We start from the raw sequence: 72,089 nt of genomic DNA, 5'->3' as shown, positions 1-72,089 counted from the left end.
AACGGTACGGCGATTCCTCAAAAAATTGAGAATAGAACTGCCATATGATCCAGCTATTCCACTTCTGGGTATTTATGCAAAGAACACAAAAACACTAATTCAAAAAGATGTTTGTTCCCCTGTGTTCATTGCAGGGTTATTCACTATAGCCAAGACTTAGAGACAACCCAAGTGCCCATCAACAGATGAATGGATAAAGAAGATTTGGTATATACATACAATGGAATACTACTCAGCCATAAAAAAGATGAAATCTTGCCATTGTGACAACATGATGGAACTTGAGGGTATTATGCTAAGTGAAATAAGTCAGACAGAGAAAGCAAAATACCGTATTTCACTCACAAGTGGATGATATAGAAAATAACAAACAAACAATCATATAGATATAAATATTAGATTGGTGGTTGCCAGAGGGGGAGAGGAGAATGGAGTGGGTAAAAGGTGAGAAATGGTGCACGTGTATGGTGACAGATGGTAATGTCTTTGGGTGGTGAACATGATGTAGTCTACACAGAAATTGAAATATAATGTACACCTAAAATTTATATAATGTTATAAACCAGTATTACCTCAATAAAAAGGTAAACTTTAAAAGAAAAAGATCAGATTAGTGGTTACCAGAGCTGGATGAGGGGGAAGGAGGAATTGGATGTACATGATCAGAAGGCGCAACCTTCCAGTTATAAGAGAAATAAATACTAAGGATATAATATACAACACGATGACTTTAGTTAACACTGCTGTATAATATACATGAAAGTTAAGAGAGTAAACCCTAAGAATTCTCATCACAAAGGAAATATATATATATATATGTATATAAATATTTTGTATCTCTATGAAATGATGGATGCTAACTAAACTTATTGTGGTAATCATTTCATAATACATGTAAGTCAAATCATTATGCTGTACAACCTAAACTTATACAGTGTTGCATGCCAATTATTTCTCAATAAAACTGGAAAAAGGAATAATCCTTATAAAACATGTCAAATTTTGCCAGCTCTGCCTAATATTCTTCAAATGTTTCCTACTTCACTTGGAGTAAAAAACAAAGCCCTTATAAGGTTCTATAAAATCAAGCTCCTGACTGTCTCTTTGATCTCATTTCCTACCATGTAATTTTCTTCATATTACTCATCACCTGAGCTTTTGATATTTATTTATCTATTTATTTCTCTCTCTCCAACTAGAATATAAGTTCCATGAGGACAGGAACATTTTGTTCTTTGTTTACCTTTGTATCCACACCACTTAAAAGAGTGTTTGGCAATTAATAGTAATGCAATACATATTTGTTTAATATACAAATAACTCAGCCTTTCATCAATTCCTAACTCTATCTATGGACTCTAGGCCCTCTTTCAGACAGATACTTAACATTTTAGAGATATGTTCTCTTTGTAGAATGTTGACCTCCAGGGGAAACACGAGGTTCCTCTCCACCATGTTCCTTACTTCCACCACTGAAGAAGAGGAAACTTGACGTGAGTAAACAACAAAATAGCTTCCTCAAAAGCATTCTTGATTGTCAGAACTAAGAGTCTGAAGCTTTTGATGTGGCAATCAAAAGCGTCAAAATCATCTGTGTCCTGTTTTCTGATGTCTTTGGATTTAGTTTACTGAAAGACCTGGCCTTTCTTAGCTTCTGACAACTTTTGAAGTTCATTTTCTTTGGAGTCTCTCTTCTCCAAAATGGTTAATATTATAAGAAGTCCTGAGGTAACTTGAAAAAAATCACTCTTCCATCGATTTTTCACCCTTAGAAAGCCACACAGAAGTCATAGTGGGGCATTCATTCAGTCATTCATCAACACACTCAATGCCTATTATGTACAAGCCTCTGTTCTAGGTATTGATGATTTAATGATAAATAAAACAGAAAATGTTCCTGCTGTAATAGAGCTTATATTCTAGTGGGGACACATATAATAAACAAGAAAACAAAGTAAAAAATAATTCCTGACAGTGAATATTGATAGAAAATGATAAGTATTAGAGGAGCAACATTAGGTAAAGCTGTCAGGAAGACCTCTCTTAAGAGAGGGTATTTAATAGAAATCTGAACCAAAGAAAAATCCAGTTATGAAGAAAATCAAGAAGAAATGTGTAGGGGCCTTTTTGATTATCACAACAATTAGAAGACACTACCATCATTTAGTTGGCAGGAGCTGATGTAACTAAATGACCTCCAAAATATGCAGGAGAGTCTTGCACAATAAGAAACTGTTCTTCATTCTACATAGCTTTCAAATGTTCCACTGAGCATTCATGTAAGGAAAAATCTGTTTATAATTATCCAAGCCTAGAGCTTAACTATTTTACAGGAAAGCACAACACGTTTTTGCACCATTTTAATATACACTGGATGTATTTATTCCTTATTACTGTACAACAAATTACCATGAAATTAGTGGCTTAAAACAACATTTATTTTCTCATGTTTTTTTTTTTTAGATCAGATTTCTGAGCATAGTAAGATGAATTCTCTGCTCAGAGTCTCCCAAGGCTGTAATCAAGGTATTGGCCAAGCTATATTCCTTTCTGGAGCTCAGGTTTCTCTTCCAAGCTCATTCAAGTTGCTGGCAGAATTTAGTTTTTTGCAGCTTTAGAACTGAATCCCTCAGCCCCCAGACGTCACCCTTCTTTATAGGAAGGTCATGACAAGACAATTTTGCTTCTTCAAGGCCAATAAAAGAATGTCTTTATCTTCTAGACTCAAATATGTTCCTGACTGCTGGGTTTGAAAACCAAAATCTGTAAGGCCATAGTAAATAGCACACTATAAATCCCTCATAGCCTAAAAACTCTATGCCATAAATTTGTAGTTATAGCTATTTGCTTACCCTTCTAGATGAAAACAGATCAAAACTAGCCTTAGGCATTCAGCAAGCTCATCTATGTCCAAAGATATCCCACTGTCATTTGGATGGGATTATCAGTAGTTTTCCAACTGACTATTGTGATCCATTTTCTATAACAGCAATGAAAATTATTGGCCAAAAGCCCATCATATTAAATATATTTTTGGAGGAAAAAAATAGACTTTCTTTCAAAGGACTCACTTGACTAAGTCAGGCCAACCTAAGATAATCTCCCTTTTTATTAACTGGAAGTCAACTGATTAGAGATCTTAGTTGCATGTGCAAATATCCTTTCACCTTTGTCTTTCAACATAACCCAATCATGGGAGTGGCATCCCATCACATCCACATGCCATGCACACACTCAAGGGGAGGGGATTATATTAGCACATCTGTCATTGGGGGTCATCTTAAAATTCTGCCTACCACATTGGATTTTCAGGAAAGCAAATATTGTGTTAAAAGAGGAAAGAACATACTCTTATTTTAACCTTAGTAATAGTTCATCATTCCAAAAAATATTAATATTGACACTTCTTGTGATAAATGAGTCATCAATTAATCAATTTGTATGAGTCTGCATTTGTAGCTACTGCATTTATGGTGACTTACCATATAAGGGTCTCAGTATAGTTTTCTCCAAACATTTATATATTGAGAAATGTTACACATAATTTTAGTAAAATTGCATTTGTTTTAATTTTTTAAAGATATACATATGTAAAATTTTACTATACGTACATATAATTTTAGCAATATTAAGGGACTATTTGAAATATTTGTTATAAAACAGAAGGCTGGGTTGGTTAGGACTGAAAATCTCCTTATAGGCAATGGTAAAGAGTACGGATTTTATTCCAGATGAAATAATAAGTCATTGAAAAGTTTTGACCAGAGAGGTGATATAATCTGATATATAATTTTCACTATAGCTGCTGTAAGGGACAAAACTGAAAGCTAGAACGCCAGATAGAAAGCTATTGTGATGACTCAAGTAAGAGATTTTAGTAGCTTGGATTATGGTAGTATTAGATAAAATGGAGAGAAGTGGACTTATAGAGATGATGAAACTGTTGATGATGAAACTGGCTATAGGACCGTATGTAGAGAGTGAGGGAATTGAGGATAACTCTTTTTTTTTTTTTTTTGTGAGGAAGATCAGCCCTGAGCTAACATCCATGCTAATCCTACTCTTTTTGCTGAGGAAGACCGGCTCTGAGCTAACATCTATTGCCAATCACCCTCCTTTTTTTTCCCCAAAGCCCCAGTAGATAGTTGTATGTCATAGTTGCACATCCTTCTGACTGTTGTATGTGGGACGCGGCCTCAGCATGGCTGGACAAGCAGTGCATCGGTGAGCGCCCGGGATCCGAACCCAGGCCACCAGTAGTGGAGCACGCGCACTTAACTGCTAAGCCATGGGGCCGGCCCAGAGGATAACTCTTGTGATTTTTTGTGGCACAACTGATTGAATGATGGTGCCGTTTGCTGGGTGGGGAAGACTGGGAAAAGAAAATTTCTTAGGGAGAAAATGAGAGCTCTGTTTTGGACGTGTTGAGTATAAAAAAGGTTGAGTAGAGATATGAGTCTGTAGCTCAGAGGAGAGATTAGAGCTCCTGATACATATTTGGATTCATTAGCAAATCAATGTTATTTAATGCTATGGGCCTAGATGAGATCACCTGGGGAAGCAGTGTAGGTGAGAAAGAGAAGAAATCCAAGGACTGAACCCTATAGTATTCTTACATCTAGAAGTAAGACAGAAAGATAAGCCAGCAAGGGAGGAAAAGCAGAATAGTTCAATGTCACAGAAGCTAAGACAAGTATTTTGAAATCAAAGGAGCATCCAAGGAAAGGAACACTGCTTCTATATGTCTTAGGGAAGAACTTAGTCTTTCTTGGGTTTGTCTTTTCTTGCCTCCTTTAATGATCACAGTGCTAAATGCCAGGTGCCAATTTCAGGATAGGCCTAGAAGAAAAAACACATGGCCAAGGAAGTTACTCTACATTTGACTTAGGTCTGTCCCTAGCCTAGGTAAAATAAAAATTCTTCACTTTCATTCATGGTCTAATCCTATTTAATAGGAAACCACACTGGAGTTTGAATCCAAAGCTCCAACTAGTAATGGAGACTATTACTTTATTATATGCCTGACATTTTTCTCTGTGGATATATCACTCCTGAGAACCTATCACATGGTAACAGTAAGTGACTTTTTGAGGATTTAAGGTTGTGGAACTAGGTGATTTCTTTATCTATTTCTATCCAAGAAATACGCCTACAACTGAGCACAAACCAATTCCTAGTACTGCACATAAAATAAACAGTTAAACAAGACTACAAACTAACTCTACCCTTACAACAGACTGAACATTAATCTTGGCTCCACACTAAAATTCTAAGTAACCCCTATCACAAATTAGCTGTGGCCTATGAATGGTCATAAATCCTGGTCACAGACTGATTCCTAATTTCAGTCACACACTAATGCTTGTATCCCAGGTTTTTTGTGACCTTTAATTAATTATTACTTAGATATATCATCCTTGCCATGGACATACTTTGACCACTTATACCAGCACTAGATGAAACTCTTGCCCCAGAACCCTCACATTGATGCTTAATCTTGTCTCTCTAATGAGCCTTTGATCACATCCAAAAAGTGACTCCACACCCAGGCCACAGACTAACTCCCTAACTCTGATCATAGATTTATCTCTTACCAACTGACTCTTATTCCAAGACACAGAATGACCTCTAGCTCTACTAGGAGACTAAGCCATTTGACTCTTAATACCAACCAAATATAACCCTAACTCTGTTTCAGGTCCAACTCTTGATCTTGTAAAACATTCCCCAGCTTGAATTACTTACATCTCATCACAGAATGATCTCCGCATACTTGGCAGGATTGATTATCCACAGAATTATCCCTACCTATGCTTATGGGAAAAAAATCCCTGAAGTTGCTTACAAATTGACCCCTATCCCCAGATATTGATTAACTATTATTCCTTCTTTGAGATGGAATCTCTATAACTTAATAAAAACTTTGTTCGAATCAATACAGTACATGTTTATTGAGTGCCTGGTCCTAAGTGCTTACATTGTAAGATTTACATTGAATAAAATATGATTGTTGCCCTCAAACCAGGCAATTAAATATAGCTAATAGGTGCTATAATAGAGGTAAGCACAAAGTATTAGTAGAGTGTAGTCAGGAAAACCCAAACCACTGAAGGCCTAATAAACAGAAGAAATTTAATTCAGTTCTTGGTGTAGTCATGGCAGGATTTCAGAGAAACTCACTAGAGGTCACCTGAATTCTACATTGAACCAGTGCTTGGTACCACAGGGCCCCAAGAGCCCCTCCCCCAGATTCCTTACATTCTTTGGGTGACCCCAGTGAGGTCTTCTGAAACTCAGACCTCCTTATTTAAGTCAATGGTCCAGAGTTTTATATGAGCTGTTTCAAGACACCTAGCCTTAAGGGGGTACTGGTACATATCCTAAGTAAGAGGAACCTAGGGGGAATTCCTAGGAAAGAGGAAACTAGGAAGAGTTTCCTAGGCCAGTAAGCCTATAGGGAACTTTGGAGCAAATGGGGCAGGTTGACCTTTTTAACTTGGCTTTAAATTGAAAAGAATTGTGTTTATAAAGTGTGAACGAACTGCTTGATAGAGAAATGAGATAATGAAACTTGTTCAGCTCCAAAGAGAAGGGATATCAGCTCCTCCTAGCTGAAAGCCTTTCTCAGGTGACTGAGAACTTTGTGGAACTATTGGAGGATCAATCCTCATGATGTGTAGTGGTCCCATAGGGAACTCCATGTGATCATTCACAATGATTAGTTAAAGGCTCATCTGGGGAAGCACATAAAAAGGATTGGTCATCCAGCATTCTGATCCCCCATGGCAGTTTTAGACTGCTGGCAGGAGAAGCTGAGGCATGTAAGAGGGTATTCATGACATTTCTCAGGAGTGACACTCATGAATAGCACATTTCTGACCCACTACACTGTCCCTAGAAATTATTCAGACTTTATAGTAAAACAAAACTAAAAGAAAAATGGGAAATTGTGCTTCTAAAAGCTGACCAGTTCCTGAATGGGTAGCCTCCTCTTGGAAATCCAGACATTTGCAAGTGCTTAACAAAAATGGGGATAACTGTAAATGGCTGGCAAGATAATCCTGGGTAATTTAAAACTACAGTGGCCACTTTGGAGCTCCTTTAGCCTTTCAAAACTTGTCCTTTACGTACTAGGTTTAAGAGCCACAGAACAGAGAAATCTTTAATCTTGAAAGAGTCACGCATGCGAACTTCTGACACAATTGTTCAAAACCTAAAGCTTTCTGGAAGCTATAAATATTTATAAAGAACAGAAAAATCTTACTAAGCTTGTTTTGTGGCCTGATGGCTTGACTTGATAATCATCAGGTTGGGGGCCCCAAAATACAGTCAGACAAAAATGCAGTTGCACCTCATTTGTGGTCAGAGATGGTCAGACAGAAATGTGGGTTGTACTCCATTTGTGACTAAGTGTCCTAACAAACTGCTGTCCACCTCAAGAGAATACATCGGCCATCAGAAGGAATATTCCAATTAGATAAGATCATTTAAAAAGTGCACCTAAAAGCCAAAACTTTAAAATTCCAAAATAGCTTTATTGGAAGTTTTGTTGCAGAAAGCTAAAAAATTGTTATAAGAGGTACCTAAAGGAGAAGTATATTAGGTCATGGCTTTACAGACACCCCTCTAATCTACCTTTGAAAGAGCGCCCAATATGAGCCCCTCCCAGAGTTAACAAGACTCTGAGAGATTTTCTGGGAAACTGCTATGTTAAAGACTAATGGAATTGTTCAATACTGCCAGGTATAATTACTATTTGTCCAGGCTGAAACTTGATAAGATATTTGAAAGGATTTAGCAACTTATGATCAGAAATTTGGCCAAATTGGAAGCTGATATACAGAACCCAATAGGAAATATTTTAGGCCTTCTTCCCTAAGTTAAAATAAAACTAAGTACCCACAGGGAAAGAAGCAAATTAGAGATGATGTAGTTGGACAGGTAGATCAACCAATTTCTGAGGAATTAAGAACAGCTATCCTTAGCTTACAAATCTTTGCAAAACTGGAAATGCAGCTCTAGAGGCAGTTCAGATTCCACTGTTTCCTTTATTTCAAAAAGCTTGTAACCTCTCCAGGAACTGTTATCTAGCACATCACCAATTCCTACGTCTAAAGGAAAAAAAGGAAAAAGGAAAGAAAAACAGCTATAGAAGCACCCTTGCCCAAAATCTAGCATCTTAAGTGTTATCTCCACAAATATTAGAAGAAAAAGCTTAAAACGAAATTTAGGTTTAATTATTCTTTCATAACTAGTGAGCCTTGTATTACTCACTAGTACTCATTACTGATTCATGGCAATAATTTTAAAACAATAGCTGTGGAGTCTCTGTGTATGTGTGTCTATATATATGTTATATATATGTGTGATATTTTTTTACCTCCAGATGCTAAATTTGTAAAAGAGTTCTATTTAATTGGCTTAAAGTAAGTGCTTATGTAAATGAAATATTAACTAACCCAAATGTCTTTCAAGTTAATGTGATATAAAACAATCTTTGGTAAATGAAAGCTTATTTAAGTTTGATTGAAATAAACATGTTTCCAGGGTTATCAACATTGGATATGATACAGATATGTTATCTCTGTTATAAAATTTGTCAGCAAAAAAATAACTTAGAATAATAGCCGATTTTGCCTAATGTCTCATGATGTCTTGTAGGCAATCTAAAAAATTATTGGGAAAACGTAAACTAAATAGATGTGAAAAAGATAAAAGTTTTGAATGAACCTTTTAACAATAATTATGTGTTATGGTATATATACTTAAAATAACTTCAAAAGTTTTTGGTAACTTGATACCTTAGAGTTTTACTAAATTAAATGATAAAATTTATTGAGTGTCTAGGTCATTTCCACATAAGATATAATATTAGATGTTAATCACTAAGCATCCATTTATTTACCTTTGGTGTCTCATTATAGAGAAACTAGAAAAATAATTGAGTTTATTGATAAACATGCTTTGTGCCATGCTGAGAAATTTTCTATGAGAAATCACATGTTTCTCAACAGTATTTGTGGATCTGCCAATCCATAGGATTGCAATAGAAAAAAAAATTAAGGGAAGTAAGATGTATGTTTTCAGTAAAGAAGGTATAAGTAATGGAGATATTTTTGTTTGTTTTGTTAAGAAATATAAATTTGTCCTAATGTGCTAGGAAGGAGGGAAGACATGAGACAAATTCTGAATGTAAAAAGAAAGTTATAGAAGGTTTTTGGAAGAGGAACCCAGAGGAAATGTTACCATGCAAAGGGCATTATCTGCTCACTGCAAGACCAAAGCCAATCTGTCAAGAGGCAAGTGGTGGCAAAGAAAGGACATTTTTTTAAGCAATGAGCTAGCAAATTGGAATCTCTATAACTTAATAAAAACTTTGTTCGAATCAATACCGTACATGTTTATTGAGTGCCTGGTCCTAAGTGCTTACATTGTAAGATTTACATTGAATAAAATATGATTGTTGCTCTCAAACCAGGCAATTAAATATAGCTCATAGGTGCTATGATAGAGGTAAGCACAAAGTATTAGTAGAGTGTAGTCAGGAAAACCCAAACCACTGAAGGCCTAATATAGACAAGAAATTTAATTCAGGTCTTGGCGTAGTCATGGCAGGATTTCAGAGAAGTATGGTTTTCAAAACAGTCTTATATCTTCTTAGAACAAAGAACATACATTAAACACATCCAGGATACATATTCAACAAAGTTTCAAAGAGGTATTCACTTGCAAATTAGCAGGCGAAAATGACCCTAGTGTTGGGGACTAATATGGGCGTTACCAATAGGGCCTTACCAATAGGGCGCAGGAGGGGAAGTGTGCATTCTTATCTTAAGAGAGTGCATTCTTTAATCATTAAAGCAGATGTACAATGTATGTTTGATAGGCCATAAGTCAGTCTTCTTTAGTTCATGCTGAATCAGTTTTGAACCAGAAGTCACCCCATATACTTCAATATGTGAAAACCTCTGGTCAAGACTACAGAAAATCAAAGAAGGAAGAAAGAAATAGCCTGGCTTCTTCCCTCCTCTTACCATCTAGTCTTCCACCATGTCACCCATTGGATAATCTACCCTGAATCTAACAGCAGGGGCACCTGGGAAATATAGTTTCCTTCCACACAGAGAAGAGCAGCAGATAGGCAAGGAATGGGTCTGAGAGCAAATAGGTTCATGACTCACAAACATCTGTTGCTATAAGAATACAAAAGAGGAACAACTGATCAAGGCTTTAGTTGGGGCAGGGAGAGAGTGACAGTCATAGAACACTTGCAGAAGTAAAAGACACCAGAGCTGATTCTTAAAAAGTAAAAGTAAGACAGGTAAAAAGCAGAGAAAGATATTCCAGGCAGAAGGGATAGCATAGATAAAATCACAGAAATGTGAAGTGCACACCTTGAGTGCGAGGAACTAGTATAATCCATTATTCCTGTCAGAGCATAAAATGAGTGATGGGCATGCGGAGAGAGGAGACTTAAGTAGTAGACTGACTTTTCAGGTGGTGATAAAGAATTTTAACATTATACTGAAACCAATGAAGAATATTCAGCACCCTAGTGACTTCATCAAGCTATATGCTTTTGAATGCTTTGACAGGATTCTTTGCTGTAAGCAGAAGACATGGACTCTGAGTCATTTGAGCAGTCAAGAATTTAAAAGATATTTATTGAATGGCTTACAGATGCTCCTGTAGAGCTAGAGGACCAGGGTTAGAAGCTGTGTAGCCAGGAATGATGCCCAAAATCATGCTGCAGGACTGATCCATTGAAGATACTAGTGACACTGCTGTTGTGCAAAGACACTACAGTTCATACCACCAACACCAAAGGCAGTGAGCACTGCATGTGGTAACTAGAACCAATATCACTGCTGCTTCTAGAAATTGGATATAGCTGTCACTACTGTGTGGTCCCTGCTTCTTTGTGTCACTAACTCTCAATTCAGTCTTGGGCAGATGCTTCAATAACATGCACCTACATGTTAGCTATAAAGAGAGTCTGGAAAGTGAGAATCTGGCATTTTCTGTTTCTATAGTCAGAGGTAGACTTTGCCTTATAAGACAGGGATTTCCCAGACATAGGAAAGTCCGCTCAGAGAGAGGGTGGTGAAAGTAATGTCAAATCCTCACTACAAAGATCCTTTTAGCAGTGGTATACAAGATAATAGATTGACAAGGTGTAAACCTGAAGGCAGGGAATTAGGAGGCTGTAATAATAATTTCAACCCTCATCACAGACTGATTCTCTGACCCTAATCACTCTAGGTATCAGTTAGGATGCCATTGGATATAGAGAACAGAAAATATGACTTAAACAATAAGATTTGGAGGGAGGGGCTTCATAATAGAGAACTGAGCTTAAATAAGTGTCTTTGGGTCCATTTTTCTGTAGTTTCCTTGGCTGTGTTCTCATGTGTATATTAGCTTCATCAGTAGGCTGCTTCCCTCATGGTGGCCCAAAAAATGATGCAGCAGTTTATGGTTTCACATCTGAATACCATAATATCGAGAAGACAAGAAAGTAGTTTTGCCTTCATTCCAAGCCAGAGTCCTAAGATTTACCCTGATTAGCCCATTTGGATCACATGCTTATCTCTGAACAAGGCCATGGAAAAGGAATGTGCTAATTGACTTAAGTTTATAAGGGTCTCAATAGGGAAGCTGGGAGTGAGGTCAACTTCACCTGAACTACTTGGGCTTTGTGGAGGAGAGAGTGAATACCTGAACAAAAGCCACATTACTCTTAAAAAGGGGGAAAGGGATAAAGGGAGAGTGGATGCTGAGTAAGCAACCAACGATACCCACCACCTACTATTTTGGTCATTTGCTTAGTCTCACATCTATTTTCCTGTCTTCCTCTGCTCTTCTCTACGTTGTAAGGGAATAATCATGGTGAACTACATTTTCCATGCTCCTTTTTAATCACTGAATTTTGGTTAAGTTTGGCCAATAGGAAGTACTGGTGGGAGACTAGAGGACAAGGAGAAGAGGAAAGCCAAGGTATTTATTCTCTCTCTTGGCTTTGAGCAGAATCTCTGGCAGTGGCTGTGTCTCCTCTGTGGTTCAAACTCCCAGCAGGAAGCCCCTCCCTCTATCGTCCAGGTTTCTATAGGGAAGCTCTGCTATCTGGCCCGTATTCTTACCTTCCAACAGGTGGCCCCACCTCTCGGACTCTGGTAAGACCATTTCCTTCCTTTGCTCTTCTAAGTACAGGAGTGGTAGTTGTTAGCCATAATTATTAATCTGTTGGTCCTCTCAGCTTCTCCTGATTGCAGCTGTTCCAATACATGTTACGAGCTGTAACTAGTTATCCATATTGAACTGTCTTTCTTGACTGGACTCTGACTCATGAGCCCTATAAGGTTAACTTTTCAAAGAATTCATATTGATCCTTCAAGTGGTAGTAATTTTTCCTTCTTCTGACTCTTCTAGTACTTATGTTACTAATTTTATACCACCTTTATTTTAGTCATTTGTGGTATTGTTCTCTTCACCTTCTCCACCAATAGACTTATATTCTTTGATTCTTTGAGAGTAGGAATTATGCATTATTTATCTTTTCCTCTCCTGATGAAAAGTACCTTGTGCAAAGTCAATACTTGATCATGTGTATAGAACTATATTGAAAGAAAACACTTAAAAGGGTCAATTAAAAATATTTCTTGAAGCTAATACACAGGCTGTGCTAGATACCGGGGATGCAAAGGTACATATGACATCATTCCTACGTAAAATTTAGTAAAGAAAAGGTACATACACATCTCACTCTAAAACAGTGTGATATATCTTGTCATGAGTTGATTATGCTGAAGGATGAGTTTTTTCCAGAAAGCTGGAAGAAGGAGTCAAGAAGGTGAAGTTGAGAAGTAGAAACTGAGAAAACTGTAAAGGTATAATATATGTGTAAAATGTGCCATGTGCCTAAGTGAATAAAAATTTCTAATGTTTATTGAATCCTTACCATGTGTTAGGAACTATTAAGTGATTTATACAAAACAACTCATTTAATTATTACAACAATTCAAAAAGTTAAGTACTATTATTAGCCTGATTTTATAGATAAGTAAACTGAAGAACAGAAAAATTATGTAATTGCACTAAAGTCACATATCTAACAAGTGAAATAGCCAGGATTCAACTCCATGCAACTTGGATGCAAAATTATACATTTAACTACCATACTGGCTGCCTCTGCAATATGCTAAATCCTAAACAGGTGTAACCATAAGAGCCTGAGTCTCCCCAGCACACATTATCCAGATATAATTATTGTCCCATCAAAGTAGTTGATGGTGGGTAAGAGGGAGTTGGAAGGTGAGGGAGTTGGGATGGAAGAGGTGCAGTGCAGGGTTTCTCAACAGAAAGATTAATCATGTGGTTATGGCAGCAGCATGCCAGAAACAACAATTTTCTTTTCCTATTTTACAATTGTCATTTAATTACCAAATACATGTGTATCCCCCACAAAAAAATTGGAAAATACATAAAAGCATGAAGTAAAAAACTAGAAACCATCCATAAAACCCTATCTAGGGTTAGCCACTATTATATAAAACCAAGAGCAAATTGTAAACATTGCTTTTTGAACAGCCTTTTAAAGTTTTACAAGATAACATGAACTTGTTATTAACTAGTCTTCTACAATAGGTATAATTTTTCATTGGTTTAACAAAATGCATTTGACCAATCACATCACATATTATTGAATGTAAGTTTTTAGTATTATGAAGAATGCTATAAATATATCTTTGTGTGTGTATGTGTGTGTGTGTTTGCATTTGTATGTTCAACCATCTGGTAATTGCCTTAGAGTAATCATAAAAAATATCAGTGCAAGGCCAAAAGACATAGACACATGTAAATTCTTCACAATCATTTCCAAATAGCCCTGTAAAAAGCTTATAACAATTTATCTCCCCCAAGAGTATAAGAGACTATGTATTCCCTTATCATCTTACAAACACTGTAGCAGATGATACACAAAATTTCAGAAATTGATTGATTAAAATGATATGCAAGGTTAATTAAATTTTCTTTGATTATTAGCTTATTAATCATTATTGATATTTATCTTTAACATATTATTCAAGACACTTTTATTTCATATGTTTATATTTATTATTTTTAATGATATTGACCTTTTGTCTATCATATATATATATATTGCAAATTTTTCAGTGAGTTTGTGTTTAAGCGTGGTTATTATATTCTTTGTTATATGAAAAGACTTAAGGCATGTACAATTATGGCCAACATTTATTGAATTAACTCTGTGCTTATCACCAAACTAAATTGTTGACACATGTCTAAGTCATGTACATAATTAACTTCATTTTATACATGAGGAACTGAGGTATAGACACATGTTAGGCAACTTGCTTATAGTCACACATCCATTGAGTGGAAAAGCTCGTAAATTAGATTTGATCCAGAACCACTTTATTAAATTGTTTAAATATTTTTCTTTGTTGTTTTCTATTTGGCTCTTTGGTTTAGAAAAGCCTTTCCCAGCCTATCACCATGTAATTTTCCTCTTCATCTAATGCTCACCTTTTTCCTCTTCCTCTTAATATTTTAACAGCTTTATTGAGATATGTTTCACATACAAAACATGCAACCTTTTAAAGTATACAATTCAGTGATTTTTAGTAAATTCCAAGAGTTGTGAAACCATCACCACAATCTATTTTTTTTAATTTTTAATTGTGGTGAAATACACATAACATAAAATTTACCCTTTTAAACATATGTAAGTATGGAGTTCAGTGGCATTAAGTACAGTCACATTATTGTTCAACCATTAGCACCATTTATCTCCAGAGTTCATTTCATCTTAGAAAACTGAACCTCTGTACCCATTAAACAACAGCTGCTCATTCTCTTCTCCCTCCAACCATGCAAATCACCATTCTTCTTTCTATCTATATGAATTTGACTACTCTAGGTACATCATATAAGTGGAGTCAAACGATATTAATCTTTTTGTGACTGGCTTATTTCACTTAGCATGATGTTTTCAAGGTTCACGTATGTTGTAGCTTATGAAAGAATGTCCTTCCTTTTGTTATATAGTGGTAAGAACATTAACATGAGATTTACCCACTTAACAAATTTTTAAGTGTACAATACCGTATTGTTGACTATTAACTATTGTTAACTATTGGAACATTGTTGTACAGCAGATTTCTAGAACTTATTCATCCTGAATAATTGAAATTCTATGCCTATTGAATAGTAACTCCCCATTTTCCACTACTCCCAGGCCCTGGTAACCATCATTTTACTCTCTGATTCTATGAGTTTGTCTACATTAGATACCTAATATAGGTGGAATCATGCAGTATTTGTCCTTCTGTGACTGGCTTATTTCACTTTGTGTAATGTCCAAAAGTTTCATCCATATTGTCATTTGTCAGGATTTCCTTCTTTTTTTAAGGCTAAATAATATTCCATTGTATGCATATATTTTCTTTATCTATTCCTCTATTGATGGACATTTAAGTTGTTTATACAATTTGGTTATTGTGAAGAATGCTGCAGTTAACATGGGAGTTAACATTTTCTGTATCCATTCCTCCATTGATGGGCATTTAGGTTGTTTATACAACTTGGTTATTGTGAATAATGCATGCAGTTAACATACTACAATGTGCATAATTCTTTTGGATAAATACCCAGAAGTGAGATTGCTGGATCATATGGTAGTTCTATTTTTAACTTTTTGAGAAATCTCCATATTGTTTTCCATATCTGATAAGGGGTTAATATCCAAAATATATAAGGAACCCCTACAACTCAATAGCAAAAAAACTAATAACTTAATTAAAAAATGGTCAAAGGACTTGATAAGACATTTCTCCAAAGAAGACATACAAATGACCAACAGATATATGAAAAGATGCTCAAGATCACTAATCTTCAGGGAAATGCAAATCAAAACCATAATGTGATATCACCTCACATCTGTTAGGATAGTGTGGGAAATCAAAATTGTCCACCCTGAAATATGTCTCTTTACATTGATCATTTTCTCTGATGGACATTTGACCTCCCCCAAACTGCCTAAAGAATTTAACATAGAAGACCTATTTCAGGAAGGAGCCACTATCATATGATGGCTGTAATATACTGTAAAATAGATGTTACAATGGGAAAGGCACCAAGCCCCTCTTATCAAAAATTCTGTCTCTCCCTGGCCACATTCTCTAGGTGGCCCTGAAAAGAGTTATCTGAGAAACATTTACATTTATAAGGGAAAACTCCATTTGTAAAGGTATCTCCCTCTCTGTACTTGGAAGAGGGGGAATGACCTCATCTCTAGAAACTTATCAATGTGGAAGGTGAGGCCTTAAATCCACATAATAACCTTACTCATGTTTACTGTGCTTTTCTGGTAATCTCCCATAACTGACTCCCTGCACCCCCAACATCCTCCTTTGTCTTTAGCTGAAGATAGTATTTAAGATGAGAATCTCTGCCATTTTGTTGAGAAACTCAGTTTCGCTGGTTTCTCCCATGTATACATATTATTAAACTTTGATTTTCTCCTGCTAACCTGTCTTTTAATTATTTGGCCAGCCATAACAACCTTAAGGGAAAGGGTGGAGGCGGATTCTCCCTCTTCCCCAACAGTAGCTATTATCAAAAAAAAAAACAAAAAAAAAAAACAAAATATAACAAGTGTTGGTGATGATGTGGAGAAATTGGAACCCTTATATACTGTTGGTGAAAATTTCCTTCCTTTTTAAGGCTGAATAACATTCCATTGTATGTATTACTACATTTTGTTTATGATTTCATCCTTCTATGATCTTTTGGGTTGTTTCCACCCTTTGGTTATTGTGAATAATGCTTCTTTGAACACGGATGTACAAATAGCTCTTCAAGACCCTGCTTTCAATTCTTATGGGTATGTATCAGGAAGTGGAATTACCAGATTATGGTAATTGTATTTTTAATTTTTTGAGGAACTGCCATACTCTTTCCCATAGCAACTACACCATTTTACATTCCCATCAGCAGTGCAAAGTCTTCCAATTTCTCCACATCCTTACTAATGTTTGTTATTTTATGTTTTTTGATAGCAGCCATCCTAATGGGACTGAAGGAATATCTCATTGTGGTTTTGATGTCCATTTCCCTAATGAATAGAGATGTTGAGCATCTTTTTTTAAAATTTTTTGTTTATTGCAGTAACATTGGTTTATAACATTCTACAAATTTCAAGTGTACATCATTATACTTCTATTTCTGCATAGATTACATCATGTTCACCCCCAAATACTAATTGCAGCCCATCACCACACACTTGTGAGTATCTTTCCTTGTGCTTATTGGCAATTTCTTCTTTGGAGAAATGTCTATTCAAAACCTATACCTACTTTTTCATTGGATTTTTTTAAGTTGTAATAATTCTGTATATATTCTTGATATTAACCCCTTATCTGACAAATGATATTTTGTCTCATTCCATGTGTTGCCTTTTCACGTTGTCAATTGTGTCTTTTGATGCCCCAAAGTTTTGAATTTTGATATACTGCCTCAACTTTTGTTTACCTAGTAAGGCCTTAATTTCTCCCTATTTTTTTCCCTTTTAAATAGACTTTATTTTTTAGAGCAGTTTTAGGCTCACAGCAAAATTGAGCAGAAGGTATAGAGAGTTCTCATATACTCCTTACCCCCACACATGCACATCCTCCCCCACTATCAACACTTCACACTCGTGTGGTATATTTGTTACAAATGGTGAACCAACATTGACACATCATTATCACCCAAAGTCCACAGTATATATTAGGGTTCACTCTTGGTGCTATACATTCTATGAGTTTTGAAAATGCATAATAACATGTTTCTACCAGTATAGTATCATACAAAATATTTTCACTGCTCTAAAAATTCTGTGTGCTCATCCCTCCCTCCCCCCAACCCCAGGCAACCACTGATCTTTTTACCATCTCCATAGTTTTGACATTTTCAGAATATCATATAGTTGGAATCATACAACATGTAGCATTTTCAGATTGACTTCTTTCACTTGGTAATATGCACTTAAGATTCTTCCATGTCTTTTCATGGTTTGATAGCTCTTTTATTTTCAGTGCTGAATAATATTCCATTCTCTGAATGTACCACAGTTTATTTATCCATTCACCTACTGAAGGACATCTTGGTTGCTTCCAAGTTTTGTCAATTATGAAAAAGCAGCTATAAAAGTCTGTCTGCAGGTTTTTATGTGGTTGTATGTTTTCAACTCCTTTGGGTAAATATCAACAAGAGCAAATGCTGGATCGTATGGTAAGAGTATGTTTAGTTTTGTAAGAAATCACCAAACTGTCTTCCCATTAATGTGGCTGTACCATTTTGCATTCCCACCAGAAATGAATGAGAGTTTCTATCATTCCATATCCTTGCCAGCATTTAGTTTTGTATGTATCCTGGATATTGGCCTTTCTAATAGGTGTGTAGTGGTATCTCATTGTTGTTTTTATTTTTTTTATTTTTTATCTTTTTATTTTTTGTGAGGAAGATCAGCCCTGAGCTAAAATCCATGCCAATCCTCCTCTTTTTGCTGAGGAAGACTGGCCCTGGGCTAACATCTGTGCCCATCTTCCTCCACTTTATAAGGGACGCTGCCACAGCATGGCCTGACAAGCAGTGCATCAGTGTGTGCCCAGGATCCGAACCTGGGCTGCCAGCAGTGAAGCGTGCGCACTTAACCACTGCACCATGGGGCCGGCCCCTCATTGTTGTTTTAATTTGCATTTCCTTGATGACAAATGATGTGGAGCATCCTTTCATATGCTTATTTGCCATCTTTATATCTTCTTTAATGCAGTGTCTATTAAGGTCTTTGGCCCATTTTTAATCAGGTTGTTATTTTTCCTTATTGTTGAGCTTTAAGAATTCTTTGTATATTTTGGATAACAGTCCTTAATCAGCTGTGTCTTTTGCAAATATTTTCTCCCAGTCTGTGGCTTGTCCTCTAATTCTCTTGACATTGTCTTTCATAGAGCAGAAGTTTTTAAATTTTTATAAAGTCCAGTTTATTAATTGTTTCTTTCATGAATAGTGTCTTTGTTATATCTAAAAAGGCATCACCATACCCCAAGTCATCTAGGTTTTCTCCTATGTTATGTTCTAGGAGTTGTATAGTTTTGCATTTTATATTTAGGTTTATGATCCATTTTGAGTGAATTTCTGTGAAGGGTGTAAGTTTTGTGTCTAGACTTATTTTTTTGCTTCTGAGTGTCCAGTTATTCCAGCACCACTTGTTGAAAAGACTAACTTTTCTCTATGGTACAGCCTTTATTCCTTTGTCAAAGATCAGTTGACTATATTTACGTGGATCTATTTCTGGGCTCTGTATTCTGCTCCCTTGGTCTATTTGTCCATTCTTGTGGCAATACTACACTCTCTTGATTACTGTGGCTTTATAATCAGTCTTGAATTTGGGTAGTGTCAACGTGCCAATTTTGTTCTTCAATATTGTTCTTGCTACTCTGGGTCTTTTATGTCTCCAGTTTGTTAATATCCACAAAATAACTTGTTGGGATTTTGATTGGGATTGTATTGAATCTACAGATCCAGTTGGGAAGAACTGACATTTTGACAATATTGAGTCTTTCTATCCATAAACACGGAATATCTATACGTTTATTTAGTTCTTTAACTACTTTCATCAGAGTTTGAAGTTTTCCTCATATAGATATTGTACTTTTTTTTAGATTTATACCTAAGTGTATAATTTTTTTTAGTGGTAAGGTAAACGGTATTGTGTTTTAATTTTTTAAAAAAAAATACTTGCGGAGTGACGTCAGCATCATGGCGGAGTGAGATTTCCCGTGAACTCTTCCCCCGACAAGATACAACAAAAGGAACAATCGCAGACCAACAACGGAATCCCAGACAGTGAAAAGCTAGAGCGGAGGGATCCACACTGCCGCACATCTGAGAGCGGACCGCGCTGGGCCCCCAAGGACGTGGGGAGAGGTAAGGAGAACTCCGCTCCCTCCCCATCAGATCAGCGATCCCGGTCCACGTGGCTCCCAGAGAGGGGGGAGGGGTGGCCCTCGGTGGGGAAACCGTGGCTCTTCGGACTCTCTCAGCCAGTGGGAAACTCGGGCACAGAGGACTCAGAGGAGCCACGGGGCTACCATCAACATCTGAGCACCCCAGAGAGCAGATAAAGAGGGGCAAATGAGAAGCCTCCCACGTCAGGGACCCAGAGGGCAAAAGAGAGAGCTCCCTCCTCCCCGCAAACCGGACTCTGCAGCTCAAACGACCAGATAAGACCTAGCGATCCGCGGCAGACCTGATCAAAAGACTGGACCCGTGGATCGCAGTGGGAAAAAAAAAAAAAAACTGCAGATCGCAGCAGAAAAACCGGGGCAGAGCGCAGGGGGCTTAATCAACACAGCCCTTTACCACCAGACAGTGGCGGCAGGTGGAAATTGCAACCAGAGATTTCCAGGATGAGGAAAAACAAAACCAACACAGGAACCACAATGCAAAAATATATGAAATCACCAGACCAGAAACAAAATGACAAGCACCCAGAAATCAACCCCGAAGACACAGAAAGCCATAAACTAAATGACAGAGATTTCAAAATAGCTATCATAAAAATGCTCAACGAAATACGAGACAACATAGACAAACAATTCAATGAGATTAGGAGTTTCTTCACAAAAGAGATTGAAATCATAAAGAAAAACCAATCAGTGCTGATGGAGATGAAGAACACAATGGAGGAGATAAAGGAGAATCTGGAATCTCTAAAGAACAGAGCTGACAATATGGAGGAAAGAATTAGCACCTTAGAGGATAGGAATACAGATATAGTCCAGATGGAAGAGGAGAGAGAACTAAGACTAAAAAGAAATGAAGAGAGACTCCGAGAAATATCTGACCCTATTAGAAAATGTAACATAAGAATTATAGGTATTCCTGAGGGAGAGGAGAGGGAAAGAGGAACAGAGAGCCTATTCCAGGTAATAATAGCTGAGAATTTCCCAAATCTGGGGAAGGAGCACGAAATACCAGTAAGCGAAGCCAACAGGACACCTATATATATTAACAGACAAAGGCCTTCACCACGACACCTAGTGGTAAGGCTAGCCAGGGTCAACGACAAAGAAACCATATTAAGGGCAGCTAGACAAAACAAAAAATAACGTACAAAGGAACTCCCATCAGGCTCTCAGCGGATTTCTCAACAGAAACTTTTCAGGCTAGAAGAGACTGGAATGATATATTCAAAATACTGAAAGACAAAAACTTTCAGCCAAGAATACTCTATCCAGCAAAAATATCCTTCAAATATGATGGAGAAATAGTAACTCTCCCAGATAAACAAAAGCTAAGGGAGTTCATGGCCACGAGACCCCCACTACAAGAAATACTCAAGAAGGCCCTCAGGTCTGAAAAAAAGAAGAGAAAAGGAACACAGAGCTTGGAGGAAGGAGAAAAGTAGGTAGACAAAATCAGAGAAATAGTAGATCTTTACCGGAATAGGTTAGCAACCACTTAAATACTAAACTCAAAGATCAAAGGAAGAAATTCCCCAAAAATAAATTTAACCTCATCACTGTAAACACACAGCCACAACACAAGATAGAATAAGGTATAACAAGAGCAACTTAGAAGGGGAAGAGGAAAGTGACTGAATTGACTTAGTATAAGGAAATAGGAGGCCATCAGATAATGGACTATCTCATACACAAGATTTTTTGCCCAAACCTCAAGGTAACCACTAAACAAATAATCAAAGCAAAACCACATATGATAAAGAGAAAACTAGAAGAGTCATGAGACAGAACAACCAAACTGAATTGGCAGTCCGAAACAAATAGGACAAGAAACAAAGGAAATGCAAAAGAACCAGAAAATAAGTGACAAACAGCAACATTAAGCCCTCATATATCAATAATTACCCTAAATGTAAATGGATTGAACTCTCCAATCAAAAGATACAGAGTGGCAGGATGGATTAAAAAGCAAGACCCAACAATATGCTGCCTTCAGGAAACACATCTTAGCACTAAAGACAAGCACAGGCTCAGAGTGAAAGGATGGAAGACAAGACTCCAAGCTAATGGCAAACAAAAGAAAGCAGGTGTTGCCATACTCATATCACACAAAGTAGACTTCAAGATAAAACAGGTTAAGAAAGACAAAGAAGGGAAATATATAATGATAAAAGGGACACTCCATCAAGAAGACATATCACTTATAAATATATATGCACCCAACATAGGAGCACCAATGTACATAAAGCAACTATTAACAAACCTAAAAGGAGAAATCAACAACAACACAATAATAGTAGGGGATCTTAACACCCCACTTACAGCAATGGATAGATCATCCAGACAAAAAGTCAATGAAGAAATAGTAGACTTAAATGAAAAACTGGACGAGATGGACCTAGTAGACATATACAGAGCACTCCATCCAAAAACAGCTGACTACACATTCTTCTCAAGCGCACATGGAACATTCTCTAGGATAGACCATATGTTGGGAAATAAAGCAAGCCTCAATAAATTTAAGAAGATTGAAATCATAACAAGCATCTTTTCAGACCATAATGCTATGAAACTGGAAATGAACCAGGAAAAAAAAACTGGGAAAGTGACAAAAATGTGGAGATTAAACAACATGCTACTGAACAACCAATGGATCATTGATGAAATTAAAGGAGAAATCAAAAACTATCTGGAAACAAAAGAAAATGATAATATGCCATATCAAACCATATGGGATGCAGCAAAAGCGGTCCTGAGAGGGAAACTCATAGCGATACAAGCCCACCTTAACAAACAAGAAAAAGCCCTAATAGGCAACCTTAAATTACACCTAACAGAACTAGAAAAAGAAGAACAAACAAAGCCCAAAGCCAGCAGAAGGAGAGAAATAATAAAAATCAGAGCAGAAATAAATGAAATTGAGACCAAAAAAACAGTAGAAAGGATTAATGAAACAAAGAGCTGGTTCTTCGAGAAGATAAATAAAATCGACAAACCCTTAGCCAGGCTTACTAAGAAAAAAAGAGAAAAGGCTCAAGTAAATAAAATTAGAAATGAAAGAGGAGAAATTACAATGGATACCATGGAAATACAGAGGATTATAAGAGAATACTATGAAAAATTATATGCCAACAAATTGGATAATCTAGACGAAATGGATAAATTCTTAGACTCATACAACCTCCCAAAATTGAACAAAGAAGAAATGGTGAATCTGAATAGACCAATAATAAGTAAAGAAATTGAAATAGTAATCAAAAACCTCCCCAAAAATAAAAGTCCAGGACCAGATGGCTTCTCCAGTGAATTTTACCAAACATTCAAAGAAGATTTAATACCCATCCTTCTCAAACTATTCCAAAAAATAGAGGAAGATGGAACACTTCCTAAATCATTCTACGAGGCCAACATCACCCTGATACCAAAACCAGACAAAGACAGTACAAAGAAAGAAAATTACAGGCCAATATCTCTGATGAACATTGATGCAAAAATCCTCAACAAAATATTGGCAAACCGAATACAACAATACATTAAAAAGATCATACACCATGATCAAGTGGGATTTATACCAGGGACACAGGGATGGTTCAACATCCGCAAATCAATCAACGTGATACATCACATCAACAAAACAAAGAATAAAAACCACATTATCATCTCAATAGACGCAGAGAAGGCATTTGACAAGATACAACATCCATTTATGATAAAAACTCTCAATAAAATGGGAATAGAAGGAAAGTACCTCAACATAATAAAGGCCATATATGACAAACCCACAGCCAACATCATACTCAACAGGGAAAGACTGAAAGCCATTCCTCTGAGAACAGGAATGAGGCAGGGCTGCCCACTCTCACCACTCCTGTTCAACATAGTACTGGAGGTTTTGGCCAGAGCAATTAGGCAAGAAAAAGGAATAAAAGGAATCCAAATAGGTAATGAAGAAGTGAAACTCTCACTATTTGCAGATGACATGATTGTATATATAGAAAACCCTAAAGAATCTGTTGGAAAACTATTAGAAACAATCAACAACTACAGCAAAGTTGCAGGGTACAAAATCAATCTACAAAAATCAGTTGCATTTCTATATGCTAATAATGAACTAACAGAAAGAGAGCTCAAAAAGATAATACCATTTACAATTGCATCCAAAAGAATAAAATACCTAGGAATAAATCTTACCAAGGAGTTGAAGGACCTATACAATGAGAACTACAAGACATTATTGAAAGAAATCCATGATGACATAAAGCAATGGAAAGATATCCCATGCACGTGGATTAGAATAAACATAGTTAAAATGTCTATATTACCTAAATCAATCTACAGATTCAATGCAATCCCAATCAGAATCCCAATGACATTCTTCACAGAAATAGAAAAAAGAATACTAAAATTTATATGGGGCAACAAAAGACCCCGAATAGCTAAAGGAATCCTAAAGCAAAAGAACAAAGCAGGAGGCATCACAATTCCTGACTTCAAAACATACTACAAAGCAATAGTAATCAAAACAGCATGGTACTGGTACAAAAACAGACACACAGATCAATGGAACAGAATTGAAAGCCCAGAAATAAAACCACACATATACGGACAGCTAATTTTCGACAAAGGTGCTAAGAACATGCAATGGAGAAAGGAAAGTCTCTTCAATAAATGGTGTTGGGAAAACTGGACGGCCACACGCAAAAGAATGAAAGTGGACCATGTGCTATTGCCATTCACAAAAATTAACTCAAAATGGATCAAAGAAGGTGAGACCTGAAACTATAAAACTCATAGAAGAAAATATAGGCAACACACTATTTGACATTGGTTTTAAAGGAATCTTTTCGGATGACATGCCCACCCAGACTAGGGAAACTAAAGAAAAAATAAACAAGTGGAACTTTATCAGATTAAAGAGCTTTTATAAGACAAATGAAACCAGAATCAAGATGAACAGACAACCAACCAGCTGGGAGAGAATATTTGCAAAACATACATCTGACAAGGGGTTGATCTCCATATTATATAAAGAACTCACACAACTGAACAACAAAAAAACAAACAACCCGATCCAAAAATGGGCAGAGGAAATGAACAGACACTTCTCCAAGGAAGATATACAGATGGCCAATAGGCACATGAAAAGATGCTCAACATCACTAATCATCAGGGAAATGCAAATCAAAACAACACTAAGATACCACCTCACGCCCGTTAGAATGGCTATAATCACCAAGACAAAAAACAACAAATGTTGGAGAGGATGTGGAGAAACAGGAACCCTCATACACAGCTGGTGGGAATGCAAATTGGTGCAGCCTCTATGGAAAACGGTATGGAGATTCCTCAGAGAATTAAAAATAGAGATCCCCTATGATCCAGCCATCCCACTACTGGGAATCTATCCAACGAACCTGAAATCAACAATCCAAAGAGGCTTATGCACCCCTATGTTCATTGCAGCGTTATTCACCATAGCCAAGAAGTGGAAGCAACCTAAGTGTCCCTCGACTGACGATTGGATTAAGAAAATGTGGTATATATATACAATGGAATACTACTCAGCCATCAAAAAAGACAAAATCGTCCCGTTTGCAACAACATGGATGGGCCTGGAGCGTATTATATTAAGTGAAATAAGCCAGAAAGAGAAAGACAAACATTGTATGATCTCACTCATATGTGGAATATAAACCAACACATGTACAGAAAAAACTGGACTGTGGTTACCAGGGGCAGTGGGGATGGGGGGAGGCGGCTGGGGGGTGGGCACAAGGGGTGAAGGGAGTCATATATATGGTGATGGACAAACAAAAATCTACAACCCAAAATTTCACAATGTTAGAAACCATTAAAACATCAATAAAATAACTTCACTTACTGATAAAAAAAAATACTTGCTCATTGTTGGTATATTGAGACTCTATTATAGACTTTTGTATATTAATTTTATATCCTGCAACTTTGCCATAATCACTTATTAGTTCCAGTTTTTTCATTGATTATTTCAGATTTTCTACATAGATGATCAAGTCAACTGCAAAGAGAGTTTTACTTATTCCTTCCAATCTGTATACATTTTATTTCCTTTTCTTGTTTTATTATATTAGCTAAGAATTCCACTATGATGGTAAAAAGGAGTAGTGAGAGGGGACATCCTTGCCTTGTTCCTGATGTTAGCAGCAAAGCTTTAAGTATCTCACCATTAAGCATGAGGTTACTTGTAGGTTTTATGTAAATGTTCTCAATCAAGTTGAGGGAGTTCCCCTCTATTGTTAGTTTTCTGAGAGTTTTTAACATAATTGGGTGTTGGATTTTGTCAAATGCTTTTAGTCATTTGATTTTGCTTGTTTAGCCTGTTGATGTTATGGACCATATTAATTAAGCTTCAAATGTTGAACCAGACTTGCATACTGGGATAAATCACGGTCGGTCATGGTGTATAATTCTTCTTACACATTATTGGATTAGATTTGCTAATATTTTTTTGAGGAGTTTTGCTGTATGTTCATGAGAGCTGTTAGTCTGTAGTTTCCTTTTCTTGTAATGTTTTTGTCTGGTTTTGGGATTAGGGTAATGCTGGCCTCATAGAATGAGCTAGGAAGTATTCTCTCTCCTTCTATCTTCTGAAAGAGATTGTAGAGAATTGATACAATTTCTTCCTTAAATATTTGGTAGAATTCACTAGTGAACCCATCTGAGTCTGGCGCTTTCTGTTTTGGAAGTTTATTAATTAATGATTCAATTTGTTTTATAGACATAGGCCTTTTCGGATTGTCTATTTTTTCTTGTGTGAGTTTTGGCAGATTCTTTCAAGGAATGGCCCATTTCATCTAGATTATCAAATTTGTAGACATAGAATTGTTCATAGTATTACTATGTTATCTTTTTAATGTCCATGAGATCTGTAGTGATGAGCCTTCTTTGATTTATGATATAATTTGTGTCATCTCTTTCTTTCTTAGCCTGGCTAGAGACATACGATTCTATTGATCTTTTCAAAGAACCAGTTTTTGGTTTTATTGATTTTCTCTATTAATTTTCCGTTTTCAATTTCATCAATTTCTGCTCTAATTTTTATTATCTTATTTTTCTGTATATTTTGGATTTATTTTACACTTCTTTTCCCATTTTCCTAAGATGGAAGCCTGTTGATTTTAGATCTTTCTTCTTTTCTAATATATGCATTCACTGCTATAAATTTCTTCATAAGCAATTCTTTCACTGTATCCCACAAATTTCCATGAATTGTATTTTCATTTAGTTAAAAATATTTTTAAATTTCTTTTAAGATTTTTTGTTTGATCTATGTGTTATTTAGAAGTATGTTGTTTAACCCCTAAGTATTTTGAGATTTTATAGCTATCTTTCTGCTACCAATTTCTAGTTTAATTCCATTGTGGTCTGAAAGCATACATTGTATGCTTTTGATTCTTTTAAATTTGTTAATGAGTGTTTTATGACCTAAAAAGTAGTCTATCTTGGCGTATGATCCATGTGAACTTGAGAAGAATGTGTATTCTTCTGTTGTTGGATGAAGTAGCCTATAGATGTTAATTATATCCAGTTGACTGATGCTGCTGCTGAGTTCAACTCTGTCCTTACTGATTTTCTGCCTGCTGCATCTGTTCCTTTCTGATAGAGGGGAGTTGAAGTCTCCAACTATAATAGTAGATCCATCTGTTTCTCCTTACAGTTCTATCATTTTTTGCCTCACAGATTTTGATGGTCTGTTGTTAGGTGCATACACATTAAGAACTGTTATGTATTCTTGGAGTATTGACCCCTTTTCATTATGTAATGCACCTCTTTATCTCTGATAGTTTTCCTTGCTCTGGAAACTTTTCTGTCTAAAATTAATATAGGTACTTTAGTTTTCTTTTGATTAATGTTAGTATTGTATATCTTTTTCCACTCCTTTACTTTTAATCTATATTTGTCTTTATATTTAAAGTGGGTGTCTTATAAACAATGATGGTGTTCAGGGCACACTACCCCAAAATGTGGCACCTTGGCATACTGAATATATTAACCTGAAGTAATTTGAGAAAATAACAGAAGCAGGAAGGTTACTCTGACTTTCCTCCCAACCTTCTCCCATAAACAGGTCATAAAACCCTCATCTGAGAGCTTCCCTCCCTACACCTGGAGGAAAGGAGCATCCTTATCTCTGAAGACAAAGGGATACCAAGAAGAATCCTAACAAACAGGCCTTGCTAAGTTTCCCCCACTTTACTACACCGACCTTATACTCCTTAACCTATTCTATTTCTACATGACCACTCTTCATCAAATCTTGCATAAAAATACACAGATCTAACTGCTTCTTTGGGTCTTCATTTTTTTATGAAGGCTCCCATGTCACATAAAACAAATAAATTTGCATGCTTTTCTCCTGTTAGTCTGTCTTTGTCAGTATAATTTTCAGACCCAGCCATGGTCCTTAAGGGGGTCGAGAAAGACTTTTTCCTTCCCTACATATAGTTGGATCTTATTTTTTGATCCACTCTGAAAATCTCTATCTTCTAATTTGTGTATTTATACCATTGACATTTAAAGTGATTATTGATATAGTTGGATTAAGATCGACCAATACATTTTACTGTTTTCTATTTATTGCCCTTGTTCTTTTTTCCTATTTTTGTCTTCCATTCTTTTTCTGCTAATTCACTCCATTTTCTCTCCTGCCTTTGCATATTAATTTTATTTATTTTCAAATTTATTTTAGTGGTTGCCTTAGAATTTGCAATATACATTTACAACTAATCCAAGTCCACTTTCAAATAACACTATACCACTTCACAGGTAGTGCAAGTACCTTATAATAATGAAATAATTCTAATTCCTCCCTCCCATCCTTTGTATCATTGCTGTTATTCATTTCTCTTATACATAAGCTATAATCATCAAATACATTTCTGCTATCATTATTTTGAACAAATTGTTATCTATTAATTAAGAATAAGAAAAATAAATTTCACTTATTCCTTCTCTAATGCTCTTCCTTTCTTTATCTAGATCTAATTTCATGACATATATCATTTCCCTTCTCTCTGAAGATCTTCTTTTAATATTTCTTGCAAGGTAGACATTCTTGCAAGGCAGAATTTCTATTGGCCACAAATTACCTCAATTTTTGTTTGTCTCAAAAGTCTTTATTTCTCCATCATTTTTGAAGGATAATTTTGTAGAGTACAGAGTTCTGGTTGGTGGTTTTTTTTTCTCTCAATGCTGTATTTCACTCCACTCTCCTCTTGTTTGTAAGTCTTCTGAGGAGACGTGAGATGTAATTCTTATGTTTGCTCCTCTACAGATAAGGTGTGTGTGGTTTTTTTTCTGGCTTTCTTTCAAGATTTTTTCTTTATCTTTGATTTTCCGTATTTGAACATGATAGACTTTGGTGTAATTTTTTTCTTTTCTGGGCATTTATTCTGTTTGGTGTTCTCTGAGCTTCCTGAATCTGTGATTTTGTGTCTGACAATAATTTGGGGGAAATTATCAGTCATTATTGCCTCAAATATTGCTTCTGTTCTTTTTTTTCTTCTCCTTCTGGTATTCCCATTATGCATACATTATGTTTTTTGTAGTTACTCCACAGTCCTTGGATATTCTTTTCTATTTTTTTTTCAGTCTTTTTGCTTTTTGGTTTTGGAAGTTTCTTTTTACACATTCTCAAGGTCATAACTTCTTTCCTCAGCCATGTCCAGTCTACTAATGAGTCCAACCAAGGCATTCTTCATTTCTGTTACAGTGTTTTTGATCTCAAGCATTTTTTTTATTTGTTCTTAGAATTTCCATCTCTCTGCTTACATAACTCATCTGTTATTCCATGTTATCTACTTTTTCCATTAGAGTCCTTACTGTATTAATCATAGTTATTTTAAATTCACAATTGGGTAGTTCCAACATTTCTGCCATATCTGACTCTGGTTCTGATCCTTGTTCTGTCTCTTCAAAGTGTGCTTTTTGCATTTTTGTATGCCTCATAATTTTTTTTTGAAAGGTGGACATGATGTACTGGGTGAAAGGAAGTTTGGTCAATAGGCCTTTAGTAATGTGGTGGTAATGTGCAGGGGGAGGGGATTATAATCTATAGTCTTATGATTATGTCTCAGTCTTCAGTGAGACAGTGCCTCTAGACTGTGAACTTGACCAGTGTTTCTCATGTTTTTTCCACCTTTAGGTGGGACAGGATGTCTAGAGTGAGCTGGAATTGGGTATTTCCCTTCCCTCAGATAGCCTAGGCACTGATAAAACCCCAGCAGGTTAGACACTAGTAAAGTAGCTTCTCCTGAGGGCAGGCCTTCTTAAGAAGAACAAAAAGTTCTAGTTTATTTCAAAATGGTTACTTTTCCCCTTCCACTGCTAGTAGCAGGAGGGGATTTTCCTCTGATATTCACTGTGAGGACATGGTAGAATTCCTGGAAGTAAAACTCACAAAAGCATGAAGGGCCCCCTATGACTGGGCTTCCTGGAGTTTTTAACTCTTAGACTTGTCCACACTGAGCCTCCAGCAAATTGTCAATTACAGTTCAGGTTTTCCTACCACAGTAGTAGTTCCCACAGAAGTTTCTGTGCATGGGCTTCTACTCCAGTTATCATTCCCTGTACCCGTGTCTGTCTCTCCAATTTTAGGAGCAGCAGTTTGCTCTGTGACTTCTCTTCTCTGATGTCTAAGAAGACTTGTTAACGTTTCATTTTACTCAGGCTTTTACTTGTCGTTAGCATGGAGTGGTGACTTCAAAGCTCTTTACATGCTGGGCAGAAAACCAGAAGTTCCTCCATTAGACTTTCATTATCAAATCCTTAAGTCTAGTTAACTGGAAGATCATTTCCTGATCTTTCAAGCAAAGGGGTGGGAATGGGGGCTGGGGGTGGCCCAGGGGTGCAGCAGTTGTGTGTGCGCTCCGCTTAGGCGGCCCGGGCGCTTCGGCAGCCTGGGGTTCGCAGGTTTGGATCCCAGGTGCACACTGATGCACCGCTTGTCAAGCCATGCTGTGGTGGCATCCCATATAAAGTAGAGGAAGATGGGCATGGATGTTAGCTCAGGGTCAATCTTCCTCAGCAAAAAAGGAGGATTGGCATCGGATGTTAGCACAGAGCTGATCTTCCTCACACAAAAAAAAGGAGCTAGGAATGAGGAATGAAGAGCTGCCAGCAGGGTGTAGAAATAAGCTCATGGGGCTCTGGGAAGTAACAACGAGCTATGGGAACAGAAGAAGAAGGAAAAGTTGAGGAGAAGAATGGCAGGGAAGGTATGAGGGACAGTTGGGAATTGAAGACCCATGGATGTACTTGAGGAAAAAGACAACTAAAATGAATCTAAGGAATAAAAGGAAATATATCTTATTGGATCTTAGGGACCTATATTACTTTTTCCTACTGAAATGGATGGTTGAAAAAAATATGGGGTGGGTTCTGGACAGATGGAAAGCTGATGCGTTTGTATGTGTGTGTATGTGTCTGTGTACGAGTATAGCGGAGCTGCGGTGTTAAGACAGAAGCATCTGACGGGCAGTGGGATCTGAAACAGAGGGATGTTTGTTATTTCTAGTGTCTAACACAGTTGCTAGCACTGAATGGCTGCTCAATAAATATTTGTTGAATGAATGCATGAATAACTCTGCAGGGCTCAATCAACACCTTCTGAAAAGAACCTATACTAGAAAGTTTAAGAATTAATTTGACAAAAATAAAAAGCAACCTTCATCTATGCAAGATTCTTTAATGAAAATGTAAACAGCCAAGGATACGTGGGTGGAAACCAGAACCTTAACCTCAGACCAGATAGGAATGCATTATACCAAGAGTCTTATTCATCATTCTTTGGAATCGACTCTTAATTTGGTTTAGTTCCTCAATTTTTTCCAAATCCCTTTCTCCCACTCCCATCCTCCTACCCCTATTCCTCCTCTTTCCTCTTCTCCTTTCTCCTCTCTTTCCTCTTCCCATCTCCCCACTTGTCCTCTTTTTCTTCTTCATCCCTTCCCCTCCCTTTCTCCATCTGTTCTTCATGGACCTTGAGGGAGGTAGTGAGAAGGGGTAGAGAAATGTGATGGTTTGGAGAAGGGGGAAAAAGAGACTGGCAATAGGGAGACAGTGAATTTCCACAAAAGAGCAGTTTAAGCAAACAATTTGGCTGGTGAAGCTTGGTAGTAGTTGAAGTTGGAGGATATGTTTGAAAGCTGCCTTTACATAACAAGCACATATTACTTACACTGAATGCTTTTGTGGGGTGACTTGACTGATGAAGATTGTTCCACCCACTCGCAACTCCTTTGGAGCTGCCATTGTAGGAAAATCACTTAGGTGGCTGTTACAATTATCCAGGCCAGATATTATTATAGCTGGTACAAAAACAGCAGCTTACTAGTAAGAATAGTGAGGAGCAGATACACTGTAGAAAACAGACTAAGGAGAAGTGCAGAACTCTCAGCGTATAACTCCCTCCAAACTCCTGCGCCAATAAATTTGTCATGCCCCTAGGATGACCCCCAGCTCCTCAGTGACCCTAACCCCCCATTAAAATGCCTGCCTGAGAAAGCTCAACACTGCAAGGGGAATTTACTGTTTGTTCTAGCCTGATGATAGGCTCTTGACCTACTTTTCTCAGAGCATTTACTAAAAAGGGTTTACAGTTTTGAACATGTATTGCTTACACTTCAGGAGTGTCTTTCTCAAGGACCTGAGAGCCATTCCTTTGAAATGTAATCATCGGGAAGGATAGGGCCTCTGTTTCCCAGTCTCTGTGGGAAGATAGATCCCCAACTTTGATAACTGCCAGCTAGCAAACACCGTTAACTTAATAGTATTTACACCGACCAACCTTCTGTAATTTTTCACTTCTCTGACTCTACTGAGCCCTGGCTCTCCCCCTCCCTCATTATCCCTTAAAACACCCAATTACTTTTGCACAAATTGGAATGGAGCTCAGCTTTCCCTCCTACTGTCAGTAGTTATCGAACAAAGTCTGTTTTCACTGCTTTAACTCAGGCTGTGTTTGTCCTTGACATTAACCATGGCTTAGTCTCACTGTTTGTATGGACAGCAATGAACCTAAAGTGACTTCCTGGTTTGGGACTGAGGGTCTTTCGCCACACAGGGAAAACTAGAACAGGAGCTGGTTTGGGGGCAGCTGGTGGGGAGGAGGGAGGAGATTAGCGAGTGATAGGGCTAAGGAAGGTGTAATCAGAATAGAATAAATTTTTCTTCAGGCATGGCAGTTGTTGTGAGAAGGGATCATATAAGACCACAAATGGGAAAGTCTGAAAGCAGATAGCACTCTGTTTCTCTCCAGTTTCCCCTCCCTTCCCTTCCTTTCTCCCTTCCTCTTCTCCCTCCCATCCTTCTTTCCTTCCTTTTCTTTCTTATCAAGTAATATATACATGTGGTATATATATACAGTACAAAAGGTCTTAAGATGAAAAGCAACAGTCTCCTCACTTACTATCCCCTGTCCCTCTCCAGAAGCAACCCCTTTGAACTCTTTCGGCCGTTTTTTTGGTGGTCTCTATATCTAGATATAGTGTGTATTTACCAACCAGTAGTCCTTCAGTTATCAATTCTAGAGTTTATCTGTTTACGTCTTACTATGGTATATGAGAATTTATTTCCCTTACTACCAGTTTTAAACAAGTGAGGGGATGAGTGCGTGCACTAAAATCTCCGACGAATCCTTAGTCCCAGCAATAAAATAACTTTTATTGCGCGCTTACTATGTAGAAGACACAGTTGTAATCACTTTGGATGTATTAACTCATTAATTACAAGCTCGGTTACAGGGACTAATAATAAACAAACATTTAAAAAACAAAAAGACAAAGACAATGCTCCGCCTTCCCACCGAAAAACGCTAAGGGTAAAACAGCAGTTAAAAACAAACAAACAAAAAGGCTAGCTTCGAGGCACTGCAATTGCAACCGTCTCCTTTAATTCTCCATGGCTGGCGAGTGGCGCCAGGCCGGCCCACAAGAAAAGCGCCTTCTCGCGGACAGCGCCCTACCCGGCCCGACACTCAATGAGAGCCGGGACCACGTGATGGCGACAAGCGGCACTCTGTCTTTCTCGGCGTAGTCTCTATGGTATTCTTCCCAGCCCACCAGCCCCTTGGGTAGCGGCAGTCTCGTGACAGGCTCCGGGTTTACGGCAGGTGCCCACGTGATCTTGGTCAGCTGTCGAATGGCTGTGGTGAGGTACCTGGGCTCCTGAAGGGCGGGCGGTCAGGTCGTAACCTTAGCTGACGCCGGACTCTCCCGCGCGGCCAGTCTCGGGAACAACGAGCCAGTTGAGGCGTTCACCGCTTACAGCACGGGTGCCCTACAGCACGGGTCTGCTCTTTCTGCCGCCTCTGCCTTCGTCGTCCCCACCTCTTTGCGGGTGAAGTCACCTTTGGGTTTCGAGATCTTGGGGCCTGAGGTCCAAACTCGAGACGAACCCCCCCACCCATCCCTCTTTCTCTTTCATTCTCCGTCTCTTCCTTTGCACCACCGAAACACTTAGCCTTTGAGCTGGCCTGCTTACGGTGCCTTGAGGCCAAGTTCGAGGCGGTAAAGGTAACCGTGGGTAAAGCAGCCCCCCAGTGGACAAAGGCGGAGGCAAGAATAGTGCAGGCCTAAGGCCCCAGGCGATGAGAATAGGCGGCTGAGGGGGTGAACAAGGGAAAAAAAAAGAAAAAGAGTACTGCGGATTTAGAAGGGCCCGGAAAGGACTTGTTGCACGATGGAAGAATCTGGCTCGGAGAAAAAGATGGAGAAAGAGAATCCGGGGCCGAAAATGGATCCTCCCTTAGGGGAACCGGAAGGATCGCTTGGGTGGGTGAAGGGTATTATGTCAAACCTGGAGTGGGGGGCCTTCTAACTGAATAGAATATTGTGAATTAGAACACCACACCCATGATAAATTGCTTCGATTTACCAGTAAGGTTGATTGGTATCCTGCTTTTGGTGACAGGATAAACTGGAAAGAGGACTGGTTGCTATCTGGGTAGAAACAACCTTTGGGACGGGCCTGATATCAGTCCGGGGGGGTGGGGGGTGTTCGAATGGAGGCAGTTCTGAGTTGCTTTGAATTATCAATAAAGGAGGTTTGACATCATTATGTTGAGGATAAGGAGTGGAGGAAGAGGGTTGGCATTTCCTGGGCAGAGATCAGTGGCTTGAGAGTGCTCTCTGTACCAATTTGTACCTGAATTTGAGACTTGTATTTTATATACTTTGTGCCTGTGATGAATGAAATATGACTTGGAAGGACAGCTGAAGAACTAAAGATAACTTGCAGATTTTAAAAATAGGAGGCTGACTTAAAAAAACTAGAGGACATTCAAATATGACAATATTGTTTGATTTCTTAAAGCACTTGTATATGTTGTTTTGATGAATTTTTTAAGATGAAAAATTGAGTCTTGAATTTTAATGGTCCATTTATATTCCTAAATAAATTTTCCTAGGAGCTATCTCCTGAGCACGTAATTGGGGGATAGGGAGCGTGAACTCAGTTTTATAATTTAGGAAAATGAGGGCCTCTACTCAACTGAGGTCCCACACACAGCTGTACTCAGCTGTTGTACTAAACATGCTCTTTTGCACCTCCATATTTATGTATATTTCTTTCATTCTAATTTCTAAGGCAATTGGATCATGGAAACTCTGTCTTTTGGTTTATATCTGCAGGTGGGTGCTACCAAATACAGCCATGAAGAAAAAGGTAAGACATGTTAGGTACATCAAAAACATGAAGGTAAAGGTAAGAAGTTACTATTCAGAAAATGTATTTGTGGTATATATATACCATCTTTCTTGGACTGTTGCTGCAACCTTCTATGTGTTCTCCCTGACTTTTGTTTCCTTCTTTGCTAGATTTAATTTTCTAATATATAAATTTAACTGAGTCATTCATATACTTAAGAACTTTTCGTAACTTCCCTAAGCCCATAGAATAAAATCCAAATGACTTCATCACATAGAATACCCTTTAAAAATCTGTTCCTGACTAAACCATCTACCACACCTATGTATCCTATCATGGCCATACAGAATCTGTTTCTTCTCCAGATTTAAAAATTAATTTGGATTTTGTGCAGGCCATATGCGCATACTACACAGGCCTCTGTCTGCACATTTATGTTAAACTCAACTTAAATATTACCACTATATGGTCTTACATGAGTTCTTCAGATAGAATTGAACACTCCTTCCCTTGTGCTCTTAACACTCCTTCCAAGGTACTGTGCTCTACCTTGGGGTTTAGGCAGAATCGATAAGAGCACAGCTCTGGAACAAATTTCTAAACATTTTGGGCTTTCAGTTTCTTTGCTTGTAAAATGGTGATGATAATATTACCTATCTCTTAGGATTGTTGTGAAGTTTAAATGAGCAGATGTATGTAGCGCACTTAGATTAGTACCTAACACACTTAGCCCTGGTAAGTCTTTCATAACCAATTGAGGTAAGATGTCTTAACAAAAGAAAATCACCATATCTAGCCTTAACTGCATCTAATAATTCAGTTATATAACTCCAGTTTGCTAAGGGAATGTTCTTGATGAGCCTGTCTGAAGTTGCTATCAATAAGGATGCCTAAAAATACAAGAGATTTCTACATGATGAAGAATAAAAACAAAACTTTTTTGTAACAACTTTAGACTGGCTCATCAGTAATATTTCCTTAGTGACATTAAGTTATATAGCTTAACAGCTAGATTAAAGTGAGCCTGTGTGCAGTATACTTTCATTAATACTCCCTATATTTGTAATTAGAAATTTTTATAAAATATCTTGGGATTGAAGATAGAACATGTACCCCCTTCACTGGAATAGCAAGGAAATTGGAACTGTATGTCATAAATTTTAAGTTTGAAAGGACTCTTAAAAGTCACCTTACCCAGTTCCCTTCTAGTGCAAGAATCTACAGCGTCTTTGATAGGTGTTTTTCTGTCTTTGTTAAATGCTGACATTGACAAGAATGCTGTTCACCTTCATAAGGCCACCCTTTCCATTGGACAATTCTTATTGTTAAAAACTTGCTTGTATTATATCTTTGTTTTGATAGCTTTCACATTCTTTTGAAGAACATATTTTGAGCATCTATGTTAGGCACTGGAGATACAAAGGGGATTCTCTCTGCCATTCAGGAGCTCAGAGTCTTGTGAGATACAGACTGAAAAAAAAAAAACACACACGCAAAAAAACAGATAAGTGCAATGCATTATGGTCTTTGCAATACTATAAGAGTGCCATGGAAGGACAGAGGTGAGACACGCCTAAGCCAACCTAGGGCATTGGGGTCATAGATGTTTCTTAAGGAGATGGTTACTGATCCAAGTCTTGAAGGATGAGTGGAGCTTAGCTGGAGGAAGAAAAGGGAATGGAAAGTTACAGGCAGAGAGTGTAGCATGAAACAAAGATATAGAGCAGCGCTCCCTGGAGATCTGGGAGCAGTCAAAGCTACTACAAGCAGTTCAGTTCAGTATGGCTGGACTCTAAAAATTCCAGCCCAGGAGAGTCAGAAGATGAGGGCAAAGGAATAGATAAGCCAGATCAAGGAGAGTCTTACATGTAGTTTAAGGATGATCCTGTAGCCCATGGGACACTTTTGAAAAGAAAAAAAGACAGAGTAATTAATGGGACAAAATCATGGAGGTATGTGGAAGGGATGAGATCAAGGGAAGTGGTGAAAATGTTGACCTTGAGCAGGAGGAAGAACTTTCAGTTATGCTGAAATCCCCTGCCAAGTAGTTCAGTGCATGAAACATTAGATTATGAGAGATCAGGGTTCAATTTCCTTTCAAGTTGGTATTTCTTTTACATAGTTCTGAAGATACGATAGTATATATTAATAGCATAATAAAATCACTGCAGTTCTGTCACCAAGAGGATGTGTGACCCATGGCAGGTAAGTGCCTGGCCCCTGGAATTCTAAGTATCTCTGTATTCACCAATGATTGGGGAACTAGTTAGTTACGAGTATCTACACCAGGGTGTGGGTACTGTCACTCTAGTAAAACATCAAGTACAGGAGAGAAATAGATCCCTTTAGACTTGATTTGCTGAAGATTGCTAACTTCTTTCCTTATTTTTGCCTACTTTGTCCTTAGGTCCTGCTGATGGGTAAAAGTGGGTCTGGTAAGACCAGCATGAGGTCTATTATATTTGCAAATTACATTGCCAGAGACACACGTCGCCTTGGTGCAACAAGTAAGATGTTTTATCTTATTGTAAAGTCAGGTGATCTTAACTATTATTAATCTGCATAACACACTTGGCTGAAGTAACTTGGGGATACAGAGGTTGAGAGATTTATTTTGGAGCATGTTTCCCTTTTTTTCATTCCTTTTCAGAGGAGTGTGGCCTAATTCTGATAACTATTGTTCGCTCTCTCGGAGAGTTTCTTTCCTTTCTTGGTTGCTTACCAAGTGGGATGCCCTTGTCCAACTTCTTTTTTATCCTGCTTTTTCTTAAACAAGCATAGGGACCCTTTTGTTTGTTCATTTTGGGTGGGGGGGGCTTGTTTTTAACTGTTATTCTGTTATTATATAAAGGGAAATTAACTGATAGGTGTTAACAAGCATAGCACTAAAATCTAAGATATTTTTAAAGCAGCGGTTAGTCCTAGTCTTCATTAAAAGGTAAATTGCTGGGGGCGAGGGGCTATGGGAGGGAGGTTAATCTGTACTTTGCTGCTTCTCTTCTTGGATACAAATAGATGTTCTTACTGGAGTTCCAGCTCTGACTTGAGAAATGTTTCCTTTCCCTTTATGGTTTAAATATTAAATCTGGCTTCTTAGTATAGACTAGCTGGGCTGCCATGGCTTCCAATTCAGTGGATCTATGCTCCTGGGAGACCCCTTCTGTCTCTAGGCTGTAATGCCATTTCATTTTGCAGCATCCAAGCATTTCTGGATTCTGCCTTGGTCCTTGTCCTCTAGGTGACAAAAGGATTGCCCTACCTGGCTTTCAAAGATTCCTGATCTGAGTTTCTAGCATCTTGACTGCTTTTAGGGACAAGTCGCCCACTACTTCATAAGGTATCTCACTCTGGTTTCAGGAACAAAGCACATTTTTAAAACACCTTATGTTCCAGATCCTGGGATACAAAGGAGAAGGAAACCTCATTTCTGTTGTTAAAGTGCTTGGAGTGTAGCATAGACTCTCATAATTGGGGCAGCTTTAATGGTTAGAAAGCTATTTCTTAGCTCTTTCTTAGTTAGAGCCCCAAATCTATTTTCCTTTATTTCTATTAGTTAGTCCCCTTTCTCTTCTCTTGAGCCTCTATAAATATTTGAGTATGGTTAATGTCTCAATCTATCCTAGCTATCCCTTGCCTCCCAAATCTTAGCTTCCTTAAGTTAAACATCTCCAGTTCCTCCATCTGTTCCTCATTTGACATCATTTTAAGCATTTGTGAGTGACTTGTTTGAACGTGTCTACATTTTCCTTAAAGCTCTGAGACTTGAATGCAGATGTGGTCTGATCAGGGCAGAGTAGGACTATTACATCTCTTGTTCTGGACATCACACTGCTATTAGCACAGTCTAGCCCCTACTCTCCTTTTGTGGAGTGGCCTTTATTATACCGAGTCATACTAAAAATATGCAATTCCTTTTCATATAAATTGTTATTAAAATACATATCTTCCTTCTGATTCTTGTGCAGTTAATATTTTGAACCTAAGAATAAATGCTTATGTCTATTAAATTATTCAGTTTTGTTTGTTTTAGCCTATGATATGTTCCTATACCCAGTGTTTGTTAACTGTGAAGTCCAGGACAAGTCACTGTCTCACTGGGCCTCAGTTTCCTTGTCCATAGACAAGGGGTTGGATTTGTTTTTGTTTTAGCTACTTATTCTCTCATCTGATATATTAGGTATCCTTCCTAGCTCCATGCAGTTTGTACATTTGAGAAGCATCTCATCTAGTTTTCATCTAAGTCATACATCAAAAATTTTGGTCAGGACAAGGTCCTGACCAAAGGCATGGTTTATCATGCCTGAGAGACTTCCTTCTAAAAAATACCTGTCTAAACTTCTCCTTGTCATGATTTGCCAGATTTTAATTTTTTCTGTTCTTCCAAGTTAAATATCTGGACCTAATAATCCTATGGTTTCAGTAGATTAAAGGAAGCTAATGTTTATTGTATGCTGCTTTATTTACTTTAGTCCTCATATTAACCCCATTTTAATAGATGAAGAAACGACGACCTAGAAGTTAAGCTCACCGAACTAGTAAGCGTTAGAGCTGGAATGTCAATCTATGCTCCTGCTCTATTCATTATGCCACAGCCACAATTCCTGGCAGACTTCTTTCTCTTTGTGTTTTAAATTCAGCACATTTTATTGAAGTGCCTTTTTCTAGTCCAATTAATGTTTTTGTTTTTAGCTAATCAGCAGAGTTGATTTACTACCTTACGTCTATTGAGTAGTCTTGCAACCCAAATTTCAGAACTGTTCAAACTACTTAAAATAGCTTTGAAATAATCTAGCAGCAGCATTAAAAAGTTACAAACAGAATGTTGCAAATTATATGAACCCTATACATTAAAGCAAGCCGTTTATTCAACAAGTACTTTTCTGGATTTTCCTGTGTGCCAGGCACTGTGAATGGGGCAGGGCTCTTGCCCTTAAGGATATCTCAAGTGGAAACTTTATTGATAACACTTTCTTAGCAATTACTGTATTTCCTTAAAGGTAATAAAAGTATACTTTAAAAGATTATGTTGGCCTTAATGCTTTAGTGTATCGTTAGCTAGTTTGTCATTGATGAAGAAAGGTCTGGGTTCTAATGCTAAACTTATAGACTAATTAAAAAACATATAGTGCATTGATTTTTACTTGCTATTCATTTTTATGCAGTTGCTGATTTTCTTTAAAAGTAGTAAAAGAGTACTTCTAAAATATTACATCACTTTTAATGTTTTAGTGTTTTTCTAGTTTGTTATTGCTTAAAAAGTCCAGTTTTATTTTGTTAAACTTAGAGCCTACTGTGTTTTGAAATTTGAAGTAAGGATACAGAATGGTGATATAATTAATTTATTAGAGGGCTGTTAAAATTTGTTTGTTGGAATAGGAAACTTGTCAATAAAAATATGATTATGAAGAATTTTAGTCTCAAACACTGTTGACGGCTCCAAGATTTCCTACCTTCTCAAAATTCTCTGTTCCCTTGGCTTTTATTTAATGCTTTATTACCCTGGTTTTCTTCCTTTATCTTTAACCATCCCTCCCCCTTTTTTTAAGGAAAAAAAGTAATATTTTCTTCTTTCTGCCCCATAAGTGTATGTGATTCCCCAAAGCTCTGTTCTTGGTTCTTTTCAGTTGCTCTTATGACAGCAGGACAGGAAGACTAGGAGAACCAGAGGACCATGTAGGAGACATGAGATTAAAGAGGGAGGCAGAAAGTGGGGGTTAGATGATAAAGTGCCTTATAAGCCAAGTCATGTAGTTTGAACCGAGGGTAGAAGGCAGCCCCTAGAGAGTTTTAAATAGAAATGTAACATGATCAGATTTTATTATTTTTAATTTTAATTAAAAAAGTAATACTTGTGAAAAATTCAAATATTACAGAAGTGTAGAAAGTCTACTCCTTCCCTCATTCTCAAGCCTACTTCCTAGAGACAACCACCATTAGTAGTTTGGGGTTATCTTTCTGGCCTTTTTTTTTTTTTTTCCTGAGTATATACAATCATATATATATACAGAGACATATTTTTTTTCTTTTTAAAGAAGAATGGAATAAAAATCTGCATTTTGGAGAGTTTATATCTGTAATATGGAGGATAGATTGGAAGGAGGCAAGAGTAGAAATAGGTTGACAAATTAGTAAACTATTTTAGTAGACCAGGTAAGAGATGATGGGGGCTTAACTTGGGTTAGGGCAGTAGTAGTGGATATGGTGACAAGAAAATGGATTTGGGATATATTTAAAAGGTAGCATCAGTGGGACTTGCTGATAGGTTTTGGAGGAAAGGTGGGGGAAAGAGTGCACTCAAGGATGAAACTAAGGTTTTAGCTTAGGCAACTGGTTAAATTCACTGAGAAGGAGAAGACCAAAAGAGGAATAGATTTTGTGGAAAGAATGGGGAGATGATGAGTTATTTTTGTATACATTGAGTTTGGGATACTTGTGGTTTATTCAACTGGAGATGTCCAATGTATGATTCAGAAAGGGAAGAGAGAAATCTGTATTAGAGATACATATTTATGAGTTATCAGTATCCAAATGGTAAATAAAATAATAGCTTGCCTAGATTAGCTTGCCTAGGAAAAGTATATATAGAGAGAAGAGTAGGTGGCCAAAGATGGAATACTGAAGAACTCCAACATTTAAGGGACGGAAAGAAGAATAGGAGCCTGTGAAGGAGGATCTGCCAGAGAGGTTGTAGGTATGCTATCAGAGGCCAAGAGAAGAGAATTTTTTGAGAAGAGAGTAGTCAACAGTGTCATGCTGCAGAAAGTAAGACAAGGACTAAAAAGTCCACTGGATTTGGTAATGGGGCCATTGGTATGTGAGTAGAAACCAGATTTCTATCCCATGTGCTCCATATCTAAACAGTCACTGTATCCTGTCACTTCTTTTGTTATTGTCTTTCCCTTTCTCAGTAGCACTTTTTCCATTTTTTTTTAGTACTAGACCGTTTACATAGTCTTCAAATTAATAGCAGTTTGAGCACCTACTCTCTCGTAGACTCTGTTGGAAATACAAAGACATGTAAGATATGATTCCTTTTCCAAGGAGGGGGAAGTAAAGGGGATAAGGGAAGTAGTTTGAGCACCTACTACGTGCCAGGCACTTTGTGTATAACTCCTTTAATCCTCACACTAATCCTGTGAGGTCAATAGTATGCTTTTTTAATAGAAGAGGAAACTAATACTCAGAGGTTAAGTGACTTGCCCAAGGTCACACAGAGAGGTAAAGCTGGTATTTGAACTAAGAACTATTTGACTCCAATGCCCATGTTTTTTTTTAATAATGCTTTGCTGCTTGTGATCTAGTTTATGGGAAGATAAAATTGCACAAGTTAGATAGCAGTCAATTTAAGCAACAGCTTCATGTTAGTCATAGAAGAAACACCACTGTGTGATTGACTATTACATGAATCGTAAAGATGATAATTGCTAGGCTTTGAGAAATTTCCAGGATAAGAATCTTCATTATTCCTCCTTGTGATTTTTGTGCCTGGCAGAGAGTAGATGCTTAATATGTTTAAATGAATTCAGAGGGAGTGATGACGGTAAGTGGGGGTGGCCAGGTAGGGCTTTTAGAGGAGGTGGGATTTAAGCTGGGTCTTAAAATATGAATCTAACTTTGAAAGAAAGGTGGGGATGACTTTCTAGGCAGATGGACAGAGTAGGCAAAGTATAGGGTGGGGAGGGAAGTGTAAGGCAGAGGTCGCAAACAGGCAGCCTATATGCTGGATAAGGCCTATAGATGTGTTTTGTTTTGCCTGTACAATGTTTTAGAAAATTTGGAATTAGTTATCAATATGTAAAAGTTTCCAAAAAAATCTGGATTCCTCCCTACTATTGAAAAATTTAGAGATCTGGTAATCCTAATCCCATGTTCCTGCTTGGCAAATGAGCTGGAGTTGAGTAACTGCCAACCACTCCATTGTCTCCTTGGGTGGACGTTTACTCTCCATACATGATCAACTTTGCTCTTGTACATTTACTGGCCTGGCCCCTGTTAGCAAGTTTGCGACCCCTGATGTAAGGTATTTTGGGGGTTGGGGAGATAGTGGGGTCTGGGAGGACTATGAATAAACCAAATTGGATTGGAGCAAAAGGCTTTGTTAATGTGAATCATTTGGAAGTATGCAGGTAGATTGGAAGCCAAATTTCTGAAGGACCTTGAATGCCCCCCTATAGGCATGGAGGAACCATTGAAAATTTTTTGAATGGGGAGTGACATGTTCAAAGTAGTGTTGAGAAGATGAACCTGACAGTAGTCTATAGGATGAAGTAAAGTAGGTAAGGCTTCCTGGTGGGAGGTAATTATGGAGCTATTGTAGTTGAGAAGGTAAAGGCCTTCCTTAATGTTAGTGGCAGGTTGTAAAACAAGGAGTGGAATTGAGAGAGATGACAAAGGAATAGCAATGAATTGAATGTGGACAGAGGAGTCAAAAATGATCCCTCACAAAATGGGAAAATGGTAGGGTCATTAACCAAAATAATGAAATCAATAGAGGGAGCGAGTTTGGTTATGTTTTATGTTTGTTTTATATTTGGTTTTTGTTGTCATTTTTCAATTTTTAGTGGAGGGTGTTGGGGGAGGCAGGTGGGTCAGGGAAGAGCTATTAAATGGTATATGTCTCTGTCTTACATGTTGAAATTTTAACATTAGTATTATAATTGGAGTATTATAAACTACTAAAAGTAAAATGACTTTATGAGAGCCAGTTCTGTAGCTCAGGGTAGTTTAGGTGCTCACCTTGCCACTAAACCACACTACTAAGCTGAAAAGCACCTTCTTGTGGCTTTGAGCATTTCACTCCACTTTGGTCCTTCTAAATTCCATGGGTTAGTGCTTTGCTTATTTTGAATTTCACCTCACATGCTACAATTACTAGATTTGGCATATTTGTCTTCCAGTTGATGTAGAACATTCTCACGTTCGATTTCTGGGAAACCTGGTATTGAACCTGTGGGACTGTGGTGGGTAAGTATCATCTGCTTACTTGTTTGTGAGGCCAATTGCAGTAATCATGGCATCTGATATATCAGCACAGAGAATATGCTTGAGGAACTATCATTTGTAATAGATACATTGGATAGAAATTACTTCAGAATTGGTGCTTGATTAAATAAAGATCTCTGACTTTTATGTAATTGTGAAAATGCCCTCTGTATGTGATGTGTTTTAGCAGCACTAACACAAGCTGATATCTGTAATATGGGATAGATTATCCCTCTCTTTTGCAGGTGAAGAAATTAGGTTTCTATCTCAGATGGCCTAACACCAGTGCTGAGCTGAGCTCTTAGCCATCACACCATACCACCTCATTCTTTGTTATTTCAATTATTATCTCCAGGCAGTCTAAGAACTATAGATCGGACCGGAGCACATATTCTCCAGCTGAGTTACCCACTGTTGGAGGAGTAGGAGACAGTTTTTCCTCTCATTGCCAAGTCACTTCCAGAATATCTTATCACAAATGCACATTCACTGTGCTTGTGTGTGGGTATTACTCCCTACCCTATGGCCATTTGAATCTCCATGCTAAAGCAGCAGCACGTAGTGTACAGTGGTTAGGAGCATAGGCTCTGGAGTTAGATTGGGGTTTGTATCTCAGCTTTGTTAGCTGTGTTCTTCTGATAGATCATTTAAACTCTCTGAGCCACAGTTTCTTCATCTGAACAATAGGGATAATGATGATACCAATTCATAGGGTTGTTTTGATGATTAAGATAATATATATATAAATGCATAGCAAACTGGCTCACAAAATAAACAGATATTGTTAGCTCAGTGTTTCCCAGCTCCTAGCATAGAGCCAACCGTGGAGTAGGTGTTCAGTGAGTATTTGTTGAAAGAATAACAAAATAGCCAAATATTCGATAAGAAAATGATTCCATTACTGCTAGCAGATGGATCACTTAACAATTAACACCCTAGTAGCTCTCTCCATACAAATCCTTTCTCATTATTATTGCTTCCAATTCTGTAATCTGTGTCAAGAGATTGGTCCCAGTGCCTTGCTTTTAGGCGCTAAGATGTTGTCATTTTTACAGATAAGGCAGCTGAGGTCAAGTGAGATTATGAATCTCCTAAGGTCATACAGCTAATTAATAGCAAAGTGCAGGACTAGAAGCTAGGTTCCTGATTCTTTTTCATGACAAAACTCTACTGTTTTCTGCTAGGCAGCTGGTAATTGAGAACTTCTTGGGAAGCAGCACACAGCCTAAGGAGCAAAGAGCAACATTCTGCTAAAAAGTTATCTTGGAGTGATTTTCATATAGTTTACTAGTTAGTCATTCAATAAATATTCATTTAGCACCTACTCTATGGCAGGTGCTGTGCTAAAAGCTGGGAAACAATGGCAAACAGTAACAGACATGGTCCTTGCCTTCAAAGAACTTGCTGTCTAGGGAAGTGAATTGCCATTAATGAAAAAAACACACAAACAAGTGTGTAATATCACACTTGTGGTAAGTGTTAAAAATAAGAACAATGTATTGGTATAAGGGCCTATGGTAACTGGTTTTGCCTAAGTCAGAGAGGACAGGGATAAATGTTTCTGTGAGGAAGTATGAATTGAACTGAAATCTAAAGGGACAAGTAGGAGTTAATTAGATGTAGAGGTAGGAGGATAGCATGTGAGACAGAATGAACACCATTTATAAAGGCCCCTTGGTGGATAGACCACGGGCCACTAGAAGTGAGGGAAGGTCAAAGTATATTTGGAAGACAAAGAGGGGACAAATGGTGGTGCAGGGTGCCGCTCAGGAAGTAAGTAGGTGAGGCAGACTCATTTGCTATTATTTGCCCCCTAATTTGAAGCCTTAAGATTATCTTTCGCATTGATTAAGCCAACAAAAATATATTGTAAGTAGGAGTGACTAAACTGAGACCTTGCTTACTACCTAGATTATTTTTTTCCTACTAGACAGGACACCTTCATGGAAAATTATTTCACTAGCCAACGAGACAACATCTTCCGAAATGTGGAGGTTCTGATTTATGTCTTTGATGTGGAGAGCCGAGAACTGGAAAAGGACATGCACTATTACCAGTCATGCCTGGAAGCCATTCTGCAGAACTCTCCAGATGCCAAAATTTTTTGCTTGGTGCACAAAATGGATCTGGTACAGGAGGATCAACGGGACCTGGTAAGAAGCAGAAAGGGTGGTGCACCAAATGGTTGACATGCTTTGTAAACTTCTTTTGTAGAAGTATAGGTAAATGTGTACCATTCTTTTTTCAGGAAAAAAAATCTCAGCATAAGCTTTCAAAATAAAATTCTGTCATTTGTTTTTTAAAATGCTCATAAACAAATTTTCCATGGTAAAGGAAAGATAATATTCATTTAGCAAATAATTTCCACATTTAGGTAAGAAATCTGACCAGGTGATATCACTAAGCAGCCTTTATATATTTTTAAAATACGTTTGCTACCCCTGTTTTACTGATCTTCGGAGCTGGCAGTTACTGTCAAGGCTAGAAGACCTACCAGGGGTGAGATGAAGTAAGGTCACGGCTGTCACTAGGTTGATCTAGGAAACTGGTATGCACCAATTCAAGTGCCAAGCACACTGTGTTAGGCTCAATGCCAAGTCCCTCATAACTGCACTGATACAGTATATTTCTCTTATTTTCTAGCATGAGAGTTAGTGCACATAAATTTAAACCAGAGAGAGAAGACACAGTAGAAAGGTCTAACTTCTAGCTAGCTATGAGACCCCAGGACTGGCAAGTCGTAAATATAGTCTAGCTTTAATTTGCTCAATATAAAATAAGAAGGTTGGATTTTAAAGTCTAAGCTGAAAGAGAAGATCCTCTATTTCCAAGAGTAAAGCTGAGGAAAGCAGTTTTAGAATACATGCATACCTCGGAGATATTACGAGTTTGGTTCCAGACCACCACAATAAAGCAAATATCACAGTAAAGTGAATTACACGAACTTTTTGGTTTCCCAGTGCATATAAAAGGTATATTTACACTATACTGTAGTCTCTTTGGTGTGCAGTAGCATTATGTCTAAAAAAAACAATGTACATACCTCAATTAAAAAATAACTTATTGCGAGGCCGGCCCTGTGGCCTGGTGGTTAAGTTTGCAGGCTCCACTTCGACAGCCTGGGTTCATGGTTTCGGATCCCAGGTGTGGATCTACACCACTCATCAGCCAGACTGTAGCGGTGACTCACATATAAAGTAGAGTGAGATTGGCACAGATGTTAGCTCAGGACAAATCTTCCTCAGGAAAAAAAAAATACCCTATTGCTAAAAAATGCTAACCGTCATCTGAGCCTTCAGTGAGTCATAATCTTTTTGCTGGTGGAGGGTCTTATAAAAAAGGCAATGCCTGCAAAGTGTAATAAAGTGAAGTGCAATAAAATGAGGTATGCTGGTGATATAGAAGAATATAGTTCCTCTTTGGGTTGGAGCCTAGGAGTCTAAGGATAGCCTTTATTTAACTAAAGGATATTTTGGTAATATCTGTGGTCAGGAATACTTTTTTTCCATAACTAGTTACAGGACTACCTCCAGTATCCAGCAATGGGTATGTTTTGATGTTTCTAGGTCAGCTTACAGGCTTTCAAAAAGCACTTGACAGGGTTCTGTATTTGACTCCAGAAACTACTTTTGAGTATCTAGTTTTTTAGTTCCTTCTCCCTTTCTCTGTCTCACTAAGTATTAATTCTGTTTTAATTCAGCAGAAAATCCTGTATGTAGCTTGGGTCTTGAGATCGTGAGGGCTTTGTTATTGTTATTCTTGCTGTTGTTGTTTTGTTTCCTTTAAAAATCACTTCATGGGGCTGGCTCTATGGCCTAGTGGTTCAGTTTGGTGTGCTCCACTTCAGTGGCCCGGGTTTGCGGGTTCAGATCCCAGGCATGGAACTATACCACTCGTTGGCCATGCTGTGGCAGTGACTCACATATAAAATAGAGGAAGATTGGCACAGATGTTAGCTCAGGGCTAATCTTCCTCAGCAAAAAAAAAAAAAAAAAAAAAAAATCACTCCATTCCCTGGCCCAATTTGTGATAGAAAAACCTAGAGGATTCCAATAAATGAGCTCCTTATGTATTTTTTAATTACTTCTAATTTTTAGTGATCAACTTATTGTTTTCTAAATGCTTGTATAAATATCCCCAAGGATCATTAATATTCTGTGAGATTTTAAGCTTAATTAAGAAAAATATGAGCCGGCCCTGATGGCCTAGTGGTTAAAATTCGGCATGCTCTGCTTCAGTGGCCCAGGTTTGGTTCCTGGGCACCGAACCACACCACCCATCTGTCAGTAGCCATGCTGTCGCAGCGGCTCACATAGAAGAACTAGAAGGACTTACAACTAGAATATACAACTATGTGCTGGGGCTTTGGGGAGAAAACAAGAAAGAGGGGAAGATTGGCAACAGATGTTAGCTCAGGGCATATCTTTCCCAGCAAAGAAAAAAAGAAAAGAAAAGTATACTGTATTTCATTAGAGATTCAGACTTGGAAGTTTTAAACTAAAAATGGCTAGGATGCTTCCCTAACTATCAATTTCAAGCAATATAGATGTCTCCTTCTATGTGTGTGTGTATTAGTCAGGGTTCTTTAGAGCAATAGAACCAATAAGATGTGTGTGTGTATATTTGTATCTATATATAGATTGATTGATTTTAAGGAATTAACTCATACGATTGTGGAGGCTGGCAAGTGCAAAATCTGCAGGGCAGGCTGTCTGGAAAGAGTTGATGTTATAGCTCTAGTCAGAAGACAGAAGAGGGAGTAGAATTCCCTCTTCCTGGGGGATGGCAGTCTTTTTCTCTTAAGGCCTTCAACTGATTGCATAAAGCCCACCCACATGATGGAGAGGAATCTGCTTTACTCAATCTACTGATTTAAACATTAGTTTATCTAAAATATATCTTCACAGCAACATCTGAACTGGTGTTTGACCAAATGTACCGTGGCCTAGCCAGGTTGATACATAAAATTAACCATCACAGTGTATACACACACTCACTACAGACCCACTCAGTCATGGAAAATATCTGTGTATATATATTTGTATAAATAGATATTTTTCTATATGGATAGATATTTGTGTGTGTGTGGGGGGGTGTTATATCTATATAGCCAAATAAATACGGTCCATACAGAAATAACATATATGAGTGTATACATATGTGTGTGTGAGAGAGAAAGATATCTGCAAAGATTTTATTACAAAATCTTGATATGGGTATAGCGATCTTTAAAATGACCCAGGTTGGGTGATTTGGAATGTTAGATATATTTTATTAAGACTCCTCTGTGTGGTAAATTTTATTTTTCAACATAGTGCTGTCAGTGAGTACTCAGCACAAGCAGCATGGGCCTGAAGAATTATAGTAGCTGTTGCACTTTTAGACCTGACCTGAAATCATTCCTGCCATCCCAGTTTATGAAGTAATGTTCACACTGAAAAATTCCTCTGAGGAAAGAGGAAATGCTCCTGTTTAAAATATGCTGAAATAAGTGCATCTTAGATTTTGCAGTGAAAGAGGAGAGCTGTTGTATGCTAATCAGTATGTTGGACTTTTAAATTCAGATTTTTAAAGAGCGAGAAGAAGATCTGAGGCGTTTGTCTCGCCCATTGGAATGTTCTTGTTTCCGAACATCTATCTGGGATGAAACTCTTTATAAGGTGTGTATGTTTCCCTGAGTTCCCTCATTTTAAGAGCACAAAAAAAGCTAGAAGGGTATTATCAAAACTAAAAGATTTTGAACTCTTTCATAGCCATCTAGATGTGTTGAACTAAAAAACGAAATAATCGACAATAAATTGTTTGAAAAATATCAAACTTAACCTTAAGAGATTTTGGTTTTGATCTTAGATTGGGTCGACATACCTACCAAATCACAATGAATTAGCCAGTTTGATCATGATCAGTTTGGTACTGATCTTTGTGACATCAGAAGTTTCACTGGCCATCATCCATTTTGACCTGTTGTGGTCTCAATGCTGATTGGAGCCTTGTCTAATATTCAGGTACCTCTATAGGATATAAGCTATTATGCCTAAGTTTGGATGGCAATAGAAGAACAATATTTAGAGGAGAGATTGAAGAAAGGAGTCTTAGAATGAGACATATTATGCCTGAAGTATGGTAGCTTCAACTTTCATGCCAAATTGGAAACTAGCGTTTTTTCAACCAGAAAGATTGTTCCCATTGCTGGAATGGATACCACACTGCTTGTAGTAGTTGTAGAGGTTATAATAGCTGTGTTATGGATGAAGCTAAGATTACGTTATTGGCACATAGGCTCCTTATCCTGCTTCCTCCCTTCTCGTGATCTATGATTTGAAAGACTGGCTCCTTTTGGGTCCTCCTATGGTCAGACCTTTCCTTCAGACTGCTTCTGGTATCCATTGACAAGTCTGACTCTGGGTGGGAAAGCATCCTTCTCCATCACTGGTAGCTACAGCCTCAGTATCAACTGCATCTGACAAGTATCTACAACCAGAAACACAGAAACCTGACTTGCCAAGGAGAAAAACAGTTGGACTTTAAAAATAGCCATTGATTTATTTTTTTAACTAATTCATTTTTTTCCCCAATATTATGTTGACCCAGCCTCACTCTAATAACAGATCATTTTGAGATGCCTGTCTAGGAAGTACTGTTCTAGATTAATTTGGGCCGAATTTCTCTCAAAGCCTTATTCCCATAGAACAGGTAACCGTGAATAAGGATGGACATGACGCACTGATAAGAACCAACTGCGGTGTGAAGGATGGCAATACATAACACGACCAAAGACAATTGGCTAATCACAACACTGCTGTGAGTGACAATGTCTCTGCTGTGGTTAGCTTTGGTGCCTTCTCCAAGGTAAATTCAGCAGTGACATTAACACCGACCTGGGAACTTGGAACCCGAACCCCCATGCCTAAGTAATAAAACTAATTGGAACAGAGACATGACACTACTATCTCTTACATCAATGTTGCATAGAGCTGACTTAAATTTTTATATTAAGTTCTGTTCTACAAGCACTCATTTCGTATCTGCTCGATGCTGTTGGACACACAAAAAGACAAAGACCAGGTTCCTGCCCTCTAGTAGGGGAGAGAAGAACATTGTACACCTTACCAGACAAACTGGAATGAGATTGAAGGAAGTATTACAATGGGAATTCAAATAAATGAGCCTTAAGAGAATAGAGGGAGGGTATGGTTAATTTCAACTCGTTACATTAGTCATACTCCTCTGGATGAAGTCAGTTTTAGGCAAACACACAGTGGACCATTTTTAATTCAATTGGATCAGTAATTTATACAGCTGACAATAAGCCTTTTGGAATGATAATGCCACTAATTTCTCTTGTAATTTCTCTTGTATGTTATCCCATTGAGAGGAGGGGCCATTTGTCCATGTGGCTCTGATATTTTCACAAAATTGATTCTTGGATGTATGTTAAATATAGCATTATTAGATTCTGATCTTAGAGCAATCTACACTATTGGACTTAAATATTTGTTGAGTGGCTTGGTTAAAAGCTTTTTAGCCTAGTAGATCAGAGTTTTCAACTTTTCCTAAGGCAACATGATAGAATTAAATTATTTGTTTATTTTTAATTATCAATGAAAAGAAGTTTCTTCAGCATTTTACAAAATGTAAATAAATGTAAAATGTAAAAAAAATCCAACTGAAGGATAAAAATCAAATATTAGCTTCATTTTCTCATTTTATTTGTTATATCATATTTATTATCAGTATTTGTTTTAGATTCAATTATCACCATATTTTGCTGTCCATATGTTTTAGTATACTTACTCATTTTCACAGCTCTGGGACTGGCTACCTGTTAGTAATATTACACTGTGCTTCTGTTCTGTTAGGCTTGGTCCAGCATTGTTTATCAACTGATTCCCAATGTTCAGCAGCTGGAAATGAACTTAAGGAATTTTGCTGAAATTATCGAGGCTGATGAAGTGCTTCTCTTTGAGAGAGCTACTTTTCTGGTGAGAACTTTCTGCTCTGCACATGTACTTCACACTTACCTTCTTCTACTCAGCAACAGAGAACAACATGTTGCCATTTTCAAGAAGCACCTTTTTGCCTCTTGTTGTTACTTCAGCATGCATAGCCTTATTTATAAAGTAGTGTTGTCAGCAGTGACCTGAAAGAAAGTCCTTTGGTGTGTAGCTCTTTAGTAGTTAGTAAAACTTAGATTTTTGCAGGTATGCCTTAGTAGAGTTTAGATTATTTCTGCTAATAATTGTTCATTTGTGTTAAAGAATTCCTATTTCCTATTGACTTTTATTATGAAATGAGGGGTATTTTCCTTTTGAGAAAACTCACATCCCACTCCTTTCTCCAAAAGACTGAGTTAAAAACTTTTAACATGGAAGAGATATAACGGTCAACTCAGTAACATAGCTAAGAGGTCAGATGGAGAGGTGGAAGGAGTCAGAGGCTTGTTGGTATTTTTATTTTTCTTATAAATTCAACTTAACAACTATGTTAGACCCTACTGTATGTATGGCCCTGAGGCAGGATGCAAAAACCAATATTTATAAGTAAAATTTCTAAATAACGGTAATAGAAACTAATTTGAGATGTCACAAAGCACTGCATAAGTAATTGCTGATCACCTTAGTAAATGTAACTCTAAGAGCAGCTCACAGTAAACAATTTGTTTCTGAGCTCTACCAATGCTTGATGATTTTAGATACATTTCTTAATCTCTCTGAGCTTGGTTCCCCTTCTATAAAATGGAGATAATGATATCTATATCATAGGTTTGTTGTGTGGATTAAAATGGGACAAGGTAAGGTTAAGCCCTAGCACAAAGCTTAGCATGTAACTATTATTATATATTTATTAAATGTTGCTATTAATGTTAATTAAACATTGGTTCCTTTTTCTATTATAGCAACAGAGGGCAGAGAATGCAGAGTGCAATTTTTCCTCCTTCCTTTGTGAAAACATTATTTGTAAATGTAAACATATTTGCAAGTAATCCTTCCTGCTAGCTGGTACACCTGAGACAAGGAGTCCTAATCAGAGTGTCTTTCTGTCTTAGCCTATTGGCAGGGGTCACTTGCTTGGAATTATGCTACCCTGAGTCGTCTTTTTTCCTGCTAATGTGAATAGCAACAAGCAAATGAACTATTCTGTCTGTCTTGATATACATGTCATGGCAGAATCCTGTTTCAGCAGTATTCCTCTGCCACATCCACCACACGTGATCATAGGGGTTAACCTAATATAAGCTGCTTATTCTTCACTAAGAGTTACAGGTGGCTTTTGGTTATAGGTTTCTCTTGAAGACCAAATTTAGGTGTGATTGACCATTTTCACTGAGGGGGTTGAAGTCAAGCACGGGGAACCTGTTCCACCATTGATCTAGGAATTATATTTTGAAAGTTTCACATGGTTTCAGGGAATTTCCCTGTGTATTTTCTTCTGATGAATGACTCAGTTTTCCTTCCTACTAGAAGCTTTACATCTGTATATTCAGCCTATAGGAAATACTTGTGTGGTTTTATTAAAATCTGAAAGTGTTAGGGGAAGTGTTTTCAGCTGGCGTGGGTGTCCATCCTGAATACATTCATTTATAAATAGTAAATCCTCAGAGGTTGGAATCATTTAGTTAAGATTTTTAAATACAATACCAAAAGCTACTTTGTTATAGCCTTCATTAAAATTAACATTAAGTACACCTCAAGAACAGCTAAGAATTTTTTTTTTCCTTTTTGATTTATACTTATTTTTAATCAAAGACTTTCCTGTGAAATATTGAAATAAGATGAATATTTAATGATTAAAGTAAGTGAGAAAGAACAACAGTGAACCAAAATAGGTAATACTTAAATGGTATGATAAAATAATAACCAAATGGTACTGGATGGGTCATCCTTAGGGATGTTGAAATTATGCAAAATGTTGGCAGGATATAGGACAGAGGAAAAGAGACAGTAAGCCAGGTGCCAAGATTACCCTGAAAAATCAGGGTGACCAAGAGACTGACAGGTGTCTGCCTTGAGGAGTAGCAAGGGTGATATGACTATGCTGTACTGATGTAAAGGGCATTGCTCTTTTTTATAGGTGATTTCTCACTATCAGTGTAAAGAGCAGCGTGATGCTCACAGATTTGAAAAAATCAGCAACATTATTAAGCAGTTTAAGCTGAGCTGCAGGTAAGAGATGTTGTGTGATCTATTTATCCCTGGAAAAAAATTATTGTCATTTTTGAGAGGTTCAAATAACTATAGTGGACTGCACTTCTATATTCAGAATAGTTCCTTTAATTGAAAAGAAAGCTAAACTCTAAGGGAGCCTACAGTTGACTTAGGTGAAAGTCACTGTTCTTTAATGCAAACTCAACTGATACAGAAGAAGCGTGTGAAAAATATCTAAGCAGAGTACCCTTTCAAGATGTTTCATACTATTTGGGAATAAATAAGGAGAAAATGTCCAAGAGACTTTTGAAAAAGAAGAAAGAAGGAGAATTTACCCTACCAAATTCTAAGATTTTCTATAAAACTACAGTAATTAAAATAGTGAGGTACTGATTCAGGAAAGGTACAAAATAGAGAGTCTAGAAATGTCTAATCATGTTGTCTGAGCTTTAACTAAATACAATTTGAATCTTAGCATTGTGAATATAGGAAGAAGGAATGGCTGAACATCATAATTTAGTAAAGATTTGATAATCAAAATTCTTATCCTGGGACAACTTTGATGCCCAGATAATAGAATAGGTATAAGTTTACTCCTTTTATGCCTTAGCACACTTTGAGATTTTCTGGCATGTTTATGCTAACATTTTTAAGAAGAAATAGCAAATGACATTCAAATATAATTACCTTGTTTGTTTTCAAAGAAATGGGATCATTTCTTAAATTTCAATGTAACTAACATTCAAAAGATATAATTATTAATCTCAATGATAGGGAAATTTCAACTTAAATATTAAATATTCTTAAATTTTAGAGAAACTTTTTATAACATGATTTTTTTTTTTTGTGAGGAAGATCAGCCCTGAGCTAACATCCATGCTAATCCTCCTCTTTTTGCTGAGGAAGACTGGCTTTGAGCTAACATCTACTGCCAATCCTCCTCCTTTTTTTTTTTTCCCCAAAGCCCCAGTAGATAGTTGTATGTCATAGTTGCACATCCTTCTAGTTTCTGTATGTGGGACATGGCCTCAGCATGGCCAGAGAAGCGGTGCATCGGTGCGCGCCCAGGATCTGAACCCAGGCCGCCAGGAGCGGAGCGCACGCACTTAACCGCTAAGCCACGGGGCTGGCCCTATAACGTGATTTTTAACATGGATTTAGGTCTAAGCCCACTTTCCTTTCAATATTAAGTTCTAACCCACTTTCAGAGTCACTTTCCAAAACATGTTAAATTCAGCATTAGAGTTTCCTTGGAAAAACAAAGAAGGGTTAGTCATTAATGAAATGGTGAATTGAGGTATAATGCTATGAAAATGTTTAACATAAAAGATAAGAATTTCTTATATTGCTATTATTTTATGTTTACTCACTTTTCTCCTTTCTCCTGTAGCAAGCTGGCTGCCTCTTTCCAGAGCATGGAAGTCAGGAACTCTAACTTTGCTGCTTTCATTGACATCTTTACATCCAACACATATGTGATGGTTGTGATGTCTGATCCATCCATTCGTAAGTTTAAACTTAGCTGACATAGGTTCAGAGCCACATATTCTTTAAACTAATTGCTCTAGAGGTAGTACTTTATTAGATACTGAAAAGCTATTTTGTAGTGGGGATGGTTGCACAACAGTGTGAATCTACTTAATGCCACTGACTTGTATGTTTAAAAATGGCTAAAATGGTAAATTTCTTGTTATGTATATTTTACCACAATAAAAAAAACTATTTTAGTACCAGTGGTAAATAGTTTTTTATTTAATAGACTTATACTTTGAAGCTTAAAAATAATTTAGACTCTAGAGTATTATGTGTTCTTCATGGGAACTTCAAAAATCAAGTTACTAAATCTAGGGATTTTAAAGAAAAGAGAACCAAAATGTATGATTTATGCTCCATATGATATGGATTTTTACAAGACTAGCCAATCTAAGCTCAGACCTATTAAATGTTGAACCATTTTATATGTCATTGTATATTTCTAAGTATCATATTCCCGTATTTGTGTTATGGGCATAAAGGGAGATATTTGGTGCTTTCATGCCATAATAGCCATATCCATTACAACCATTGAAATAAAGGTTCTAGCAGTATTTCCAGGATGTTCCCAGAAGTTTAAATTATCTCTGATCCACTGGCTTTTCCTACCTTAGGTTAATATTAAAATACAACATAAGCTGATGGATTTTATACTATTTGCCCCAAACCAAAAGATTTTGAAAATTTATTTTGGAAATTTTGTGTTTAGAATATAAACAAATCTTCTACTTATTCAGAAAAATTAAACTCTGGCTAACTTGGGACCTCCTATTTCTGTATGTTCTCTGTGTCATATGTTGTTGAGGGATTTGGCTCTCTTCTGTTTATTTGTTTTTACTAGTCAGACATTCCTTTGACTTCCCATACTTATTCTGTTGGGTATTTCCCCCACCTCTACCCTCAGCTTCCGCAGCTACTCTGATCAACATCCGCAATGCCAGGAAACACTTTGAAAAGCTGGAAAGAGTGGATGGACCAAAGCAGTGTCTTCTCATGCACTAAACATTGCCAAATGTTGTTTCAGAAAAAAAATAGAAATACTGTTTATTAATTAATCTTAATGTTATATTCGTATATGTAGGCTCTGAAATGTTGTGATGCTTACCACTTCTGTATTTCTTCCCTGCTCCCCAGTCTTGACATTTAACCTTGAATGCTATTACTCAAATAGCCAGTGGGGAATTAGAAGATGAGCTGTCCATGAAGTTGGTGTGACATAAAAGTAGGTGATATATAAGTTTTCTGATAACAAGGTTCTAATAGTGTAAGTGTTCTGATAACCTGGTTCCAATAGTTGTGTATGCCAAAGCCTTTCCCAACATTGTCTCATATTCCTTATAAGATAGTAACCTATAAGTTTGGTATATTACTGTTTTCTCAGCATGCTTTAAAAATAATCCTTAACTTCAATTGTAAATAAACTTTTGCTGTTAGGGATTTCAGTGTCTGTTTTTCTTTTCCTGGTTTCTTCAACTTTTCCCTAGAAAAGAGCAAATGAATTTCACAGTTATCCTAGGGGAAGGGGACCTGCTGGTTGGGAAATAGTACAAATTAAAGTTAGATGAGTAGGATGGAGCCAGATTATAGCCTTAAATCTAGGCAGAAGAATTTAGATATAATGCCATAGGAAATAGGAAACCATTGTAGGCTTATGAGGAGGGAAATTATGTGAAAGGAATTTTGAAAGAAAATTAACCTAGACTATATGGGCTGACTGATGGCAGTTGGGGAAGATGTGGGAGTAATCCAGGCCTGAGGTATGTTGAAAGTCTGTTCCAGGATGCAACTGGAGAAGGAATAGGGAGAGAAAAATAGATAGAATTTATGAAATGTAAGTCTTTCTTTGAGGTCTGAGAATGGTTAATTTTATATATTCCATAACACCTAATGGGATCTGCCTTCATTGTGCTAGTCACGTAGTATTAAAACTTTTTTCAAGCTGGAAATTGTATTTGACTTTATCCCCTAAGGAAAAGATGAAGCATTGTGAACTGGGAGAAATGGAACTTGACAACACTAACTAGAATTACTCAAAGCCTTGACTTTTTCAGTTTCCATAGATAGGATAATAGAACACAAAAGCATTTAGGGAATCTACAGTACAGTAAACTCATCTCATTTTTCATGTCTCTATGTCATGAGAAGACTTCCTCCAGACCATCAGAACCTTACCTTTCCCCATCTTATGGCCTCCAGTTGAGAGAGAGGAGATTTTTCACTGAGCGGCAAAGAACATGTTGTTTTTTAGGTAGCCTACATTATGTAGATTAAAAATCTCAAGTCTTTAAAGAAACTCTTGGGACTAATTTTATCAACAGTTGTATTAATCTGCTGCAGAAGGAGACTTTTTTTTTTAATTATTTTGTTGAGGTCATATTGGCTTAAACATTGTGTAAATTTCAGGTATACATTAACATATATCAGTTTCTGTATAGACTGCATCATGTTCACCACCAATAGTCTAGTTTTTATCCGTCACCATAAATATGTGCCCCTTTAGCCCTTTTGCCTTCTTTCCACCCCCTTTTCCTCAGGTAACTACTAATCTGTTCTATGTATCTACGTGTTTGTTTATCTTCCTCATATGAATGAAATCATATGGTATTTGTCTTTGTCTGACTTATTTCACTTAGCATAATACCCTCAAGGTCCATCCATGTTGTTGCAAATGGCATGATTTTCTCTTTTTTATGGCTGAGTAGTATTCTGTTGTATATATATACTACATCTTCATCCATTCATCTGTTGATGGGCACTTGGGTTGCTTCCACATCTTCGCTATTGTGAATAATGCTCGATGAACCTAGGGATGCATAAATCTTTTTGAATTATTAATTTCATGCTCTTTGGATAAATACCCAGAAGTGGAATAGGTGGATCATATGATATTTCTATTTTTAATTTTTTGAGAGATCTCCGTCATGTTTTCCATAGTGACTACACCAGTTTGCATTCCCACCAGCAATGTACGAGGGTTCCCTTTTCTCCACGTTCTCTCCAACATTGTTATTTTTTGTCTTGTTAATTATAGCCATTCTGACTAGTGTGAGATGGTATCTCATTATAGTTTTGATTTGCATTTCCTTAATAGTGATGTTGAACATCTTTTCATGTGCCTGTTGGCCACCTATATATTTTCTTTGGAAAAATGTCTGTTCATATCTTCTGCCCATTTTTTGGTCGGGTTGTTCATTTTTTTGTTATTGAGTTATATGAGTTCTTTATATATCTTGTTGGATATGTGATTTGCCCATATTTTCTCCCATTTGGTGGGCTATCTTTTCATTTTGTTGATGGTTTCCTTTGCCAACAGAAGCTTTCTAGTCTGATGTAGTCCCATTTGTTTATATTTTTCTTTTGTTTCCCTTGCCTGAGTAGACATGGTATTCAAAAAGATACTGCTAAGACTGATGTCAAAGAGCATACTGCCTATATTTTCTGCTAGGAGTTTTATGGTTTCAGGTCTTAAATTCAACTCTTTAATCCATTTTGAGTTACTTTTTGTGTATGGTGTAAGATAATGGCCTACTTTTATTCTTTTGCATGTGACTGTCCAGTTTTACCAACACCATTAATTGAAGAGACTTTCCTTTTTCTATTGTATGTTCTTGGCTCCTTCGTTGAAGATTAGCTGTCCATAAATATGTCGTTTTATTTCTGGGCTCTCAATTCTGTTCCATTGATCTGTGTCTGTTACCATGCTGTTTTGATTACTATAGCTTTGTAGTATATGTTGAAGTCGGGGAGTGTAATACTTCCCACTTTGTTCTTTTTTCTCCAGATTGCTTTGGCTATTCAGGGTCTTTCATTGTTCCATATAAATTTTAGGATTCTTTGTTCTAGTTCTGTGAAGGATGTCATTAGGATTCTGATTGGGATTGCATTGAATCTGTAGATTGCTATAGGTAATATGGACATTTTAACTATGTTTATTCTTCCAATCCATGAGCATGGAATATCTTTCCATTTCTTTATGTCGTCTTCAATTTCTTACAATAATGTCTTATAGTTTTCAGTGTACAGGTCTTTCACCTCCTTGGTTAAATTTATTCCTAGGTGTTTTATTCTTTTTGTTGCAATTGTAAATGGTATTGTAGTCTTGATTTCTCATTCTGCTAGTTCATTGTTAGCGTATAGAAATGCAACTGATTTTTGTATGTTGATTTTGTACCATGCAACTTTACTAGATTTGTTGATTATTTCTAATAGTTTTTTGGTGGGTTCTTTAGGGTTTTCTATAGATAGAATCATGTCATCCACAAATAGTGACAGTTTTACTTCTTCCTTTCCAATTTGGATCCCTTTTATTTCTTTTTCTTGCCTAATTGCTCTGGCTAAAACTCCCAGTATTATGTTGAATAAGAGTGGCAAAAGTGGGCATCCTTGTCTTGGTCCTGTTCTCAGAAGATTAGCTTTCTGTTTTTCATCATTAACTATGATGTTAGCTGTGGGTTTGTCATAAATGGCCTTTATTATGTTGAGGTACTTTTCTTCTATGCTCATTTTACTGAGAGTTTTTATCATAAACGGATGTTGGATCTTGTCAAATGCTTTCTCTGCATCTATTGAGATAATCATGTGATTTTTATTCCTCATTTTGTTAATGTGGTGTATTACATTGATTGATTCGTGCATCCCTGGAACAAGTCCCAGTTGATTGTGCTGTATGATTCTTTTAATGTATTGTTGTGTTTTATTTGCTAATATTTTGTTGAGGATATTTGTATCAATGTTCAGTTTTTGCATTGTTCAGTTTTACATCAATATTGCATCAGTGATATTGGCCTCTAATTTTAGAAGGAGAGGTTTTTAAGTACATGTTTTAGATTCTTTATCCTACTAACATCTAGGCAAATGAAAAGAGCAAATGAACTGGGGGTGTGTTCTGTGATAATATGAGTCATGGCTTGGCATGTTCTCACTGTCCTCAATATCTGGCATGGGATTTGAAGAAGCTACCCAAAAGTTTTTTTTTTTTTTAGAAGGTGGATAGCTAGATACAGATATAGATATGGACATTGAATTAGATGAGCACAAAAAAAAACATGAAGTTATATCATTACTCTATTTGCTCTTGGTTCAACCCTTGCTCAGATTCTAGTTAAAACTTGGACTTAGAGAATGGATAAAAGGATGATGAAAGGTTAGAAAAATAAAGTTGTGATGCCACTTAGTCCTTCTTATAGTAATGACCAGCCAGTCTTCTTTGTCACTAAAGACAAAAAAAAAGGTTTTGAGGTAGATATTTGTCCAGAGATAGAGTCACTTAGAAACTGAAGAAAACTCAAGTGGACGCTGAAGGCATGTACACAAAAACAGATGGAGAGAAGAACTCAAAACCAGAGATGTGAAAATTATGGCATTAGTGATACAATGAAATGATGCTTTTTATAGGCTGTGTTAGCCATGTTAGTAGGATAGGGCATTGGTTCTCAAACTTGAGCATGCATCATCACAATCACTTGGAGAGGGATTGTTAAAACACACACTGCTACCCACCCCCACCACCAAAAGTTTTAGATTCAGTAGGTCTGGGATGGGGCCCATGACTCTGCATTTCTAACCACTTCCCTGGTGATGCTAGTACTTATACTGCTGGTCCAGGGACTACACTTTGGGAACCACTGCTTTAGGGAAAAGAAGATGTGGAAGCAGGAGTGGGAAAAACGTGTTCACCAGGATTGCAAGAATAAGTTGAAGGCATTATACCAAGTAAGATATATATAGTTTAGACCACTGATTCTCAAAGTGATATAAAAGTTTGGAAAGCACTGTTTTAGACAAAAGCAATGACTAGGAAGCTTCTATTCATAAGTAATATGTTGCAAATGGAAACTATTGCTATAGCATAAAGAGAGTATGGGTAGTGATTTGTGTAGGGACCTAGCTTTTTCTAGTTTCAGCCAGCTTTATTTGCTAACTCAATAGGATATTATGAAAACTTAGGTGGGTTGCCAAATGCAAACAGTGCTACCTTTAGTTGAGTATTTACTAAGTGTCAGTTTGTAAATGCTTTATAAGGATTATCTCATTTAATCTTCCCAAGAACCTGATGAGGTAAGTTGCTATCCCATTTTTTTAGCTGGGGAAACTGGGCCCAGAGAGGATAAGAAACTTGCCCACAGTTATGCAGTAGTGGTGAAGCTTCGATTTGAACTCAGGGTAGTCTAACTCCAGAGCTTGTGCTCTTAATCTTAACCTTGAAGTTATATGGCCTTCCTGAATTTAAGGCCCTACTCAGGGTGGAGAGTTTCAGGTGCACCCAGGTGTGGTACCTTGCTGTGAGACTACCACTGTGTTGGCTACTATGGAAATAATAATAAACCAAATGCTTGTGGACCCATCTTACTCCTGTTTTCACTGAGGCTTTGCCAGATGGACTAAGAAGCTTTACCACAGTAGGCAGTGAAAAGCAGAGTCAACAGGAGGAAAAAGCCTCCAGCTTGAAGGATTTAGATCAAACCTAAGCAGTTTTTCAGTATTTAGGGATTTCCCCCCAGAATTGGGCTACTGGGAGCAGTTATAGCCTCTACTTCTCTGGAGCCCTTTAAAAACAGGAGAGAAAAAGTTTGTAACTTTTTCAAGTCTCCTACTGCAATGCTTTGCAAAGGCCAGCTTATGATTTCCCACTTAAATTCCTGACTTCCTTATAAAGTAGGAATGCAGTCAGGGCCTTCCTGCAGCCTTCACTAACAAGATTTCTGGTCTCATTGTATGTAAATGTCTTCATGGTGTGTAATTTAGTGGAACACAATCAGCATTTTTTTCCAGCTTTATTGAGATATGATTGACAAATAAAAATTGTATATATTTAGGTTGTACAATGTGATGTTTGTTTTTTTAAAGGTGTACAATGTGATGATTTCATATACATATGCATTGTGAAATGATTACCACAATCAAGTTAATTACATCCATCGCTTCACATAGTTACCTTTTTTCTTTTCTGGTGAGAACACTTAAAATCTGTTCTCTTAGCAAATTTCAAGTATACAGATTTCAAATATACAATACAGTATTATTAACTTAGTCACCATGCTGTAATTAGATACCCAGAACTTATTCCTCTTATAACTGGAAGTTTGTACCATTCATCCAACATCTCCCCATTTTCCCCATCCCTCATCCCCTGGCAGTCACCATTCTACATGTTTCTGTGAGTTCAACATTTTTAGATTACACATATAAGTGAGATCATAAAGTATTTGTCTTTCTGTGTCTGGCTTATTTCACTCAGCATAATGCCTTCCAGGTTCATTCATGTTGTCATAAATGGCAACATTGTTACAAATGATTACATTGGAGTGGAGGAGGCAGAAGCCACACTCACTGGGCATGAAGAGTATATGGACAGTGATGAACCAAAGAAGTGACAACTCCTCTTTCAAGAAGTATTGTTATGCAGGGAAGAAAAGAGAGAAGATGGCAGCAATATCCAGGGAAGTATTTTTTTCATATCTCCTTAAGAATTTCTTGCTTAGGCTGGTCTCATCCCAAAAGAAATTTCTCAGTCTGACCAGCAGCTTCTGAGTGAAAGACTGCCTTGTATATAATCTATTTTCAACACCACATAATGCTCCTCTTGAGCACTTCTTGAGGCTAGAAAGGCTGAACTCAGTGTAGAAGAGAAAGCAGCCAACTTCTAACCCCATAAAAAGAGGAAACTGAATTTCTTTGGAGTAGCTCAATTGGCAACAACTAACGTTTGATAGCTGCCTTCATTCTAGCTCCAGAACAATTATGATTTCCAATATTTATTGATTGCTTACCATATATTATGCACTCTTCTAAGCATTTATATGTATTATTTAATCCTCAAAAATTCCATTAATTAAGTACCATTATATATGATAAAACTGAGGCGCAGAGAGATTAGGTTACTTGCCCACAACTTGTATGGTTAGTGAGTGACTGACAGAGCTGGGACTTGAATCTAGGCAGTCTAGTATGTGCCACCAACCTCTCCTGCTGTACTGCTGGAATAGCAGAAAAGATTTTACATATGGAGATGCCTGCACTCTGTATGGCTCAGGAACTTCGATTAAGGTGGATAGAACTAGGCAGACACACTCTCTAGACTAGGTTAAAGCTAAATTAGCCCCATAGGGTATCAATTCATGTGTTAGCAAGCATTGACTGAGCAGCCCTATGTATATAGCTCTGTTTCAAGCCTAGTGGTTGGGAAGACAAAAAGTCTGCTTGCCAAAATGATCTTCCCATGATACTGGAAACTCCTTGAGGGTATAAACCTGTCTATTGTCCCTCCCCACTAACTCTCCCCAACATACTACAATGCCTAACATGTCATAGGCATTCAATAAATAGTTGATGAATGAATGAATAAAGCTTCTGCTCTAGATGATCTCTATTCTAGAGAGGGAGCAAGCAATGCTGGCTGGATTAATTGAGGTCAAAAATAAATCTAGCTCTAATTAATAGCTTTTAGATTGCTGTATAGTCAGATTTTTTTTAAGTTGTCACTTGGAGACTGGGGGTCAAATTCCTGAGCCAGCTGCTTGGTGTTTTTCTGAGCAAGACTGCTAAATACCTCCCAAAACTTTGAGCAAGACAGAGGTATTTTGCAGCTGTGGGCCTTTGAGAATAAGATCAGTTCATTTCACACTTTGTGACATAAATCAGGCTATTCTCTGGAGGAGAATCTAGGAGGAAAAGGATGGCCAAGTTTATGTATACTTTACACTTTTCCACTTCAGACACTTTCTCTGCCTCCAGTCATGGTTTCTTAGCACTCTCAGGGACTGGGGTCCACAAACCCCAAAAGCAGATGCCTGGTCTTCCTTTTGCCCCCTACTCAGTGGGATAGGTGAGGTACAACTTTCAGTGGCTCAGATTGCCAAGACCTACCTAGATGTCCAAATATGAAAGATAATGACTTTTCTCTAAGATAGCCTTGTGTAGAAGTAAAAGGATGGGCATTAAAGTCAAACCAGGTTTATACTTTCTAGGTGGATTATTTGGATAGTCTCGTAACCTCTCCCAGCCTCCATTTCCTCATCAATAAAGTGGTAATACCACCACCAGCTTTACAAGGCTATATGAAGAATGAGATGAAATGAGATAATGTGTCTAAAGGTCCCTAACAATGCCTGGCAAATATTTGGTACTCAACAACAGTAGATAATAATAACAGCAACAATAAAAGTTCATCCAGTTGGTAGATCCATGGTAAGACGAAGCTGGAATACCTGGCTCAAGAAGATGTTAAGGGAGAGAAGACTTGACTAACTCCCCAGAAACTGAAGTTCTAAACCATTGAAATGTCACGAGGCATTGGAGTCTCTACAAATCTCTGGTAATATTGAGCCTGGCAGGGTCACTAGAAAGCTCCATGCTCCTGCCTTCCTAAGGCTTCACATGAGCAGAGATACTCCTTGTGGTGCTGAGGGAGCTTAGCTTGGAGATGTGCCTGACTATCTGTGGCTCGCTCTACAGACCTGGCTCTGATTTGATAAGGATGGCAACAGCTCCTTTGCCTAATCTATATCCATCTCCATTCACTCTACCATACCTTGCTCCTGACTGGCTTTCCCCTGAATCTGATCCCAGTTCTGTCTCTACCCTTCTCAGTCATTCTGGTCTCAATCTCACTCAAGATTGCAGCTTCACTCAGCATCCTGCCAGAGTAATAGTGATAATAACTGCTATTTGGAGAGCACCTACTATGTACGAGGCATTTTACGTATATTATTTTGTTTCATCCCCAAAGTAATCTTACTTAGTTAACACTCCCCTGCTCAAAACTCTCAGATGGCCCTTACCTTTCAGATATAAATGCTGAAATATTTAAGATGAAAGGATAGGAAGTGTGAAATTTGCTTCAAAATTATCTGGAGGTGCGTGGGGAGTGGGTAGGTATATAGATGAAACAAGAGAGGCCATGACTTGATAATTGTTAAATCTGGGTGATGAATACAAGGGGTTCATTATGTTATTCTCTCTACTTTTGTATATATTTGAAACTTTACATAATAACAAATTTAAAAAGTAAATAGAAAAGCAAAACACAGATACACACACGAAACCAAAACAAAAATTCTCTCATATAGCCTCTCATCACACTTAGAAAAACACCAAATTGCTTAATAAGACAGAAAGGGACCTACATGACTTGTTTTGATCTCATTTCTTCCCACTCTGCCCCTGGCCTGCAGAATTTCATCCATACTATTCTCCTTGCTGTTCTTTGAATATGCTAAGCCTGCCTGTCCGTAAGTGCTTTGCACTTGATGCTCCCTCTGTCTGGACCACTCCTTTCTCAAATAGTCACATGCCTTGCTCCTTCATTTCATTCATGTCTCTGCTCAGATGTCACCTCCTCAGAGAGATCTTTTCTGACGATGAAAGCCCCATTCCCACTTGTTACTCTCTAACCGTTTACCCTGTTTTCCAGTTTTTAAAAAGTGCTTATCATTATCTGAAATGGTAATAAACATTTTTTGTTTACTTGCTTATGTTTTGTCTATCCCACTAAAATGTGACTTTTCTGACTTTGTCTTATTCACTGTTATATCCTAAGCACCTAAAACAGTCCCTGGAATATAATAGTTCTTAAATATTCATTAAATGAATTTAATTGAATTATAAGTAATTGTCATGGCCCTTAAGTGAAGCTCCAGGAAATGTTACTGCCAGACTAAAGGCAGATATGTGTAACATAGGCAAGGTAAATACTTAGTTCCCCACCAAAACAATATTCTTCAAACATTAGTATTTAATAATTTTGAAATTATAATAAATTTTCTGACTAGTAAATTTTTATATCTCTTTATTTCAAAATAAAGGATTTGGTGTGTATTTATTACATGTGATTTTCTAAAACCAGACAACTTCTTGGGAGACATTTTTAAAAGACATAATATTCAGCTAATAAAACACCTCTCTTTTTTTCAGTAAACAGTATACATCATGCACTATTTGTTTCAGAATTCCATCTGACTTGGACTACCACCTTTAGACAACTCTCAGTTGATTGGTCTCGGGTTGGTGATCCAGCCTATATAGTCATGCATCACTTGACGATGAGGATACGTTCTGAGAAATGCATTGTTAGGCAATTTTATCATTGTGTGAACATCATAGAGTGTACTTACACAAACCTACATGGTATAGCCTACTACACACCTAGGCTATATGGTACTAATCTTATGGGACCACTATCATATATGCGGTCCATTGTTAACCAAAACCTCGTTATGCAGTGCATGACTAGTTGCATGTTGCAGTTTGCAGTGTGTGTCACAAAATTATTCAACAGAGATTAACTGGTGCTGATAAGGAGTGACCTTTTTTAAAATTTTAATTTCCATTTGAATGTGCATTCTATTTCAGCAGTAGGCAGTAGGGAGACCAATTCACATTTCACTAGTTAAATTAAAAATCTCATGCTGAGAAGTCAAGATGGCGGCGTAGGCAGACTCTGAACTCACCTCCTCCGGCAGACACAGCCAATTTACAACTACTCGTGGAAAAATTACCCCTGAGACAGAACTGAAAACTGATAAGAGGAACTCCTGCAACAAAGGACAATCCTAATTGAGGTGGGAGAGGCAGAAACTCCCTTCTGGAGAGAAAAAAACGCTGCCTTCACAAGCGGCCAGCTTCACGGCTGCCCGGGAGCAGCCCAAAGGTACACAGCCTGCCTGGAGGAGCGGGGCCCTGAGCTGGGGAGCGCCCCTGCTGTAGGAATTTTGTGGACCCAGCACAATCGAGACCTGTGGCATAATATCTGAATTTGCCTGCTACTAAAACATTGAGGAGTACCGCCATAAAAGCTGGTTCACAAAGAAATTAAAACCGGCTCTTAAAGGGCCAACGCACAAACTCACCCGTTTCAGAAAGCATCCTAAAATCACCAGAAAGAAAGGTGCACAGTGCTTTGGTGAAAAGAGACTCACCTGATAGGCCCTGAGTGCATCTTGGTGGGAGGTGAGAATTCTCCAGGGACTGGGACATTGGCGGCGGCTGTTGTTGTGGCCTGGTGTGGGCGTGCTGACACAGACGCCACTGGAGTTCTCCCTGGGGCCTGCTAGCCCAGGTCTGCCCCACCCACTAGAGCACCGATTTAATCCAGCTCAGCCAGGGCAGGCAGCCCACCCTAGAGACTGGCCCCACACAACAACAAGCCCTCAGGCAACTTGTGGGCCTGCATAGATTGGTGACTGGATTCTTTGCAGCCTGGCAACTGAGCCAACTTCAGTAGGACAGGGCATGCACAAGGAGCGGGTGGAGAGTGTGGGGCAGTGGTGGATTGTGTGGGGCTCCCGCGTGGAGAGACTGGGTCCACTTTGGGAGGTCGGGGCACACACACGGGGCAGGACTGTGTTGACTGTGTGTGTGGACGGGTGGGTGGCAGGGCTTGTCAGCTGCAGAAGACTGTGCTTCTCAAAGACCCACATAGGGGGTTTGCCCCACCATCCAAAGTCTGAAACAATTGGGTGCTCCTGTGCCTGAGGCCAGCCCCACCCAGCTGCAATCCTCAGAGAGCTGACAAAAGACCTAAAGGCTGGAGGATTATAGCAATTGTAAGGCCCTGAGCCTAACAACCTGCCATCCTGGGGGCCTACTCACTTAAAAGAAATACTGCAACACAAACGTGGTATTAGAACTTGCAGGCAACTGAGCTGGGGCTCCCCACACCTGATAAAGAGACTGAAGGGCCCACAACAACTATAAACAGCTGAGCATTAGAACAGCTGACCAGAAGCATAAGTCGGCCTACCTGGATGCATAGAGGGAGAGCAAACAGGCCACAATGGAAGGACATACGTAGCACACATAGTGGTCACCCCTGGAACATTGAGAACTGAGGGAAGCACACTGCAGGACTTCAAAGGCATCACTTGTATAAGGTCACCTATCCAAGAGCAGGAGATGTAGCTGACCTACCTAATATGTAGACAAAAGCACAGGGAAAGAGGCAAAATGAGGAGGCAAAGGAATACATTCCAAGTAAGGGAATAGGAGAAAACTCCAGAAAAGGAACTAAGTGGAACAGAAATGAGGAACCTAGCCAACAGGGAGTTCAAACTAAGAGTGTTAAGGATGCTCACTGATGTGGGGAGAAGACTAGACGAACTCAGTGAGAATGTCAACAAAGAAATGGAAGAGAGAAAAAAGAACCAATCTGAAATGAAGAATACAATACTGGAAATGAAAAATTCACTAGAGGGACTCAAAAGCAGAGTAGAGGATACAGAAGAACGGATCTGTGAGCTGGACGAAAGACTAGAAGAAATTACCTAAGCTGAACAGGTAAAAGAGAAAAGATTTAAAAAGAGTGAGGACAGTGTAAAGGACCTCTGGGACAACATGAAGCACACAAACATCCGTGTGACAGATGTCCCGGAAGGAGAAGAGCGAGACAAAGGGGCAGAGAATCTATTTCAAGAAATAATAGAAGAATACTTCCCTAACCTAAGGAAGGAAGCAGACATCCAGGTACAGGAATCACAGAGAGCCCCAATCAAGATAAACTCAAAGAGGGCCACAACAGGACACATCATAATCAAAATATCTAGAATTAAAGATAAAGAGAGAATCCTAAAAGCTGCCAGAGAAAGACAAGTTACATACAAAGGAAACCCCATAAGGCTATCAACTGACTTCCCAGCAGAAACCTTACAGGCAAGAAGAGAGTGGCAAGATACGTATAAAGTGCTAAAAGGAAAAAACTTACAGCCAAGAATACTCTACCCAGCAAGATTATCATTCAAAATGGAAGTAGAGATAAAAAGTTTCCCAGACAAGCAAAAATTAAAGGAGTTTGTCACCAAGAACCAGTGCTACAAGAAATTTTAAAGGGACTTATTTAAGGGGAAAAGAGAAGACCACAAATAGGAAAAATTATCTGTTTCCATGATAAGAGGGCAATGGATACAAATGCACAAAAAAGAGGTTAGATATGATATGAAAAACATAAAATGAGGGAGGAGGGGAGTTAAAGAGTAGAGCTTTCAGACAGAGGTCAAATTAAAGAGACCAACAATTCTGTATAGAAGGAGAAAGGAACAGAAAAGGACTACTAAAACACTGAGAAAAAAAGTTAAAAAATAGCAGTAAGTACATACTTATCAATAGCTACTTTAAACATCAATGGAATAAATGCCCCAATTAAAAGGCATAGGGTGGCTGATTGGATAAAACACCAAGACCCATATATATGCTGCATACAAGAGACACACTTCAGACCTAAAGACACTCACAAACTGGAAGTAAAGGGATGGAAAAAGATACTCCATGCAAATGGCAATGAAAAGAAAGCTGGGGTAGCAGTACTCATATCAGACAAAATAGACTTTAAAACAAAAACTGTAAAAAGAGACAAAGAAGAGCATTACATAACGGTCAAGGGAACAATCCAACAAGAGGATATAACACTTGTAAATATCTACACACCCAATGTAGGGTCACCTAAATATATAAAGCAATTATTAACAGACAGAAAAAGAGAAATAGACAGTAACACAATAATAGTAGGGGACTTTAACACTCCACTTACACCATTGGATAGATCATCCAAACAGAAGATCAATAAGGAAACATTGGCCTTAAATGACACACTAGAATAGATGGACCTAGTAGATATATACAGAGCATTCCATCCAAAAACTGAAGAATACACGTTCTTTTCAAAGGCACATGGAACATTCTCCAGGATTGATCACATATTAGGCCACAAAACGAGTCTCCTTAAATTTAAGAAGATTGAAATAATACCAAGCATCTTTTCTGACCACAACGGAATGAAACTAGATATCAACTATAGGAAGAAAATCAGAAAAGAAAAAAGAAAATCTCCAAATACATGGAGATTAAACAAAATGCTACTGAACAACGACTGGGTCAATGAAGAAATCAAAAAATACCTGGAGACAAATGAAAATGAAAATACAACATGCCAGAATTTATGGGATACGCAAAAGCGGTTCTAAGAGGGAAGTTTATAGCAATACAGGCCTATCTCAACAAACAAGAAAAATCTCAAATAAACAATCTAACAATACACCTAAAGGAACTGGAAAAAGAAGAACAAACCAAGCCAAAAATCAGTAGAAGAAGAGAAATAATAAAAATCAGAGCATAAATAAATGAAATAGAGACTAAAAAAAAAAACAGAAAAAATTAATAAAACCAAGAGTTGGTTCTTTGAAAAGATAAACAAAATTGACAAACCTGTAGCTAGACTCGCCAAGAAAAAATGATAGAAGGCACAAGGAAGTAAAATCAGAGATGAAAGAGGAGAAATTACAACAGACACCTCAGAAATACAAAAGATTATAAGAGAATACTATGAAAAGCTATATGCCAACCAATTCGACAATCTGGAAGAAGTGGATAAATTCTTAGAATCATACAACCTTCCAAAACTGGATCAAGAAGAAGTAGAGAATTTGAATAGACCAATCACCAGTAAGCAGATTGAAACAGTAATCAAATCCTCCCCAAAAATAAAAGTGCAGGACCAGATGGCTTCCCTGGTGAATTCTGTGAAACATTCAAAGAAGACTTAATACCTATCCTTCTCAAACTCTTCCAAAAAATTGAGGAGAGGGCGAAGATCCCTAACTCATTCTACAAAGCCAACATTACCGTGATACCAAAACCAGACAAGGACAACACAAAAAAAGGAAAACTACAGGCCAATATTACTGATGAACATCGATGCAAAAATCCTGAACAAAATACTAGCAAATCGCAT

General features: G+C 37.6%; 1 protein-coding gene across 2 annotated transcripts; it reads left to right on the top strand.

Annotated features, from left to right (window-relative positions):
- The first annotated feature begins 34,156 nt into the window (after positions 1-34,156).
- Positions 34,157-58,317, top strand: RRAGB (Ras related GTP binding B). Of its 2 annotated transcripts, XM_004443359.3 has the most exons (11): positions 34,157-34,837; positions 35,696-35,729; positions 38,119-38,218; positions 42,645-42,728; positions 44,609-44,675; positions 46,624-46,846; positions 50,258-50,353; positions 52,553-52,675; positions 54,765-54,856; positions 56,229-56,344; positions 57,276-58,317. In XM_004443359.3, exons 1-11 carry the CDS (start codon positions 34,746-34,748, stop codon positions 57,371-57,373), a joined length of 1,125 nt encoding a protein of 374 aa, XP_004443416.1. In that variant the 5' UTR covers positions 34,157-34,745; the 3' UTR covers positions 57,374-58,317. The 2 variants fall into 2 exon arrangements, with proteins under 2 accessions (XP_004443416.1, XP_004443417.1); XM_004443360.3 differs by lacking the exon at positions 42,645-42,728 and having other exon boundaries at positions 34,158-34,837.
- Positions 58,318-72,089: the final 13,772 nt, after the last annotated feature.

Source organism: Ceratotherium simum, chromosome X (assembly GCF_057802395.1).
Source record: "Ceratotherium simum simum isolate JZ-2026a chromosome X, ASM5780239v1, whole genome shotgun sequence".
NCBI classification, from domain to species: Eukaryota; Metazoa; Chordata; class Mammalia; order Perissodactyla; family Rhinocerotidae; genus Ceratotherium; species Ceratotherium simum.
This window is presented reverse-complemented; position numbering and strand designations above follow the sequence as displayed.

Excerpts from the sequence above, each read along its gene's own strand:
- RRAGB (XM_004443359.3), top strand. The coding sequence starts at position 34,746 with ATGGAAGAATCTGGCTCGGAGAAAAAGATGGAGAAAGAGAATCCGGGG. Across the intron at positions 44,676-46,623 it reads AACCTGTGGGACTGTGGTGG|ACAGGACACCTTCATGGAAA; the intron begins GTAAGTATCATC and ends TTTTCCTACTAG. Across the intron at positions 46,847-50,257 it reads AGGAGGATCAACGGGACCTG|ATTTTTAAAGAGCGAGAAGA; the intron begins GTAAGAAGCAGA and ends TTTTAAATTCAG.